The sequence below is a fragment of the Anser anser genome (genome assembly GCF_964211835.1).
Source record: "Anser anser genome assembly, chromosome: 3".
NCBI classification, from domain to species: Eukaryota; Metazoa; Chordata; class Aves; order Anseriformes; family Anatidae; genus Anser; species Anser anser.
The window spans coordinates 113,664,098-113,735,544 of NC_139722.1; the positions used below are offsets into that span (position 1 = coordinate 113,664,098).

The 71,447-nt window shown below is 49.1% G+C and overlaps 1 long non-coding RNA gene across 4 annotated transcripts; it reads right to left on the reverse strand.

Moving 5' to 3' along the window:
• Positions 1-12,249: 12,249 nt before the first annotated feature.
• LOC310896514 lies at positions 12,250-41,288 on the reverse strand. 4 transcript variants are annotated; one of them, XR_014581559.1, is made up of 4 exons: positions 40,091-41,288; positions 36,666-36,748; positions 13,423-19,265; positions 12,250-13,113 (listed from the first exon to the last, which is right to left on the reverse strand). It is a non-coding gene; the product is annotated as an uncharacterized lncRNA (long non-coding RNA). The 4 variants fall into 4 exon arrangements; XR_014581560.1 differs by lacking the exon at positions 12,250-13,113 and adding an exon at positions 38,880-38,918 and having other exon boundaries at positions 13,422-19,265; XR_014581561.1 differs by lacking the exon at positions 12,250-13,113 and having other exon boundaries at positions 13,422-14,242; positions 14,531-19,265; positions 40,091-41,287.
• Between the last annotated feature and the right edge of the window lie 30,159 nt (positions 41,289-71,447).

Sequence of the window (71,447 nt, forward strand, 5' to 3'; positions counted from 1 at the left end):
ATTTAAAAAAAAAAAAAAGCTCCATTTTGCATTTGTGTTTGTGATTCTTTTGGCCTTACACTGTACTGCACACTTTGCAGAGATCTTCAGAAAAGATGTGGGCCCATTATGGAGAACTGGCAAAGAGCACCAAGGATGATCATAAGTCTGGAAAACATGGTCCTCCAGGCAGAAATGAGCAAATGGGATTGTTTAGCATACAGAAGGCTGAGATAAAGCATCAATAATGGTTACTACAGAGAAGAAAGGATGAAGCTTCTTCTGGTCGCTGTGGGCAAGATGAGAAGCCATGGCTTGAAGCTGCAGCAAGGGGATATGGACAAGATGCTCCTTGACCTTCTGGAATGGTTAGAGGAGCTTAGTGAGAGCTGGCCCAGCAAGGCAGAGGTCTCTGCACTTCGGCAGATAGAAGAGCCCAGATGTGACTGCCGGGGGGGCTTGGTGGGACTGAATCCACCCCGTGGCGGGGATGGATGAGACGACCCCTTCCAGCCCTGTTTCTCAGGGGTGCCATGGCATGCCTCCCCTTGCCTGGGAAGCTAACTTTCTGGAATGTTTGGATAACTGCATGCCGAAAAAAAACATTTCTCCGCCTTGGCAGCAATTCACAGACCTAAACACAAACAGCTGGATCCCATTTCTCCTGCCTCGGAAGATGAGAGCAGCAAGGTAGAAAGATTGATTGACATTAAAGTTTAGATTAAATGAGTCATTTAAATCGATAAGGAATCAGCCTGAGTTGAATTAAGTCACTTAAAGCTGATTGAAGTGTGCCCCAGTAATATTCGGCTGTCCTGATTTATGAACTTGCCTTCAGACCGGTGAGTATCACTGTGCCTGGTTGAGAAATTGGATTCATCAAAGCACTGAGACCTTCCCCAAGCCACAAAACTTGGATTTGCAAAGCTATGAGGAGCGGACTGTGCACAGACAAATTGGTAACTACCCGCCCCAACCCAGGTAATTTGAACGATTTCTAAGGTCATAAAGGATCATTAGAGCATTACAGTAGGGCCTTCTGTCTAATGCAGCTGGCAGACTGCACATACCCTGGCATATTAACTAGAGGCTGGAAAAACACTTGGGAGAAAAATCCTCCCCACTCGCTCAGTTTTCACGCTTGCCCTCAGGCCTTCCTTACTGGAGGCTGCTCCTGCTGGTCCTTGCCACCACCCATGGAAACCTAGAGCTTCCCCGAGAACGGGGATGGGCAGGAACCAAACAATTGTGGGGGACAGCACACATTAAAACTAAGGAGGGTACATGAGGATGGAGCGTGGAAAACAGCTTTGGCTCGAACCCTGAGGCTCCTGACTTGTTCTGCTAAGAGCCCGCTGGCTCGTGCTCCAGACCAGCTTCTTGGCTCTGCTTCATGTCCCTGCAGCATCAAGCCACCCAAAGGCAAGCTGTGACGGACGGGAAGAAAGGACTTTGCCTTCTAATTCTGCAAACCCTCAGAAAGGCCTTCTCTTTTATACTCTGGGTCGTTGATCGTCCAGGATTTTCCCCAACCCTTTAGGAAATGATGTGTATGAGGAAGGTGTAATGCAGCATCAGCACTGGGACTGCTAATGAGAGTAACTGAGTGTTAATGAGAGTAACTGCAGGAGAGTTACATCAGGACAACAGCAGAGACAGTGGCTGAGGGTAGGTAGGATCAGGGCCTGGGGCTGGCAAATACTTGATTCAAACTTGCCTCCGACCCCAGGTGGCTGAGTTCAGGACTTTCCCTGTCCAATAGCCAGAGCCTCCCCTGAGCCTCAGACTTTGGGAACCCACCTACACGCACCACTCCTTCCCAAATGCTTTCTCCACATTTCCAGGCAACGTCTACGCGGAGATTAGTCCTGGGACCATATGTCTGAAACATTTCATCGCACCGGCACAGCTGAAAGTAGTTGGCGTTTTGTATGATCTACCTTAGGCTGTGGACTTGTATCATGCCAGGGAACATATGTCTGGTGTTTGCTGGAGCGCAGTGATAAAATGAAACATGCTGCCTGCTATTTACTTCCCAGCTCACTGTCGGAGTGTTGCAGATTGCCTGCTGCCACTGCTTTTCACGCTAATTCATCACCACCACGTGTGTTCAGGCGCAGGCGAGCAGCGCATTCACCTTGTGCAGGCGGAGGGGATGGGTGATGCTGGCATGGTGACTTCAGCCCTGGGAACAAGCTGAGAGCAAGGCTGGGAGCAGCAGAAAGATGACAGTGAGCTTCGATGGTGGTAGGAAACAACAGACGTAGCTGCTCGTGAATCGTCCGGTGGAGCAGTATGCACATGCAGATTCGTTAATTGCCTTTGGATTTGGGAGGAAACTGCCTTAAAAAGGAAAAGCAACCCCCTGCTGTCAGCAAGGGCTTAAACAGAGAGGTGTGTGCAACTGCAGGATGCCCAGCTAAGAGAGGTGCTAATGGTGATCCCTTAGGTGGCAGGAGAGGTATCAGGGAAGCCTGCTGTGCCAGAAGCTAAGGGAGACAAGGCGTGGGTGAGCCTGAGCCAGCTGCAGCTCAGATTTCCAGCAGGTTCCCCCAGCTGCCACAGAAGCCCAAGATGGCCCCAGAACAGGGCACACAGGAGATGCTTAGAGGCTTATCAAGGTCCCAGAGAGGCCAGGATCACATAATGACTGCAACAGGAAGGAGACTTCAGGGGATGCTGCAGACCATGGTCAAGAGGATGACAGCGCTGACCATTATTCGCACCCACTGCAGCCTGCGGGCCAGCTCCAGGCACAGGGCCTTGTCCTCAGATGAGCTCTGACATCACGCTGAGATGTCCTCTAGCTCCTTATTTGCCCAGTTTTGCTTTATTTTGACTGGTTGTCCAGCTACTGAGTAAACCGTCACACTAAGCTTCAAAGCCGAGCCATCAAAAACACTGCCAGCTCCAGCCTCACGGCATGATGAGAACCCCTCTGCAGTGATGCTCTCCTCCTGCTGGGGATGCCCACCATCACACCAGCCGGTTTGCACTGCAGGAGTTAACGCTCTCCCCACCAGACTTCTCCCTTCGAAGCACCAGAAGCACAAGCTTCTCCCGCTGCCACTATTCCATGTCACACCACCCACCGGCGAGCCCTGACTACGGGATGCCGCCAAATGTGGTCCCCAGCCACCACCAAGGCCGGGGTGACGCCGAGCATCCGCATTTTCCACCTTTTCCACGCTGGTGGTATGCCACCCCGCCACATCCCCCACGGTGGAGAAGCTGGCACCCCGCCAGAGGCTGCGCAAGGCTCATCCCCGCTGGGCAGCCTGGGAGGCTAATTAAGCTATCTCGTCTTCTCCCCTCATCGCCACGTCTGTCTCTTGGAAGGGGGGGAAATCTGTTAACTTTCTAGACCACACAAGTCAAAATGGTGCTGGCAAATAACTCTGCGTGCCCTCTGACTTCATTTTAACAGCCCTCCAAGGAAATGAGGTCAGAAGTTCAGCAATGGCAGGAAAGACCTACTGGTGACTTGGGTTATCCCAAACATTTACTGTACCATTCCCAATTTATAAAAAAACTACAACAGGTTGAGCCTTTTTCCCCTCGGAGCCGGATGAGTTTTCCATATGGCTTATATTTTTAGTTGCTAGAACTGTCCTCTTCTCGCTGCAAACATGTGTTACAGGACTGCCCCATGGTCCCGCGTTATGATAATTATTTTAACGGCTGTTTTGAAACATTGCGGTGGTACACTGAGAAACTTCCTCATCAGCACAGTTGGTTAAACAAAAATTGATCCCCAGTCAATCAAACGCATCTAATAAGTTGTAGATAAATACATGATTTCATCACCTACAGTACGCTGACCCAAAGGAAAGGGAGTGATCTCACTCAATGTGTTGATGTCTCCCAGTAATAAATGGGTTCTTCGTACCATCATGCTAAGCAATAAATGATCTCACAAGACGTGCTGCTGTAATAAACTAAAACAATAAGAATGTGCAGGAAGGAAAACACTGCCCGTGGTGAGCTCTACTGCCCAAAAACATGTCCTAGCTGTTACAGACATAAATTAGCCATAATAAATCTTATTGGTTGTTTCTTTAATGACATATATCTCCTGCCAAAATGGTAAATTCTTGAAAGGACTGTACAAGTAGATTAAATGGTTTCTGTCCTTGGGAATGTGGAAGCCTTTATTTGTTTTTGTTAAAAGACTTTTAAATATCCTCACGTTATACGTCAAACAGATGTCCAGGGTAAATTCTCTTGACCCATTTAAACATTTTTTTTTAAAGCTGGAATTAAAGTCCAGTTTCTGCAGCTTGTATATAGTTAGGTTTGGTGGCCAGCACCTGACAAAACTCTAAGATTGTAATGTTAAGGTTTAATGGTTGTATGGTGTGACTTTTAATGGCAATACTGAGGAAACTAAGATAAATTAAAACCTAATTGGGAACGTTAACAGCTTTACCAGTCTACACATATGGACCCCAGGAGAACCCTTTGAAAGATGTTACAGTTAGCTCCCGTTGCAAGGCTTTCAGCATTGCTCGATGACCTCAAAACTTGCTCCACTCTTTGCTACTCATGAGCCTTTAAACACTGATAAAACGTCACTTGCAGTGTGTGCAAGTACAGCGCCGGTATGCAGAAGGCCTTGATTTTGTCCAGCGAACAGAAAAGCAGTTTATTCCCAGCCTGCTCAGGATGCAGGGTGGTGCGCAATTTTCTACCACTGTTGCAACTGCAGTGGCTTTGTGCGAGCAGCCTGGCTGATCCGATTCATCAGAACAGACCCCAGCCTGCCCCGTGACGAGAAGATGCTGCAAGGCCAAAGGCAGGCAGGCCTCCTGCTGCAGAGCCACCACCACTGCCGCTGCTGCATGGATGTAGGGAAAAATGCAGTGCTTGGCCCCTGCTCGGCATCTCACACCGAAGCCCCTCTACCTGGAGCACCAGGGGACAGACTGCACCTCGGGTGCTGCTTCCCGAACAGGAGCATCTCTCCCTGTCCTATGGGCAGAGCTCAAGTGTGTGCCTTTGCAGCCAGGCACGGACCCCGTCCATGATTACTGGCACAATCTCATGGCTAAAATTGCTTCCAGCACCTGGGAAGTGCCTTAGCTCCTAGCTCAAAGCAACGGACAATGCTCCTTGCACCTGCCTCCATGGATTCACCAGGCTTCCCTGATTATTTCTGAAGCTCCCGGGGCCACAGTGTGGAGAAGACCAAGGTTAAAAATGACTCTTCATAAAGCTTATTTATTTTCCACCAGGATGGCAAGTGCTGGGTTATTATTATTACTGTGTTTAATTTTTTAAGCATTTTTTCCAATAGGAAGAGCTGCTGATGAGCAAAGGCCATCACCAGGAGCCAGCCTCTCGCCAGACCCGCTGGCACCTGAGGGAAGTCCGGGTATAGTCTATGGTATGGCACCCTCTACAGTCCCAGATATGGAAAATAGCAGTCTCCTGCTGCAGGCTTTCTTTCCTCTCCTGGCTCACAACCCTCCAGTGGATTTCCACATTCAGGACGGGCTCTTGGGGGGGCATCTGGAAACGAATGGGAGGCGATGCAGGCTTCTCCAACAGCCGCAAGAACGCACATGCTAGCTTCTCCACAACCTCATGGCAAACAGGCTTGCACCCACACTCACAAAGGTAAGCAGGTACTAACGCTTAGCACAGGTGCAGGGCAAAGAGACCCGCCCAAACCCTTCACTGAGCATCACCAAGCAGATTTTCAGGGGCTTTGCACCCAGTGTGAAGTAGGAAGGCTCTCAGGGGAGCCACCAAAGATGCATCCCACTAAGAAGCTTCCCAGCCAAGGCACAGGAAAGATGTTGTAGCTGTGGTGAGGGCTGCTAGCACGTGCTGCAGAGGGGGAATTAGCCACACACTGAGGAAGCTCCAGAGCTGGAGGGAAGCCCCAGCTCTGTCCTCACCCTCCGTACCAGGCTCTGCTGCTGCTCTGCTGCTCGTCTCCTGCAGGCATCCCTTAGCAGCCCCAACCTCTCCTTGAGGGGAGCCCCCTTAATATTGTGGGGAGAAAGCACAGTCTGGGGAGGACAGGAAATACCAACGAAAGTCAGGGAAACCTGGGGAAGAAGTGTCTCATCTGGCAAATGGGAAAAGATGAGGGGAAAAAAAAAAAAGGAAAAGAAATAGTCCACCAACACTATTGGTGACTGCTTCTCTAGAGATGTTAGAGATGGCTGGCTTCTCTAACAGCTCATGGTGCTGGATGGTGAGAAATAACTGGAGATTGGAAAAAAAATAAAAAGGCAGAAAAAAGGTTTAGGAAGGGTTTTGCTTTATTGCTACACTGCCCCAAGAGAGCTGCAGCTTTTCATGGGTCACCTCTGCCTGAACCCAAAACAAACACCACGACAGAAAATTACACCAACAGGTACCAAATGTCTCCGTCCTGCCTGTGAAACAGGGACCAGCCAGCACAGCAGCGACTTGCAGACTTGTTAAGGGACATCTTTCCCAGCTGAGTGCCAAAAGAGTATTTTCACCTCACGTAGTGATTTTTAAGTTATTCAGAGCTTAAGCCCCAGAGTAAGGCAGAAGAATTGCTGGCGGCATCTCTAACTGTGGGAGAAGCACTCAAAAGGCCGTGCTGATGGCAGCAGTGGCTCTGCCACCCCCAGCTGCTGAGCAGTTGGGCTGGCACCAGAAGGCAGGAGAAACAGCTACATCCCAGCCAAACCTTTCACTCCATGCCTTGGTTTTTAACCCCAGCTCTCCTTGCTGGGGCTGTTGATGTTTCTCTTGAGATTGCTTTGTGCTTTTTTTACAGTTCAGTCGGGGGACACATAATTTCTGAAAGCAAAGCAATAGAAATACAAGTACCAAATCTGTTTAAGAGGTAAAACTGAACAAACCACATTGAGACAATTCAAAAGTTCCCTGTTTGACACAGAGGCACATTAGCAATCCTAGTTCTGCTGGGTGAGACACTGGGTGAGATCTCATCCAAAACTCCCCCAACTGCAGGCAAATTCCAAGAAAATGTGACATTGCTTTTGGAAATCATGTTTTCCAAAAAAATAACCATACCACCGATGCTTTCCCAAGCTTCCCCAGCAAAACGGCCAAACCCCTGATCCACATGGCGTGTGCTTGCAGCAAGGGACCCTGGTGTGCACCCTCGGTACCCGCAGCCAGGGCTGGCAGCTGAGGGTGGACAGATGCAGCGTGCCTCCAGGAGTTGCAGTACCTTGGTACTGGCATCACCAATGCATTAAATTGGTTTCATCAGATTTCTAAATGAAGATGCTGTTATTCCAGGCATTAACATAATGCAAGCATCCCAGGCAGCTCAATTAAGGTAATTTGTGTGTTGTAAATTAAAACCACAAATGCCGTATTTTCCAGTGCATCACCCCCACAAAGAGCTGCTGCATCAGGAAGCAATTCTCCAGAGCTTCAAGGACATGGCAGCGGGTCTGACCGCATCCTAAACCCGCCTAACCAGCAAACACCAGCAAGCACCAGCAAACCGGCAGAGGTGGAACGAGGGCTGGCAGCATCCCCAGCACCGCAGGCCCTGTGCTGGATGTGGGGCTGGTGAGCCATGGCCTCGGTGCCCAGGAAATGCCTCTCCTGCTGTTTTCTGCCAAGGAAACAGCCTGGTGTTTGCTCGGTGCACCCCTTCTCACTGGTACTGGTGCCATCAGATGTTGCCAGAGTCCTAATTGCTTTCTTTTCAATGCTGTTTGTGAGCCTGTCAGAAGAGCGTGCAGCAGGAGTCGTGTCAAACATGTCTGTTGGAGCATCGGGTTATTGGAAAGCAAAAGAGGGCAGCAAAGGACAAACGTGAGCATCTCAGTGCTGCCAAGGAGGCCGAGCAGGGAGCATGGAGAGTTCCAGGGCCAGGAAGGGGCCCGAGGACAGAAGCCAGGATAAGCCTGGCCAGCTGGCTCATGGCACGCATGGAGCAGAAAGGGGTCCACAGGTGGAGCGTGGCACCTGGGAGCGAGCACTTCTCTGCCGGAGCCTGTAGGAGGCAGAGCCCAGGGGATGTCAGTCGACAGGAGCGCACAGACACGGGGCTGATGCCGGAGAGGACCCAGGGTACATGGCAGACACCATCCACCAGCTGGGCACCACTGCCATGCTGCGGGTTTCGGTAAGAAAGGCTGCTAAAACCCCAGAATAGAGAGAAGGGGAAGCAAGGGAGGATCAAACACTTCATGAAAAATATTCCTCACTCCTAATTAATCTCCTGCTTCTTCCGCCTCTCCAGCAGACAGAACAATGGTCTTTCTTCCATCTGCATCCATCACTGCTGGATTTGCATTTTGCTTTCCCATTCTGCTCATGGCAGTCATGTTTATTTGCTCAGACTACGTGCAGGTTCCTGAAAATTGTCTTTACAGCAACTTTTATTGGGAAATGAGGCATGAATGCAGAATGACAAGCCCCAATCAAGCTTGAAAAAATCTTTAAGTGATCTTCTTGAATGGATTTTCACAACAGGATGTGCACAGCTCTGACAGGAGATTTTTCTCATTAACTGAGCATTAGCACAGATCACTGCACCGGCGCTGCCATCTCTGCTTCAAGCAGCACCGGGGCTCGGAGTCTCTTGCGGCTGAGGCACCAGGCGAGTCTCTTGCGGCTGAGGCACCAGGCTGGGGAGGGCTCCGTGCAGATCCTGACACCTGGGTTTCTCTTAAGAGCTGTCAGCAAAGCCTACTCAGAGAGCCAGTGCTACCCGTGCTGCTCACCCTGGGCTGGTAGCGGGAGGGAGAGTCTCCACCTGGGGAGCAGGGGAAGGGTGCTCAGGGGGACAGGGCACGGCCACCAAGGAAGCCGCTGCAAGCTACCAAACACAGAAATCACGTCACGCTCGCAAAGTCACTGAGGAGAAAACAGTGGGAGGCTGAAAAAGTACTGCAGAAAAGCATCCTGCACCTCAGCCTGCAACACCGGCAGCACCGCTCAACAGTCACATGGGATGGCTGTGCGACGAGCCTGCGCAGACCCCCTTGTGCAAGGGCTCACATGGCAAGAGATTTTGGCTGCTCAAAGTGTGCTGACAGCACAGAAAATTCACCTCTTTGCTGCTGCCTTCATCTTGAGTTACTTATTTACGCCCCTCCGCAGCCTGCCCGGCAGCAAAGCAGCATTCAGGTCTGCTCGCGTCTGGCTGGTCCCTGGCAGCACACCCCGGTGCGGCGTGAACATGGTGAATGCCTTCCTCTGGGCTGCTTTTCTTGCCAAGCCCATCACCTGCACAAGCCCAGGGCCTGCCTCGCACAGCTGAGGTCAGTGGCAGGGGGAAAACAGCCCATTGGGAGCCTGCCATTCTTTCCTCTAGTGAAGGAAGGAGAAGATGAACGCACAGCGCCAGCCTCACTCTGCAGCGCGTACCATTCTGCGAATAAACTCTCCCCATATTTTTCTTTTCTGCAGTATAGGAATTGCATCTTAAATATGTTCAGAGGCTGATTTCGACCCATGCCTTTAGCTGCAGCCACGACACAACTGATAAAGCATAGATGGCAATGGTGGTGCATTTGAAAGCGTTCTGAAGGACCCGCACTACCTATAGCAATATCGCCTATCCAGAGGCTTTTGGTAGATTTTTTCCTCTCACTTTTAAGCTGTGTTTTCCCCACTTTCATGAGTAAAATATACGTGTAATTCATTAAAATAAAATTCCAGTGTGCAAGATCAACATGGAAATGACACGAAACTATGTTAAATGTTCATATACCCCACAGAGCTGGGTGGATTAGGAAAAGCCTAGCAAAAATAGAATGACACCAAAACACTCATGCAAACAGCTCCCATGAGGAGCAAAGCAGGATAAGAAAGGCTAGGAAAATAAAACTAAGCATTCCTTGCACGGATTTCAACACTGGGGGTTAAGCGGAGTTGAGTTCTCCTTTCCACCCTCATTCCTGCGTCGAGTAGGGAACTATATCGATTAATCTTAAATGAGGAAGTGAAATGCAAACAAGAAATGTGCTGTTTTGGGGGCTGATCCAAATTCTGCTGAAACCGAGACTGTGTTTCTCATCTAGTTCCATGGGCTGGGAGGTGAGCCCTGGCTGGGCATTTCCAAGGAACGGAAGAGCAATTGCCATGCACAGAGCCAGATCTCGGTCCTCCACTCAGGACAGATCACACCAGAACTGCAGGCTTTTCCTGTGGCTCCAAAGAGCACATCGCCAGAATTGAACCTAAAAGTCTCATGGCACACTTAAGATATGTTTTGCAAGAGAAAAAAAAAAATTCAAAACAAAAACCCAAACCTCTCTGGGCAGTTCAGCTTTTGGATGAAGCTGGACCACAGCACGAGCAGACGTGTGAGAGCAGAGGCACTGGACTCTGCACCCCGGGGCTCCGAGCACTTTCTCCGAGCCCCGGGGGCAGCGACCCAGGCAGACTCGGCTGCCTCCGGCCCACGAAGAAAAGCAAACAAGTGAGATGCCAGGAGGGATAACGAAACGGCGCCGTGCGTGCCTGCAAGTGTTGCTAAAGCCGACAAACCATGCTGCGGACAACTGGGACGTGACTTCAGCTTTTGAGGTTAGTGGATTAGGTTTGCTCGGCAATCCCCATATAATTAGAATTTTTGCAGCTAGAGCAGCGGAGCCAGGAGGACACGAGTGTGTGATTTGGGGATGGAAAGGGGCAAAATGAGATTCTCAGCTCATTTAAATCCAGCCCTGATAGACTTTTCTGATTCTCACCAGAGTGCTTGATCTTTTATATAGTAATACAAGTGCCAAAACGATGCTTTTATCTGGAAGTAGCCCATTTCTGCTAAACCTAGAGAAAGCAAGGGCACTCACTCATGGGCTTCATGTCTTCCTGCTTTCCAGCCAACATATTTGTGTTCCACGCAGCAAGAAGTGGGGTAGGGATAGGGGGCAAGGCTGCAATGACAGAGGTGAAAGGATGCTGCTGATAAAGCAAACAGCACCGCATAGATGGATCTGATGCTGGGAGCACACGTGTATTCCTCAGCGTCTCTGTGCATTTGATGGAAACCCTCACATAGCAGATGGAAAGTACTGTTATCATAACGTACCTAGAATAATGAAAATTGCGTAACTTTAAATGAAAAAAAAAGAGAAGAGAAGAGAAGAGAAGAGAAGAGAAGAGAAGAGAAGAGAAGAGAAGAGAAGAGAAGAGACCTAACACTAAGGAATGGTATCCACTGAGGAATGCCCTATGACACTTTGATACTTTGCAGGAAACACAGGTATGCTGGAAAAAGAGGAAACCCAGCCCATCAAAGGGCTCACCCTGACCTCCAGTACTTCAAGCAATGCCTAAGGTTTGAGCAGGAGGTGTAATTAATATCCCTTCCAGGAATGGCAAGGTCTTTGCTCCAATATCGAGGATCTGGGTACCATCACCTTCCCTGTTACACGCCCAGCACCAGCCTGGCCATAAACCCTTATGCTAAATCACACATTTCTAACAGTTTGCTTCATTCTGTAGGAATCCCCCACACTTCGGTTTCCCTGGAGGGCCCGTTTGCCCTTCCGCTATCAGAGAGGCGAGTATTTGAAAAACGCTTCCCCCTGACCAGTCGTTTCCATTCTGCTTTCACCTTACAGTCCCTCTCCCTTTACCAGCCAGTGAAGCCAAGCCTTTCATGCCCTCCGCAGATGAACATTTTTTGAGCTCTCTGATCATTTTCAACTCTCTTCTCTGAGCCCTGTCCAGGTCTGCAACCCCCATTCCAGCACGAGCTGAGACAAGAGGCTCCCCAGATAAAGTTGCTGTGTGCTCAGAACACTTCTCCTTTTCATTCCTTCCACATCCTAATGAGAATTCCCCCCACTATTTTCTGGCTGCCTTGTGCTTCATCGAGCAGGGGACACCCCTCCCTTCTCCCCCAGCTGGGCTCTTCCCCAGGGACAAGCTCATCCCCGCAGGGGCAGGCCAGGGATGCTCCCACCCACACCCCAGGGAGCATCCCCTGGGGAATTCCACTGAATTCCGCTTCCTCTTTGGACCGCGGTAAGTGTCCAACGCAGCCACAGCTTGGTGCCTGTCTCCCCAGGCCTCCTGTTTGGATGCAGCTAACAGAGCATCTGTGACCAAAACAAGACACACAGGAATTTTTCCAAAGACATTCACCACGTTTTATCTCTTGCTGCTTTAAAGCACCCCGGCTTCACCCTCTGCAAATGCAATGGAAGGGAAAGGAACGGAGTTTCGCATTGCACTGGAAAGCTAAACACCTTCTCACCTTGCTGGTATGCTTCAAAACTGCAGCCTGCTCAGGATTTGGTATTTCTATTTCTTCCACTGGTAGCAAACAGAACAAACACATAACCAATTTAGAGCAATAGTGCACAAAGCTCAAGCTTTAGCAATTTCCTCTAAATTCATTAATATGCCAGGGCAGCTGAAGGATGTGGAAAAGGCTGTGAAACGGCCTGATTGAGATTCCTAAACCATTTTATCATGAAACAAAATGAAATGCAATCTTACTGGGGAAAAAAAGAAACAAACTTATTACAGGAAGATCTTTGCTGAATGCATTCTTTAAAAAAATTAAATAAGCTCTTTTGAGAACTCTGCAATTTTACCTTCGTAAATGAAGCACAAGTTCCTATGTTCAGACAAATGAGTCAGGCTAGTAAAGGTTTTAATGAAGTAATTTTCAGATGCACGTATAGTTATTTACAAAATGACTGGAAAAGATGTGCTTGGAGAAACTGCAAATGTACAACAAGATTATGTCAGGCTATACCATCAAAGGATCCCATCACATCGCATCCCACAGAAATACCAAGGGGAAGGGGAGCTGGCGATAACCAGAGAGTCACAAGGCTTGAAAAATACTTTTTCATCACTTAAAAATGTGTACTGAAAGGTAGGTAGCTGCACGAAAACATCAGCCTCACATTCAGTCATTTACAAAAACAACATCAAAATGGAATGGCAGACACTGAAAAAAAAAGAAAAGAAAGAACGACACAGAAAATGCTGTTATACCATTGAACAGCCCCCCACTTTCCCTTGGGGGAGGCACATCCCCATAGGGATGCCTGCGAAGGGGTGGGGAGCTCGCACAGCTTCCTGGGCTGGGGGGTCCGCGGGGTGCTGAGGTCCTCCAGTCCCCACAGGGCAGCTCCATCCCTGCCTTGCTGCTCCCGGGGCTAGCCTTGGTTTTTGCCGAAGTCGACTTTTTTCCTGTGGAATCGGGTGGAAAATTCCACCCAAGTGCATCAGGGAAAAATCCAAGGGAAAGCCTCTCCTGAGGGGAAGCGTTGGAGCATTTTACAGTGATTCGAAACAGCAAAGCAAAATGTTTCAGTCTTTCCGAAATTAATTCTTTTTAGGGAGGAGGAGATTTTCCGTTTGGCAAAATGGCTCCTTGTCCCAAACAAGAACAACAAGAGAAAAAAAAAAAAAAAGAAACAAAGACAGTGGTGTTCCCCACCAGCTCCAGCATTCCCCCCGCTCCTCCCCACCATACTCAGGTAGCTTAGGGCCACGCACCAGCTTCACGCGGAGCCTCAAAGCACAGTGTGAGCGGGCCAGGACACACGATGGGGCAGCACCCGTTGGAGCAGGATCTGCGGGCCCAGGGCTCCAGAGGGGCACACGGGTCTGGGGCCGTCAGCCCGAGCGGGGGCTCCGCACTGGGGCTGCACGCAGCAGCGTCCACGCACATCGTCTAGCATGTCTGTTACAAAGGGCTGCAGCACACAGAGCACCTGCTTAAAATTAATACAGAATTATGACCCTCCCGAGGGAGGATCGAATGTATTAAATTAGGCAGTCGCTGCAGGAAAAACGAGCAGGAGGTTTTGCTGTTGTTGTTTCTTGTTTTGTTTTTAAATCCTCGAAAGAAGCGTGTTAGAAGCTGGGAGTCTGAGGAGGCACGCTTCAGACTGTTGTTTAAGAAACTTTCTGCCTGATTAAAAGAAATACATCTGGACCGCCAAGTTTCAGCCTACTGCGAATTAAATGATGGATAAAGATCACAGTAATGGAAGCAAAAATAGATGTTGAAGGTAACTATTCACCCCGAGACCTGTCATGAGAACACACTTCATGCACTCAAAGAGAAGTCCAGATGCGAAAATATGCCAAAATGGGGACAAATTAAGGTACCCGTATGACTAACATAAACAATCTCTTATTTCTTCTACACTTCCTCGTCCCATCATCAGCTTGCTTCTACTTGTTGCAAGTGGACCCATCCTGTGCCAGTGCCTGCAGATTTCCCTGGGGCTAATCACAACACATGCAGTGAACCAAAACCATCATGGGATCACGGGCTTCTACAAAGGGCTTGGCGTACTTGGCAAAGCTCCTGAAATTGATAAATAAAATAATCGATAACAACCAATATCACAGTTATATGACTAAGGGAAAGTTTGCTTGTTGTCAGTCTCAGACCTTAATCACAATTAAACACAATTGCTGACTGTTGCTTTAATGCTAGATTTATGGGCCAAAGCAAAGTCACTTGAAATCAGCAGGAAATTCTGAGAAGCGTATGCACTGTGAAACATTAACTCTATTTTATTAGTGCCTTATATTTTTACTGCTGTGATGCTTGGCATTTTTGCATTAACTTAATATTTTAAGAAATCCTCACCAGTAGTAGAGGAGTCATTCTTCTCCCCCCGCCTCTTACTGCGACAATAAAAATGATTAGTGCAGACCAAACCCACGGAGACGATCCAGAGGAGCCCTTTTCGGAGCTGCAAAAACATGCAATAATTGATTTTAATCTCTGTGTAAACTGATTCCATATGTGCCACTGTCAGCTGCGATGCCTCAATTAACCCAACACATCCAAAAAGTGGGCACAGGGAGGGGCGGCCTACAAGCTGTATGGGCGGGTGCTGTTTCTTGCTGTTGCCAGTTTACCCATGGGCATCTAAATGGCTCTGCTCATCTCTGCTTACACATTCATTGGTTGTCTTATTAGCAACTTACATTTAAGTGTAGTTGTCTTCTTAATTTCCTAAGAAAAGGATAATTATAATTCCTTCTCGATTCTGAAAGCCTCTGAAATGCCTCCTGCCTCCTTCAGGAACCCTGAAACACAACCATGCAGCATAAACTAACCATGAAAAACTGCACGTCTGCGCCTCCCCATACATCTGCCCTTGGACAAGTCTTCTCCTGTCCCTCCAGTGGCCTGTCATAGAGGCACAACTCCTTCATTACATTAATATGACTTTTTCTGGGCTAAGTATGTACCTAGGACCTGGAGGCAGTGAAAAAGGCAGGGGGAATTCTGGCACGACACTCCAGAGCGTTCCTGTAGCTCCAGGCTTTTTTTGGAGAATTTAAGTGAAAGTCAATGAACTTCTCCTTTAGTCATGGTCTTCATTTGGGTGCTTTCCTCCCACGGAAATGCCAGATGTCACAGAGGCACACAAAGAAAATAATACAAGGTTGAGCTAGAGATTGGCGTTGCTGCTCAAAGACTGGTTGCCACGAAAAAGAATGATCCTTCCAGCTGGGTCAGCTCCTCATGGCCCAGAAGTCAGTTGAAATGGTTTTGGAAAGGGATCCTGGAGATCACACAGATCTAGAAGCTGCCAAACCAAATATTGCTCTGAAAACCACGCTGCTCCACGGGACTTAAGGCGAAGGCGTTCCTCTGCAGAGTGCTTCTCCCACCACAATGCCTCCTGCATCGCATGCTGAGCACACGAGACGGAGCACAGCAACCACCAGCACAAAGCCATCCCGCAGAGCGCCTCAAACCACCCAGGGGTGTCCTCGTGACGGCTCCAGTCCTGCATTGGCAGAAGCGTCCCCAGACCCACCGAGCCCCATTGTGCCCAGGTGCCATGATCCAGCCCCCGGGAGCCAACACGTCCCTTCCCTAGCTGGCCAGGAGGCGACCTTCGGATAGCCACAGAGGCAACAAACCCGCCTTTCATCAGCTTCACCAGCAGCTCTCCTTCAGGTCTCATCTCCTCCAGCTCCGGGGACAGAAGCAAGCTTTGGGAGGGTCATGGAGGAGACACTGATGTTTGTCAAAGCCACAAACCAGCCAAAAAAAAAAAAAAAAAGCCTGAAGCTTTCCAGTGAGCTGTTATGAATCCATGATTCATAACAAAAATAACAGAGGAAAGTAGTCGATTTGCTTACTTCTCCCCTGCGTTACTGGCAGATTTTGTAACATTATGTACTTTTGGGCTTGCATCCAGACTCACAACGCTTAAATGTAGGAAAAGAGAGGTTCATCTCAAGAGGGATCTGTGTGTAGACGGGCAAGCACAGAGGAGCGAGCCAGGTCCCCAGCTGGTGAAGAGCTCTGCCAGGAGACCCGCTGGCCAATTCATGCCATGGGACCTTGTCCTGGGTCACACCAGCGCTGGCGGGTGCCTGGGCACTCCATGGGAAGGGCTTCAGGCTGCAGCCCCCTCCCTGCTCTGGTGGCAGCCTGCGGAGACACCTTGCTGGCTTGCTTTGGATGGTGGCAGTTCAATTTTCAGCTCTGGAGGAGTCATCTGCTCACATTCAGCATCTCACAGGATGAAGCATCTCCAGAGCTTTAAAGGGATTTACTCGCTTCAGCCACAGTGGAATAAGAGGTCTGCAGGATTTCTCGTGTGGAGGCAGAGGGGCAGAAGTTGGCTGTTACAAACAGGAAAAAACCCTGAGGAAACAAAGAAATGCCCTTGCACAGCCTCTAGTAAAAATATATAGATAGATAGATAGATATATGTTTTGTTTGGTTTGTCCTGCTTACAGGCTGCTTGAGCAGAAATGCAGCAGTCAGGCACTTTATCTGGAGCCCAGTTCTAGTACTGTCAGACCCCAGGAGTTCAAAAGTCATCAGCTAGCTCCAAAGAAAATAGAAGACAGGCTCAGAAACCAGGAAAATAGTAATAAGAAGTGTAATAAATCCTGGATTCTTTTCTTTTTCCTTCCCATTTTTGACTCAGGATCTTTTCAAGATTTCCTCTACAGCTATGAAGCCTAGAGGCATCCATTTGTTAAGAACATAGATATATGTAATATATAATATATAATAACGTGACTCAAAAGCCAGGGCTTTAAAAAATACACCCAAAGCTGTCAAGGCACTTGCTAAATAAATTCAGAATGCAGCATTCCTAATGGTGCTTAGGCAGGGGAATTACTTGTGCAGGTATGTATGCATGGGTCCTTTTTACAGGGTTAGCGCAGTGATTTGCGATGTTTGGTTAAGCCCAAATCCCCCACACAGCACCTGAATCCTGTGCTAAGCCTGAGGCCCTTGGAGGCTTCTGTTGCCCTGGGGGCCAGGCTGGGGTTTGGAGAGATGACCCACTTTTGCCAGCAGGTGTTTCCTGAAGGAAGAAGATGCTCAGCACTGTTTTCTCAAGGCAGTGAAAAACCTCCTTTTGCCACCAGCACGGGTGGGCGTGCTGAGCAGGTGGGCATGCACAGGCAGCGGGCGGATGTGACAGCCCCTCCAGGCTCAGCCATGCAGCGCAGCAGGACAGATGCCTCCCATGTGAGGATGCTACTGCAGGCACCCAGGCTGTGGCTGGTGTCTCCAGGCAGCACTGCTCCTCGTGTCCCTGCACTGATGTGTGGGGCAGGGGACCGCGTTCAGCTCTTGCCTCCTGGTTTGCCCCAGGACAAGGCTCTTCACTCCCTCCAGCGCCGTGGCTTCCACACCTGCAGCCCCAGACAGAAACCTGACCCTCTGAAGCACACGTCACGGCACATCACGTGCCTCTTGGTCAATGCGGCGCAAACAAATAAGGCGGAAGGAATGTGAACATGAGTTATTGCCCTTTGAGCGTCTTCTGTTATGCAGCGCTTTGGCATCGCTTCCCCTTTTGCGTCCGGGTCTGGCACAACTCGGTGCTGGGACACCCAGCCACCAGTGTCACCGGCACGCCTGGTCCCACAGGGACAGCCTCCTCCCTGCCTCCGCTGTCACTCTTGGCTCCGAAGCTTCACCTCTCCTCTGAGCGAGCGCCTGACTGCACCTGCTTCCTTGCAACGTACAGACATCTTGGCATGTGCCTTCCTGACAGCGTTTTGGAGCAGATATTCATCAACGCAGAGCCTGGCTGCCAGTGGAAGCCTCCTGTACCGTTTGGCACTCGCACCCTGCAGCTGCATTCCCACAGAGGTGGCTCTCCACCCAGGTTCCATCTGACTGCACTGCTGTTGGACTTGGTTGGATCTTTCCAGCTCAGGCTTAATGCTGTTAAAAGATCCTTAACGACTTGGAGAGGCAGCAGGGTTGCAGAAGATGGCAGAACTTCGGGGAGCAAAATGCAGGGGGGCAAAAGCTCCAGTGGCTGCTCGCCCTGTGTCCTCCCTGCAGAGTCCAGAGCAGTGCAGAGTCCTTAACTGAGAGGCCCATGTCCTCCCAGATTAATTCTTAGCAAAAAGTGGGGACATAGCTGCAGGGATGGCTTCCTCTTAATTAAACACACACAGCACTTTCCCCCTGAGTAAACTCTGCTGTAGGAAGCTCTCCAGAATGCTCCCCACAGGTGGGCAGCCAGCTCTGCTTTAATGCTGGGCGGGCTGGGGCAGCTCGGCCCCTCTGGACCAGCCCCACTGCCCACCTCTGCCCTATAGGAGCAGAGGCAAGCCCCTGCAGCTAGCAGGCAGCTGCAACAAGGACTTCTCATGTCTTATGACTTTTTCTGCATCAGAACTGTGACCAAATCAGGAACGGATCCCAGTGGTGCCACAAAATTCAAGCAAGTTATAAAGGTTTGTTTTTCCCTCTTAATTCCCACAAGCACTTTGCCCTTCTGGCTGTGCAAACTTTCAGCCATCCATCTCCTTCTGAGGACAAGCATTTGTGCTGGCTGCTTTTTAACCCCACGCAGGGCAGCAGCTTGCCCAGCAAACAGCTCTGTCTGGGGCCTAAAGAAGCCCCCAAGAGGAGCAGAGACCAAAGGCCAAGCTTCCCCTGGTCTCAGCCATCAGCAGGCAGGGAGCCATGTGGGACCACGGGAGGAAATGTGTTTACAAGAGAAAGCACAAAATCTGGCACACAAAAAGTCTGCATCGCTCCAGAGAGGCTTCCGTAGCTGCCGTTACTGTAGAACAAGGCAAGAAGCAGGCACATCAGAGACCGTGGACAGTGTCTGCCAGCTAGATGACACATTTGAGTTAGAATGGAGAAATTCTTACATATGTCAGGAGGAATGACAGGAGAGAACAGCTGCAACATGAAAGACTTTGTGAAGCAGATGACATTTGGACCAAAATAAGTTTAAGATGAGGCTCTCCTTTGAGCTGCTCCTTGTTTCTTTTTTATCTGTTCCTAAATATTTTGTCACTGGGTAATTTCTGGCTCTGTTCTCCATTATTGTCTAGTTGCTGTGTTTTCAGTTAAGGAGATTCACCTGTGAATAGACACAGAAAAGACAACTGGGCACCAAAACAAATGCAAACGTCTCTTGACCTCAGCTTAGTCCAAGGTTTTCTTAAGCTACAAAAACACCCATAACATTTTAAAGTAAGGAGACAGATCTGTTTTCTTACACACAGCAGCTACATCATTTTTTCTTCGTGTTGTCTCTTGCCTTTAAGCAGTTCCCTTTCTGATCACAAGGCAGAAGAAATACTGCTCAGCTAATCAGACTTTGTATTCAAATCCAAAATTTTCCAGTAATCACAGATAAATCTAGCAACTCAAACCTCTTTTTTAAATCACTGATATAATTTTGTCTTTACACTTTTTAAATTCTTCCCAAAAAACATGTTTTTTTAAAAAATCATCACTTCCAGGACAAGATCTCAGTGTTTCTTCCCCAGAGCCATGACTCTTTGGAAGGAACTTCCAGGGCAAAGCCTGTTTGAGCTCATCGGCAGAAATGGTTTCCTGTTGCTCTCTCCTGACACGATGCTGCTCCAGGCTGGAGTGTTACTTTCAGTGCTCCCCTCCGGATTTCCAGCCACTTGCAATATGGGGCTCGTGAGGGAAGGCTTGTTCCCTCTCCCTGAGGAAGGTCAGCGAGAGGGACCACCTTGTCGTGCTGGTTCACATCACCACCGTCTTGGCTTTCTCCAAAATACTATTTTTGCCAGTAGAAAGGTCTAATGCCCTACAAGGCAGCCGCAACCACACCAAGCTGACCAGTGTCTTCCCTGGCCAAGCAGCAGCAGAAAGTTTTTTCTGATGAAGACACGGATGCTCCTGGTTGGAAGTAGCGAGGGATGAAAAGAAAACACCAAGACACCCTGCCTTAGTCAAAATGTTATCTATTGTACCCTACAGTGACTCTTATAGACATCATACAGAACAAAATGCAGCATCTTGGAAAGAAGGCAGCATTGCCAGGTATACTCCTGTGTGTAAATGAACACAGAAACCAAATACCAAAAATCAAGCCTAATCCAGGTGACTCTCCCTGGGTTAGTACAAGCTCTGCTTTTAATCTCAATCTAAAAATCAGTGGCTGGTGGGCATGGCACAGCCCCACTGAGCCGCTGGCTGGTGAGGCAGAGGCACTGCCAAGCCATCGTCGTTGAGTCGCCTCAACCAGGACAAAGCTCCGGCTGCAGAGAGCCAGGCTAAATGAGAGTGGTCTGGCTCTTGCACAGAGCTGCACAAGCCCCAGAAAATCAATTTTCTGGGCTTTGTGTAATTTTCCCCTGGACAGAAGACAGAGTCTTTGTTCAGCCTGGCCTTTCGAGAAAGGTTAGGGACTCAACAAGAAAGAACTCAATTGACCCAAAAACAGAACGAAAAACCACCGAGCTTTTAACAGTGAGACAGAACTTGGATTTCTTGACAAGTTTTTAGCAGAAACGTTATTAAAAAAAACCCTGAATCAAAAAGAGATCCATGCTCCTCCCTTCCCTTTCATCGCTCCTCACCCCAGAGCCCAACCTGTTTCCCCTGGGCAGAGCCAGCGAAGGGAAGACCAGCCCCACGCTGCTGCTCCCCATCAAGCCAACGCCTGGCATGACAATCTGGCCGCTAAGCAGTTTGCCTTCTGTTTGTTTTTTTTTTCTTATTTTTCCAGTAGCCAAGCTGCCTGGAATGAACGACCAAGGCCAGCGTGCCATGTCAGAGACTTCGAGGTATTACCACAGGGCAATAAACACAGTGAACAACCTCCCTGCTCCTGCCGGCCCCCCAGGGATGGCAGCAACACACACCACTTGTTGCATGCAGGAGTGGACAGCAGGGAGAAGCCACAGAACATCTTCCCTGCTCTGCTGCACACCTAGCCCAGCCCAGGGCTGCAGAGGGATGCCAGGAACGTGCCCACACGCCTGCGACAAACCCATGTACGGTGTACAGCAGCAGCATATGCACTGATTTGTGCTGGGAATAACCATGGTGGGATGAGCACAGCGATGTTACAGCTGTAAGTGAGAGCACAGCATTACTGTGGTGCTCCTGGCACGGTCACTGGTGCATTACGGTGTGCCAGGGACTACCAGCGATGATAAATATTGCACCAGGCTGCAACATGCCAACCCCCTGCTCCCTTCCACCCAGGAATAGCTTCATGCCAATATAGCAGGCATGGAAAGGATGTCTGGAGATCAAGGCCTAAGAACATGAAATTCTGGTGTTTTCTTAGGTGTTTTTCTCCCTTATTTAAGAAGAAAATTCCCTCTGAACTCCATGGAGACCACATTTTCCATGTGAAAAGAGAACCACAATTTCTTGTTACGTGTTTCCATTTTCACCTTTGCCCTGGGAGAAGCAGAGGTCCTCCTCTGGCTGTATCCCCTGCCCACATTCAGAGCATTTAAGGGTTTATACCTGTGGCAGTGTTAAATCAGGCTGGACTTTAAATCAATGACAAAGAAACTGGTGCACTTTTGTGCACATGCATCAAAGACATTCAGAGATACAGCTGATTATGGCAGCTTTGCCAGCCCTAAGCACTGAAATACTGAGCCCTAGCTCTTAAAAATCATGAATACCTTCGACCTTCAGCCACAAGCTCTCAAAGATATGAAAAGACTAGATTCTCTTTGAAGCGGCCTTTCAGCCACCCCCTTTTTCAGGCTCAGCTCTCCTAACTATTCTCCCCTGCAACCAGAGTCAGAAAAACACTTTAAAAGCCTAGGGCACGCATAGCAGTGGGATGCCAAGTGCCCACTTCTGAAGGATGACACTGCGTATCGTGAAGTGTGTGCTGGAGCTGCGTTTGGCGATGCAGCCCGTGCAATCTCCACCAGAGCTTCAAAGCGAGTCCCATTATGCATCCTCCCAGAACAGATGCTGGCAAAGGGACTGACCAACCAGCCCTCCAAGCCAAAATCACTGCAAATAGAAAGAAACAGGCATTCGAAGTGGTAGGAGACGTGATACTCTGACAATGATGCAAGGTCATTGCTTTTGAGATGGAGCAACTCTAACATGCAAAGAATTTTTTTTTAAAACATTGTAAATCACAAACACCCTTAGCGGAAGAGCTTGCACCTAACTGCAGAAGAGGCTGTAGCCTCTGCTCCAGTGGAAGAATATATAAACCCACATTAATATAAGGAAAAAAACAACACAGGGCAGCATGCTCAGGCACTGCTGGGGGCAGCCTCGGCTCGTGTGGCAGTTAGTGAGCTGCTTCGACATTTACTCTGAGCTTTAGGATTAAAAATTCCCTCCGCGTGCAGGGGATGCTGCATCTCAAATCACAGAAATGCCATTTTACCAAACTGATACCACTTTGCACTGAAACAGTGAAGAAAAAATATAGTAAACTGTGCTTCTATGGCCACAATCTGCTTTTTATTGTTTGTACTAAATACACTTTCATGTTAGAACTGAATAAAAGAGTACTTAATGTCTAATTTTGCAATTTACATTTTCTTCCTGACAGCCTTCACTCATTTCATGGCATATGCCAAGTGTGACAGCCAGCACTTGCCAGAGGCAGCGCTGGTACATCTGATATTTTACAGGTGATAAGGAATGTATATTTCTGAGTTCACTTGTTTGTGAAAAGGAAGAATATATATGTATGTGTTTATATGTATATGCATACATACATAAACACATAGGTAAGCATTTGTGACTAACAAAGTGTTTTGTCTAACATCAGAAAAATATTTAGGGTATTATGTCCTTAATTTTCTAAGGGAAATCTTTGGTGAGATCTAATATTACCAGAAAAAAAAATTAGAAAAAATCAAATACTCCATTAGTCAACTAAAAGAAAGGAGCATTGACAGCAATAAGCCCACACTACAAACCCTCTGTACTTGAAGACTAAACACATTAGTGATACACCACCTCTCAACCTGAATACAAGGTGTGAAAAGTGCCAGTATTTTACATGAAAAAAATAAAAATTGGGGAAAGGGAAGGGATTTTTTTTCAGAGTTATCTTCACTTTTCTCTCTGTTTCCTGCTCCCCCTTTTCTTTCTCCCAGGTGGGGAGGGGAACAAAAACACAGAAAGGGGAGGCTACGAACCTGACTCAAACCTGAAGCTGTTAGAGGCAAATCCAGGTTGGTTTAACTGCCTGGGGCCAGGGCTCTGCACACCACACACTGCCCAGCTGCCTGCAGCATCCCCACAGGTGATCGGAGCCGCACCTCCAAAATCCCTCTTTTCCTCCTCAAAACCATCCAAACCCGCACAGCACTATGGTTTTTGTCTGCTTGGTGAAGCCGACGAGTTCAGAGCTATTCCAGCTCTCTGTAATTGGAAATGCTATGCAAAAAATAAAATATGTCAACAGTTCCCTCTGCCTGCCTAGCATCTTGAAAGGCCAGCAGATCATTATATTTTTGCCCTGTGACTTAAAAGAATTACAGCCCCAGTGGTTACTGGGAGAGCAGCTGGTTCAGAAAGCTGCTACGGGTAAACCTGTCAGAGCTCATGAGTAAACATAACGTGAGTACAGACGCTGTACCGAAGGAGGAAATCAATTGCTTTTTCTCCAAAATAAAAGGAAGAGTTTTGCTCAGGGCAATGTGGAATATAAACGTGCAACTGTTCCACATTAACTGCAGCATTCTTCTTTTTACCACCCAATTCTCCCTTTTATTCTACGGCAAGCAGTTGAGGTTCTCTATTGCACATTGGGGGCATCCGAACTGGAAATCATTAAAATATAGATTTCATTTATAGTGGACCTTCTGTGAGTGGAAGGCAAGATTGCCACAGCTTCCTGAGTATATGATTTAATGATGTGTTCTGCATTTTCTTAATTTTCCACATTTTAAAGGCCTCTGTTCTCTATTTGGTGGAGGAAGGATCTTTCCAAAGGCACGGCACACGCAGCCGCTGGAAGCCTGAAACCCAGGATGCCCACAAGCAGGACCTAGATAGATGCGGGGCAAAGACAGGGAGCTTGGCACTGGGGTTATTTGCTTTCTCATGAATGCACAAATTCTGCCAACAGTAAAGCAAAACCTTTGACAAGGCACTTGGTTGGAAAGGACACGACCTTCACACAAAACCCGGGGCAGCAAGGCACCTTCCCGAGGGGCACTTTGGGACGGAACTGTGCCATGCACGCCTCCCCCCAGCCACCCGCTGAGGTTGGCGGGCACGAGACAGAAATCCGAATTTCCCCTAGCTCAGTGGTTGGTTTGCCTTTTTTTTTTTAAAGAAAAAAAAAGAAAAAAAAAGAAAATGGTTGAAAAATATGGAGAGAAAAAAATGTTATCGTTTAAATAATATATATAATGCAGGAATGAGCTGTGCAGAGTACATGTCTGTTATGTATAACTTAAATTTATACCCATGGCAGAATGAAATCATCACTTAAAATAAAGTCAAATGTCCATTTTTCAGATTTAATTAAGACATCATTTTGATGGAAGCTAAGCTAACATAAACAAGCCAAGAGAGGCAATATGAAGAATGAACTGCATATAAAACCTGGAGCTCGTTTGTATGCCTGAGCTGCATGACTGAAGCTGAACAGTGTAAGTGTCTTACACTGAGTTACAAGTGTTCTCTGCTGTGGTTTAACGTACGAAAGGTAAATATAAAAGAGCTATTTTTAAAAATAATGGGTGGAATGAACTCTGGCAGCCTTGCTCCCGTGTTTTTATCTCTCTTAGCTTCAGAGGGCTTCACTCTGGACATGGAGCTTCCTAAATACTCCTGACCATCTATGCTGTGTACGCGGACAAGGAAGGTCCAGAAAGCACAGGCGTAGTCTGTTGGCAAGGGAGGCTTCAAATATATTCATTTGAATTTACAGAAAAAGACAAACGGAAATCATGCAAAGCTCTTTCTCCCTGCTGACCAAGTCTCTCTGTAAATCCCGTGGGAGGCAGGCTCAGAAAACCATTTACTCCCATGGCTTCCTTAGTCTATGAGGGGATAATTACCAACTATTAGTGTTGCTAACATACTAAAAATCACATTGTTACCAAAAGCATACACTCATCTAAACAAATATGAATGCAAAGAGGCCCTGAGGTCTGGGTGAGGTGTTGGCCAGTGCCCCTCTGGCTACAGGCTCTGTTAGGTACGGAAACAAGCCCCGTGCTGATGCTGACATTTCTCTGCTAGGTCTTTCCCAGAGCTCTGGTACCCAAGGCTCCCAGGAAGAGCCAGGAAGCACCAAGGACGCCTCCAGAAGCTGATGTGAAGGAAGATGAAGCACCCCAGCATGTACAGTCAGCAGACCAGACATCATCAAGATTCCAGACGATGACGGCCGAGAGAAGACACGTATCTTTTGCACCACATGCTCTTTAGTGCAAAGCAAAATCACTAAAATGCTGTAAGCTGTCATTAAAACAAAAAGAAAACAAAACAACAAAACCACAAAGCAGGGTGGTGTGCTGGAGCTCAGACCTGCCCCAATGTTTTCAAGGGCTGAGCCACTTTTTCCTTACTCATTTCCTTCCCCAAACCATTAAAGGATTAATTTAAATGTCACCAGAAAATCTGTAACTTTTTAAAGAGGGTTTTTTGGTGCCCTCATACCATCTGTTGCAAGCAGTAAGAGATAGTCACATCAAGCAACCCTGTGGACAGAAGGAACACACTGCATCTTGAACAATTCCAAAACTTTACCTTCTACAATTCCCACTGTCTCGAACTTGACCTGAAAAGGTGAGGAGAGGCACTCAGAGCACACCCTTTCCTCCTGAAGGTGACCACAAGGAGCATGGCCCCGCTGCCACCCACAGACCCAGCGGTGCAGTGCTGGGGACACCTCCGCAGAGGTGTCGGTGTTGACCGCTGCTGCTGGTGGCTGGAAATGATTTGTGGCAGCTTTGATTGCAGGCGGCCGCCACGCAACTATTTCCGAAACCCTAAAATTACTGCCAGGCATGGGACCCTTCCTTCATTTTTGGGGATGGCCACCATCAATAACCTGCCTGGCGTGGTGCGGTTCACAGGTTTTTGGCCACGTGCTGCTGGGCGCCGCTGCAGAGGTCCCTGTGCTAGCACCCACCACTTTACCAAGGAGGTTCTTTGCCCGCTGGATGGGCCCGGGGGAGGTTTTCAGGAATTCATACAGGCCCTTGGTGGCATCTCCTCAGCATCACCTCAGCCTCGTCAATCGTGTTTCATTGCTCTCTTCAGCATCTGACTTGGGGCAGATGTTCTGGGCCAGAAGGCTTGCATCGCCTTCAATGAGGACACACAAAGAGCAAGGCACTCATTTTAAAAGGAATGGGCAATTTGTTGAAATCGATGTTTTTCAGGGTAAAGGATTAGTATCAACACTTTTTCCTGCTGCAAACAATTTCTGAATAAAAAAAGTTGATCTTATCAATTTGCTTCTTCACATTCAAAACCATCTTTGGATTTCCAATGATTTTCATAACTGCACAAGTTAGGAAGACAGTAACGCACGATGGGCACAGGAAAGCATTCTAAACGAGCCAGTTTGAATGACCCAGAACCATTACACTCCCCCATTTTGGCATGTGCAAGTGATTTCAAAATCAACCTTTAATCCCAGTTTGGGACAGTTGGGACACATTTCAATTTTCAAATGTTATTTCTCCAGCGGCAAATGCATTTCCTGCCTTGCAAAAATGCAATGTGAATAACCCACCTGGATCTCCAAAGGGCTGAGCCCTTGCGCTGAGCAGCAGCAACACATCCCCTGCCCTGCAGCAGCATAGCATTTCACTGCCTAGCCAGCCTTTTTCCCTGCACTTTCTCAAACCTAGGACCCTGCAAAACCAAACCACCAAATCCTGCAAAAACGGCAAAACCAGCCTTTCACCTTCCAGATGTGTTCCTGTTTAAGAAAGCCTTGTAGACGCAGAGCAGACTGCAGCGTGGAGCCTAGGCACAGCCTAGGCAGGTACTAGGGGCTCTCGTGTAAAGAACCACCTTTTCCCCCATTAAACAGAAAAACCAAGGCTGCAGTAAAACCAACAGCAACTTATTTTATGAAGTGTGAACCAATAAACCAGTGCCTTTAGATTACACAAGTTACTTCTCCTGCAGAGGCTAATGGAGTGCAATTAGGTTAGAGACTTTCCCCCAGTTCTCAAGTGTTGTTTTAATGCATTGGCGATACCGGCAGATGCTGGACAAGCTCTACCGCCCGCTGCTGAGGCAATGTTCCAGTGACCCCAGTGTGGGGGTGGTTAGAGATGCATGGAAGCAGCAGAGCCCTTTGATGCCAAAGAGAAAACGCAGAGGGGTATTTTTAACAGCTTACAGTCAGGCTGATAGAGAGACCACTGTAGGCACATGCCATGGTCTGCTGTCACATATGCCCCTCATCTTCTATGAGTAAAGCTAACGCCGAGGACTTGCAGACCAAGGGAGAGGACCTGCCTGTCCCTGACCCCCAGGGTCAGTACCATGCTCCAGCTCATCTCTGCCCTATTGAAAAACTCTTCCGCAGGCAAAGCCACCCCATCAACCCTGGCTGGCTCTGACCTGCCTTGTGCCCAGAGGTAAAGGAGAGCAATAAATCATAACAAACATCTTCCCAAACTCTTGTAATTTTTTAATTTTTATTTCTTGAGTGATGTGAGCATCCTCACAGCTTGTTTGGGTATCAGAGCTGAAATAATACCCCACTTATCTTCTGAGCATCTCACAGCAGGCTGCTCCAGGGATTAAACCACTGCTCCAAGTCTTTACAGATGGGTAGCCAGCATTTTTCTCCCGGCATGCACAAGTTGCATCCTGTCTGGTGTGGGAGCAGGACTGTGGTGCAGCAGCATTGACCGCCTCATCATCAGCCACAGCAGCATCACTCTGCCTCATCATCTGCAGCAGCATCAACCGCAGCACCAGCCACAGCGGCACTGCCCAGCCATCAGCAGGGACCCCACGCGCCAAGAACATCCCAGGGCAGCTGGAGACAAGCCCCCGCTCCCATGAGTGCATACCAAGGCACCCCCACCAATTCAGAGCATGTGCGCCTTTCATCGCACACCCTCACTTATCTGTGTTTATTATTCAGCACATCTCTAACAGCAAATGGTATTTTTGGTAGGAAGTAGCAGGGCCAGTGTGTTTCATATTAATGATCTCGTTCAGGGGAAAAAAAAAAAGATTGATCTAAAAAAGATTCTCTCTAGAAACCAACGATTAACCAGAAGTATAAATCTCTGTAAGTGGAATAATGGCACCTTATCACCTTCTCCCCCCAGCACTGGTTGTGTTGTCATCCACTTCTAACATACTTTATTTTCTTCCCCATGTATTTTCCAGAACTAAAAAAAATTCTTGCTTTTTTTAAGTCCTACCTAGAAAATTTTCAGTTACATCATTTGCACAAATATGTTGTTGTTAACATTGAAAAACCTCTTTGCTTGCAGTTGTATATTTTATTTGGCTAAAAATGTGCTCATGTCTAATACATCACATGTCCTCTGGTGATACTATTTAAGCTAGAAATTCCAAAACTCACAAATACCGAATAGCCAAATGTTCCAGAGCAGTACTCGTATACTAAACATGTAATATATCTCCTCCTTCTCCAAACAGAAATAGATTTCTCTGATTTGTTTGATAAATTTGACCCAAGATTTCCATTTGGAGTTATTGGAGTTCCTACTGTTTTTCTGCGTGTTGGTGGGCCAAGCCCTAATCACCCAAATCTCCCAAGGAGGCCATAAATTACAGCAATGAGATGGTGCTTTGTATTCCTCCTGCTACAGGACAAGGCGGACTCGCAGCCGCATATTTTGACAGGCATGAATTTAATTCATTGTTTTATGACAGATGGGAAAAGTGTACATGCTCATAGTGGAGATTTACGATCATTTGGGTCTGGAGGATTCTATAATTTGCAAGTAATGTGAAAACAGATGGATAGACAGACACCAAAGCGCAGGCTGACCTGTATATTCTCACCACTGGTTACAAATGGGATCCATATGCCTGGAAGTCTCTCTCAGAGAGATCTTCATTAGCACAGGCTCCCAGATTGCAAAAAGCACAGCTCACTTCTTGCTGCAGGAGCAAGCAACTGCAAAGTCACATTTCTGAAGCCTTTGTTCATATTTTTTCAAGTGCGAACACGAAACTGCAGACACATCCGTGTAATGGACATCAGCACTAAAAACTCACCCTGGCCTCGCTGAGCTGCCCTCCTCATGGAAACTGAGCTTGGGGGAGTCTCATCCAAATCAGCCACGGACGGGTTTCAGTGGTTTGATGCTCATCTCCACAGTCGCACAAAGTAACCAGATTTATACAGATAAATGTGTCATCTCCTGTGCTTTATAGATTTTAATGGATGTTGAGCGATGTCTTTTTCCAGGCATGGCTCAACTGTAAAATACTTTTCATGCCTTCGCCTGACAGATGAAATAAGGGTGACAGAAACACACATGAATTTGAAATCCTCCAAACTGAATGCTTATGTTTACTTGGTAGGAGGCAGGGGAGGATACCTTCTCATTGTTACTACCAGTAATGTAACATTCAATTCTTTTTAACCAGATAGAGACTGCAAGGTACACAGAAGGCACCTCTGAGCTCATCCAATTTAAATCCTTTTGAATACAGCACATGAGAATTTCTCCAAGGCTGAGTACATGACTCCGCTTTTTCTTGTTACAAATCAGTCTATCTAGAGAGATATGCATTTTGATGTCTGTAAATAATAGACTGCAAATATAGAGCCATCCACGCATTGAAGGGCCAGGTGCATGCATTTAGTACTGAATTCCAAATAGACCCAGAGAAAACATGCTGAAGTTTTAAGTGTCGGCAACACTTCGTAATCTGTTACGCTGCCCTGGTGGATTTCTTTCAGTACTGCTGGCAAAATGACACTAACTTGATCTTGGTGCAGTTGGAAAAGCAGAAGTAACACCAAGGGTCTGTGCAAGAGTCATCCTGGCCAGAAGGAAGGAGATGACTTTACTGCAGACTCCTAACAGCACAGGTGCTGAATGGCTCCATAACGTCACTGTGAGCCACAAGAGTGTGGCACAGGGGTGCCTGCATGGCCTGGCCCAGGATCCAGTGGTCTGGGTGCCTTGCTCAGCACAAACCCCATGCCTCCCCATAATTCACACACAGGGAGAGGAGCCAGGTTTCTGGAGCCCAGCTGGAGGGCAACAGCACCACACCACACCACCTCTTTGGGAACATCCTGCATCCAAGCAGCTCCCAAAAGCCTCTCACCAGCATGACACGCAGCTCTCAGACACACACCATGCTTATAAGGTATTTTCTACCCATTTTTACCTTTTACACATGTGGATGCCTCTGTGGGACCTCCTGGAAGGAAAAGGTGGGAATCCTACTCCGGCTGAACCAGCAGCCTCTAAAGAGCAGCAATGCCACTGTTTGCACCTCAGCTGTGCTGAAATGCCTCAGCCACAGGAGCACTGCACCTCCTCACCAAGCCCCCCCAGTTCTGGAAATGCCCAGGGCTTTCCCTCACTCATTTCATTTCCACTGCTCTCAGTGACCCACAGGGGAGCTGTGTCAGGAAGGACAGTGTGACCATGGCTCAGCTGCCCCCATGCAAACCCAGCCTCATGGGGTGTTGATTCACACGCGCCAGTAGATTAAATTTTAACTGCTTTGGTTTACAGCCTGTAGTTTTAAAATAAACTGGAATCAGGGCCAGTTTACTTTAATGCACTGGCCATAAACGGCAGCAGCTCTGAACCAGCCCCGCGCGCAGAGGAGCTGGGCAGGAGTCATGCTCCCACTGAGGAAATGGCACAACTGAGGTGCTGAGGGATGGGGCAGATCCTTGGGGGAAATCTTTTCACCAACTTGGTTTTCCTTTTGGTCTTTCCCCTGCCTGTTCTGGATTTTAAGCTGTGCAAAGCCAGACATGAGATTACCATAGGAAAAAAATATCAACAGAAATATCAACAAAAATATCCAGTCCCTTGTGACTGGATTAGCAGCCCCTCTTCTTCCTCATCACAGAGCAACACAACTTGGAGTGCAAATTCTCCTGTTTCTTTCTGAGACTAAGGCAGAACTACAGCTGGGAATAAACTGGCAGCACTAATTATGGCATAGCATTACATCAGTCTTTTGGGCTGTATTCCAGAGAATAACATGACAGAGCATAAGGGATCCCTGGGCTATTGGGGGAACATTTCCTGGGAAGTTAGACTTATTTCAGCATCTTGACCTGGGATTGCAGCTGCAGCCCAGCCAGCACACACATCCCCCCCCAGCAGGGTTCAGCAGAGCTCCATATAGAGGCAGCTCAGCTTGCCTGAACCCCCCAGAAGCCTGTGGCACTGCCACCACCAGCCTGCACAAAAGGGACATCCTTTGGTCCAGGGTAATTTGGAGAAATGCTCCTCTGAGAGCAAATAAACATCAAGTTCTCCTTACTTGCCTTATTATATTTGCATCGTCTGTTGGGACTTTCGAGTTTGGGGGATTTTCATTAGTGAAAATTACTAGAACATTGCCATTAAGTGAAAGGAAAATTCTCAAAAAAATGAGTCCAGTACCAAAGGTCTTAAAAATAGATTTACAATGCTCACAAAAAAATACATAAAGCAGGCACACTGACCCTCTGGCAAGTACCTCTGAAAATACTGTGTGCAATTCTGACTTCAATCAGTTGTCAAAGTCTTCAAAAAATCCTGAAGCCAGCCATCACCAAGAGCCTGCAATCAGTGGAACAGAGATACACTAGCACCAATTAACACCACTAAATGTAATGGGGTAAAAAAAAGAAGCTAGTTAGATGTCTGAAAACTGACGTACCAGCTTATCATTGCACTGCCTGATGCAGACCTTGTTTAAATGCAGATTTCCATGTATTTCCATAGGCTTTTGGCAATCGGATACTGTTTTCATTTACCTACAGGACCGTGAGAACCCATCATGTACTACCCAAACTCAGCTCCAGCACCTGGAGCAGGGAGTGGAAGATCTTTCTGCTGGGGAAGGGAAAGAGACAGGAGAAGGCACGCATGTTTATTACGGACAGGGAGCTAGGAGGATGTGTCTAACGCACCCAAAGAGATACTTCTGATCATACACAGAGGCAAGCATGAACAGTGTGCGCTACTTATTTCACACTGCTGAGCTCCTTACAGCTTCTCATTTAGTTATGTGATACTGCACAAGTTCAGCTTAGCAAGTGTGGGACAGTATCTGCAGGAAAACAGAATAAACCGGATAGCTGTTTGTCCACGTTTTACTTGCAGCACTGGTTCTCTCAGCAATTAAATAACTGCACTTTGGCAGTTATTTAAAAAGCTACAAAAGAAAAGAAGCCACTTCTTTGAAAAAGAAAAGGCAAGAAAAATCCACCAAAAAAAAAGCATCTTGTTCACCTGAAAGCGAGTACCTAACTCACTGAAACAAAGCTTTCTTCCTCCTTTTAAGAATCCTGATTAGTGCCATTGTGAAATAAAAAATATCATGTACAGTTCTATTTTTATTGTAATACTTTGGATAAAATATATCCAGCTATCATTTAAAATAAGAGCTGCTCTCAGCTGAATGCTGGCAGACAGCACATGCCATAAATCCTCCTGCGGCACATTCCTAGCTGCCCTGTGGACCCACTGTCCGGATCAGGAGAAAAACGGTGAATTTGTTGCTATATTATTCCAGCATAAGGTACTAATATTAGACTTCAAGGAAGCCATCTTGCACAAACACATTTCAATCTTTTAAATTGTGGCTGGTCAGGGAGCACCATTGAAAAAATATTTTACTGACACTCGCAGTTTGCCCGTCCAAAAGGATAGACAAAAGCTGCAGCTTTTCTTCTCACTTGCAGGTTTGCAGTCTTCTAGTTAGCTTTATTTCTACTTCCCCCAAACACTGAGAACTCTTCCAAAATAAAAAGCACATTTAATATTTCATAAGAAATACCTTTTCCAAACAGCCACACTGTGAAGGTAAATAAATGCAAGGTTTCTAGAAAGGAGCCTGTAGGAAACCACACTTTATTTTTCTATGATAAATCATTTACTTTGCAAATGACCGATATTTTGTGAGTTATGAACATCAGACGAATAGCTGTCTAGCCTGTCTAGCACTCGCTTGCGCTGTTTCTTTTTTTCCTCATAGGAGACTTTTGTTGCACTCATTTCATTATAATTAACTATGAGCTGCCACTGGAGAAACAGCACTACGGCCATCCTGGAGAGAAGAGGCCCACAAGAGCACCTGTGAGTACAGTGAGCAGAACTTTTCTAACCACACAAAAAAACAAAACATGGACACCTTAGTTTTACACCAGCAAATGGCACGGGCGTGAAACACCAGCATCTTACAGTCACACCACTGAAATTATGATGCCATGCTTTACAGACAGGTCTTGTGCCAGCTGCGTGGGGTAGGGGAAAGAGGGCAGCATCCCCTGCATGACAGATCCATCCCCCCGATGCACATTTTATCTTTGCTGGCCCCATCCTGCCACCGTGCTGCTGGCTGCACACCAAGGTGGGTGCACTCTGCCCCCAGCCCCCTGCTTGTCCTACTGGGTGCAGAACGTGGTCAGGGGTACCTGTCCCAAAGGATGAAGCCTGAAAGTCAGTTTCTTCAAGTAAATCAGTAAGTATTTTATTCTTTTTTTCCTTACTTGCTTAAACATCCCCAAGCACTTATTCTCACATCTGTTTGTGTGCTCCCATCCTCTCATCCACAAGGAGAGCACAAAACTCGCAAGCTGCTCTTGCAGGGGGAACCTGGGACAGGGGCTTACAGCAGCAACAGGCTGCTGGCTGCACAAAGCCACCCACTGGGCAGGGCTCTGCAGCTTTCTAACTTGTTGGTCAGCAAGTTAAGGTTTCTGCCTTCACACTTTTCAGACCAGAAATATTAAAGAGAGCTTTTCACATAAGACTTCAAAACAAAATCCTTCAGTTAAAGAGTTGTACTGTTTCTTTGGGCAGTTTTTCAATGCTACTATTTCACCAGATTTAATAAAATCCCCCTTCTGACATACAACACTGATTAAAAGGGACATATCTCCAAAACAGTGAACACTTAAAAATGGCATCAAACACTTAAAGCCATGAAGACACCTTCCTGTACACTGGGTGGTGTTTTCTGCTCTTTGCAGATTTATAACTCAGCCATATGTGGTAATAAAGATTTATGACAAGTCTGAGGAGTAAGTCCCGTTAATGGCATCTCAGCCACAGGGTGCTCATGCACCCCAAGATTAGCTGGCCAGGTCCATGGGCACTGCTCCATGACCTCGCCCTGAGCTTTAGATGCCAAATGGGATGGGACAGCACATCTGCTGCAAGGGGCAGACACATCCTGGCCATGCAGGCATGCATGCATCTGAGAGCAAGCCACAATTAATACAGTCTTAATTGGCTAAGGGCATTGGAGCTGTGCTCAGTACAGCAGCACACACTTCATGCACTGCCTGGGGAGTGGACTGGAAGCATGGGTCAGAGCCAGTCTGCAGGAGATGAGACAGTTTTCATGGAATTCAAGCCCTCATGGAACAGAGCAGATGCTCCAGTGGGAGTGATGTCTGGATACACGACAGTTTGGGTAAAGCAGTCTAAAAAAGACTTGTTGTGAGTTTCAGGACAACAAAATGAAAACATAACCGGGGTTTATTTTCATTTTCTTCCTTGGAAATTTCCAAAGCATTTGTTTTACACTATTTCAAAATGAAAACAATGTCTGAGATGATGTCCCCAGTCAAAAGCCCAAATGCTGTTCCGCTCTAGCAAGGCAGCTGTTCCCTTGCTTCTTTACTTGGAAAGCATGGTGGAGCAAGATGGGGGCTCTGAGCACAAGTCAGGCTCAGACAACCCCAAGCTGCCCTCTCCTGCCCCAGCCCAGCAGCACCCCACGCACACAGGCACATCCACAGGGATGCATCAGTCATATCACAGGGGTCTGGGTGGGGAAGCAAGGCTCAAGCATTTTCTATGGCTCTAAAAATGCCTACGACTCTCACAGGAAGCCATGTCCCAGCAAAACACACAGGACATCAGAAATCCTCATTGTTACATTGCCCAATGTCTAATTACATACAGTTCTATTTAAACTCAACATTAAATCATGGCCGGAACTGTACGGTCTAAGAACTACCTGGAAAGAAAATAAATGACATATGCAATCCCCTGAACTTGGAACCCATCTCAGTTTACAATATTAGTTTTTTAAAGGATATTTAAAAAAACATGCAGCAGTTAAAACCCATTTAGTTATTTACCTTCCAATCCTCCTCTCTGCCTTTCCCCTAAGCCATAGGTCTCATAAATGCAAAAAGACCTACTGACATGTGGTATTTTTTAAATGCTAGGGAAGGTGTGTGACAAAATCTTGAAAGTTTTGAAAGTGGACTACATTCTGCTAAGCACAGCTATATCTTGAAGCCCAGGCCAAGACATGAATTAGAGTTTATAATGCTGCAGAGAGAATACCAAGGAATTAAAAGAAAAACATTTCAGCTTGAGTAGGAAAGTTTTCTGTATTCTATTTTACAGCCAACCATAACTTTCACAAGATGAGTTATGCTTTCTGTTATTGGCATGTTTTTCAAGTTAAATAAAAACTGTTTTCCAGGAGAGGTACTGGTGAATCCTGATTCCCAGATCATTCTTCCTTCTCTAAACCACAGTCTCTGCCCTGATCTATGTAATATTTTTTATTTAGAACTGAAAACACCTCACGCCCACCCGTCCTCCCAGCAGATTAAGCATCCACACTGGGAGGTGTTCCTTACTGTGCCTTTCAGAGGTCTTCCACCATCTGTTTGTAAATCCATGCCACCCTTGTGCACCCCTGGTAACATCAGCTGCAATGTGGACATTCGTTCATCTAACAGACACCGGGCACAGCTCCAGCCCCAAAATACCTGGCTAAGCTACAGCTCCATGCAGCACCCCTTCCAGCTCATCACAGCAATGCATATTCAGGGGGCCTGGCATAAGAACACTTGAACACAGGACACGGTGCAATTTAAAGCTGAAGCAGAGCACCCACACAAGCGGGGAATGAAGTCTTTCATCAGAACAAGCAGGTCCATCAAACTCATCTGTGGGAAAAACCTTACTTCAACAATGTTTACTTTAAGAGGAGATACTGCTAAATGAAAGACTGAACTTAGAAATGCCACAGTCCAAGTGCTTTAGGCTTGAATATTCAAAAATGTTTTGTTTAGAAAGCAGTGACTTTCCTGCAGCATAGATAATCCTCAGCTTTTAACTCCACCAAGCAAGTGCCCAACATTTCCACTGGGAGGAAATTACACATCTGGCTGCATGGTGAAGTCCCAGCACTTCCATTAAGCCATTGTTCATCTCTGTGCACAGAGCAAGCCCTCAATGCTGGTCACACCTGCTCACTGCTCATTTTCCCCATGCAGGACAGGCCCAGCTCAGACAGCAATGCTAATTTCTCCCTGTTCCACACACTAAGGCACAGCAGCAAAACCAAGAGAGACAGAAGTCCCTTCCCTTACCTCTGCGCTGACCGCTCCTCCAGCAGGGGTCCTCCAGCACCCTGGCCCAGCACAGAGCCCCAGTCACTCAGAAGAATGTAAGCCTGGAAGGGAACAGGTAGCAAAGGAGTCAAAACCCCAGAAGAGCTGGAATGAGACAGTTGCAGGGGTAAACTCATCTGCTGGGGATGTGACTAATCCAGTGGTTCAGATTCATTTTCTGAAACTCAGAACTGGGATGAGCAGTTAATACCAGATGTTCAGCTGCTCCAGACACTTGAATGGGTTTTGGATACAAGGAAAAAAGTGTACATTGGAGAGAGGGTTTGTGGTTAAAGCATTATGCTAGGATGCAGTTCTCGTTTCACAACCCAGCTGTGACTGGCTTCCTGAAGCCATGCTCACACTGCCTGCTCCTCCCAGCACCCAAACAGGCAGAAGCCGAGGGCACAGCTCAGTGCTGGGGACACGCTGCAAAACGCACTGCTTGGCTGCTCCATCTGGGGCTGAATAGGAACAACATCCACCAGGCTGAGCTAAGTCTCCACAACAGTGCAGAAACCTGGTCAGCTCATCTTTTTTCACGGGGAAAAAGAGCCCTTTAGTTACTGTAACTGTAATCACACCAGACGGTGCTGGTCTGCTCCTGCTGCAACAGGAGGCTCAGTGATGGAGAACTGTCCTCAAGCCTGTGAGTCTACCCACCAGGGACTGGGAGCAATTGGTGCTTTCATTTGCTTCAATAGTTCTAGAAACTGGGACAGAGGACTTCAGAGGTAAAAAAAATCATTTGTGTACTAATGAGGTCTCAGAAAGATTGAGCCTCAATACACTGATGCCAGCTAGTAGACATTTTTTATACCAGAATATTCTTCTGGGTGAGATCTCAGTTTTCCCCAAATCAGCCACTGATGTCAGTGGGCCAAGGTTTCACCCCAGGCACAAAGGGAGGGCAGCACAGGGAAAACATAGGAATTGGTACTGCAGGGGGCTCTGATGACAAAGCCTGGAGGCACAAGCAGGGGAGCAAAGAAAGGCCAAGACTGCTCTGTTCATTAGCCCTAATGAAGGAGAAAAGCTGGTGAATGGAAACTTTAATAGGCAGCTTTAGCAAGAGCAACATTTACTTTTATTTGCCTCAGAGATTCAAATCTCTTGCCAGACTCCCACTTTCTTAGGCCCCAACCCCTCCTTATATTTTATTTTTTATTTTTTCCCCCCACGCTGCAGCCTCTCAGGTCCCTCAGCTGTCTGTACAGCAGCCACCCTCACCCACGAGGGGCGAGCACCCAGAGCCTCTCACACTAGCCCAGCCCCAGAGGTGCAGTGTGCCTTCGCCTACCCACCAGCAGCCCCTGAACCAGGTGAGAGGTGCAAGACAGCTCAGAAACAGCAGGCCATGCTAAGCTTCAGTAAACATGGGTTTTGGGGTGCCTGCGTGTTTTTGAACAATGTGGCTTTTATTTTTTAGAACACAGGCACCATTTATCTTTTATTTACTCTTTTGCCAATAACATTAACTGCCTGCCAGTTATAAAACAAATACAAAACACAATGAATTAAGTCATCAGGGACCAGAAAACAACCTAGAATATTACGAGCACATAAAGCTCAAGGAGCATGTGTGTGGGAGCCCATTTAACCTCCCTGATCTGGGGCTAGGTCCAATAAATTCCTCGGGCACACGGGGGCTTTGGGGGCTAGATCCCAAAACAGAATTTTCACTGCAATTAATTCTCCAGGTATTGGGGGGCTCAGCAGGACCCTCTCCACACTTCTTGCTCCCATTGGGGTCTCTGACCCAAGACCAGCCATTCTCACCACCACCCAGGTGAGATGTGATCCAGAGCCAGTGACTAACAACAATAGCTTCAGGGCACCACCCCATTGTTCTGCTATGCTGGGCCTCATAGGGCAGAGCTGACGAACAAAATCACCCTTTTTCTAGAGAGCAATTAGGAAGACACCTCCAGTGAAGTACCTGAAGGTGTGGCCCCCGGCTGCATTCAAGCCAACAATATTGTTCAATAAAGCTTGCATTATCTTCTTAATGTCTACCCCTAACCCAACAAATACATCATGGGAAACTGGTACAGGTATGGCCACACTCTGGGTAAATTGAATTAGTTCTTACAGAGGCCCCTGAGCCATTCCCTACCTAATGGCTCCCATAGTGAGGCCAGGAATAACTAGTTGCAGACACAGCAGCTAGCAGGGCAGCAAAAGGCACCTTACCTTGACTGGAGCCAGGCAGGATGGGAGAGCTGAGCAGCCCTAAAAGCAAGGAAACCCCAGTGTGCGGGGAGCCCAGACAAGTCCCCACCATCCATGTCTCCTAGCTCAAACCCCTCCTTCCTCCTGGGGAGATGCACCTGAGCACCATCAGGGCACACAGGCAGCAGGGGCACCCACGGGCACCCAGTGTCTGATGCACACCCACAGCACCCTGCAACGCAGAGCCCAGCAGGGGGATGCTGCACCCTGCGGGCAGCTCTCCTCACTTGCAGAGCCTCCAGAGCACTCACAAAACACATCTGGAATAGAAATCCTGACTGCCCGATTCCCCCAGCTCAGAGCCCTGCAACACAGAAGCACTCAGCAGTAATGTAATAAACAGCATCCGCACGCTCAACTTTTTCGGTAGCCACATTTTATAGGCTGCCTGAGGTCCAAGCCTAGAGGAGTCATTTTGGAAGGACAGAAAAGGGAAAATTATAGTAATTTCGCTAAGCAGTGATTGTCCCGCCTATGTGCAGACAGTTGATGTATTGGAACGGTTTATTTTCTTAGAAAATAAGCATTGTGGGTTTTCAGCCTGGCTTCCTGAAGAAGTGGGGTTTGTGTAATCTCTCAAGTACACATCCCTCCACCAAACCCAAAGTCTCTTCCCATCACTTTTCAGTCTGCTGCTCAGCCTGGCCAAACAGGGAAAAGAATTAGATCTCAACAAATTAGGGGGGATAAAATGAAAACCAGCAGATGCCCAGAGAAAAGAGCCTCTATTAACATCTCTGTTAAGAGGGAAGGTAAGCTCCCTCCTGGCACCCACTGGATGTTCAGAACGCATCCCAGGGAAGCAGCAGCACACACACCCTTACAAATAACCCCAGCACAGTCTCTTGCTCATTGAGACTGCTAGCTGCAGAGACCAGCTATCCAGCTGCTACCAATGTAGCACAGGCATCAATAACTTCTACGTAACTAAGAACTCTGTGCCTACACAGAGGAGCTGCAGCCCCCGGGTTATCAAGCTGGCAGTTTGTAACATGTTTATTGGAGGCAAAGCACAGCCACTCTGCTCCTCCCAGCCTGCAGCAGCTATTGCTTCACCAAAAAGCCCCCCAGAGCCCTTCATAACCAACCTGGCTGCACATTGCAGCCTGGTCATCAGCCCATTCACAGCCCTCCCACATCTTTCTCCCTTTTCCCATATCATATCACTTTACCTTTGCTCAGGCTCTGCCCCATCCTCTTCTCCAAGATCTTCCCTGTTGCAATGACACCAAAACTTGCAGCCTGGAAGCTTTACACCCTCCCCACACCCCACTGCAGCAGAGCCGGGCCAGGCCCTACGGGGGGGAATGGGCAACACAGGGGAGCCCAGTCAGACCCCCAGAGAGCCAACCAACATTGCTTCCCTGGGGAGGGCTTAAATAGGCCCGAGCAGCCAGGCGGGGAGGTGCCGATGTGGCACAGGTGCGGGGGATCAGCACCCGGAGGCCGCCTGGCCCCTGCCTAAGTGCAGGTGCCTGGGGGCAGGGGGCTGCTGTGCTGGCCCCAGCTGGGATAGAGCCCCCCTGGCACAGCCTGAGGGTGCCCATTCACTGCTCTTGCCCTGCCGTGCTGGTGCAATCAGAGGCAGCTGTGTGCCTATGGAGCACTTGTAGGGGGACCGGGTCAGGGCCTCCCATCACAGTGAGCATGCAGGCAAGGAGCAGAGACTACGTTTGAAACGTTGAACAAATTTTGGAAATGCAGCATTGCCTTGTTGAAGTTTCCCTTCTCGGTTTCCTCAAGCCCACTGGTGTTATTTTGGGGTCCCTGAGCGGGTGGGCTCACAGCAGGTGTGGGGATATGAGGAACACGTTTCTGGGACATTACATGCACAGGTGAAGGCATGGGGTGGCTGGGGCAGGGGCTGCTGCAGGCAGGGGCAGCCCTAGCGACGCAGCCACCTGAGGTGCCACCACATGCAGCCACATGGCTGTCCCAGAGCCTCCAGGCACCGTGGGCACTCCGCCCCTTCCTCCACTGCCATTTTGTCTTTCAGCAGGAGGGCAATGGTTACGCTGCTTGGGCTGCTCAGTAAAACAGACAGCACTCATCATGGAAAATCATCTGCTCGCAGGCTTTTCTTTCTTTTTCTTCCTCTTTTTCTACTCTTTGTTGGTGACCACCCATAGGTACAGTTTGGCTCTGGCAGGCTGCCCACTGATGAGTTTTCCACATGCCATCGGCTCATGGGCAGCCAGCACGCTCTGCCTGTGTGCCCGTACAGCTCAGCCCCTGCCTTTCATTATTTTCCTGGTCTGAACATGTGTTTACTCCTCTTCACCTTGATTCCTGGGAAGGCAAACATGATGCTCGGGTCACACTTGAAGGAAATGACATTCCCAGCTGAATATGCTGTGTCGCCCCCTCACATGTAAAACGCCCGCTATAACCTCTGCTTCCTCTGCAGTGTTAAAAAGCCTCATATAAAATAAAATAAAATAAAATAAAATAAAATAAAATAAAATAAAATAAAATAAAATAATAAAAATAAAATAAAATGACAAGGAGAAAAACTAAGTGTGAAAAAGGAGTGGACAGCAGCTTGGTGCCGCTGGACAGTTCTCCACTAACCTGGATGAAACGAATGTAAATACATCAGTAAATGCAAAGATACTTTTTTTTTTTTTTCCCTGGGGCCATAGCCTGCCCAGTGAGGCAGTGCCAAGAAATGCTGATTTCCAGCACTCTTGCTTTGCCATTTTGTGTGGGTTATTGGGGGTGCAGACCAGGGATTGCTTCTGAGCTCCAGACAAGCGGATTGCAATATCTCTGGTGCCCTTTTTACTCTCCTTCCAATACTTGGGAAGAACTTACAATAGGAAAAACACACAAACAAACAAACAAAAAATGCTGGTGGGGTGAGCAAGTGCTGACATTTGGCAGAGGAACGAGCTAGGAAGTGGTGCAAGTGTCTGCTTTGTGCGCCCATGGGTACGCATTGCTGGGGTGGCTGGCGGCAGCCCTGTGATGGGGGGGCCTGGGGGGGCCTCATGTGACTCACCAGAGGGTCGCGCTCGCTGCCTTTGAAGCACCGAGCTCCCCAGCGAGAGCTGGGAATCAGCGGTGATTTATGGCTGTTTGGACAAGTGGCGAGCAGCGCGGGCGGGTGGAAGTGCCGGGCAGAGGGGCACAGTCCCCACAGCCCAGCACATCTCTCACCTTAATTGAGTAGTTTTGGTGGGATCGCGTGGGCAACAGCACAGGTGCCTTGGCTCGAAAGGAGAAGGTGCGGGAGCTGTTTGGTGTCACCAGGTCATCCTGAGGTCCCCCGCACGTCGCTGTACCTTGTAGCCAGCTGGGCTGCATGGGATGGTGGCCTTGCTGCTGGGCTTCGTCCCCACTGTGTCTGTCAGGGCAGTGAAACGCATCGGAAGGGAGGGCTGAGGATTGGGAGGATTCAGAAAAATATCCGCATAAATCACATTGGCTAAACTCGTACTTGTCATCCTCAATTATTTCCAGAACTTCCTGTCCAACCCACAGGGCTAGAAATATCAGAATGTCTAAAGGCAGGAATTCACACGGTGTTCCTTGGCTGCGGCAACGGGAAATTCAGGAGGAGTCCGGGCGGCACGAGAACAGCCCTGAAGCCACCAAAAAACAATTGCTTTGCCTTTAGAAGGGCACCAAGGAAGGCACCAAGCACAAGGGCCTGCAAAGGGTTCCCCTTGGCAGGTGTCCACCAGCTCCCCCTGCCTGGACCCTGCAGAAAAAGAGCCCACGGACTGATTGCCATGGGTTTACGTGTCTATGAACCATCATTTGTTCGGCTTTGCAGGCTCCAAATGAGATGAAAAAGGCTGCTCCTGCAAGGCTGCCAGCTCACCCCAGCAGAGAGTTTAACAAGTCTAAGCCTGAAGATGCTTTGAGCATGACTCCTGGCGGGGGAATTTTTGTCTGATTGTTTCTTTTTCCAAAATGGAAACAGGAAATCAGAGCTGGTAAACCGATTTTGGACAGAGAAAAAAATTAGAGAGCCGGGGAGTGAAACAAAGAGAAACCTTCCACCGCCACTGGCAAAAAAAAACCTTTTACTGGCCAGCCTCGCATTTCCCCTCACAGCCTGGAGTTGCTTGCTTTGCTCTTTTCAGGCTTATTTTCTGCTCCTGAATTCTTCCGCCCGCTTGACTTTCAGCCCCGGTCAGGCCAGCCCGTGTGCCCACCTCTGCCTTCGAGCCTCTTGCTGCAGCTGGCGGAGCCACATCCAGGTGACACCCGTCCTGCAGCCGTGTCCTTGGGGCAGTGCAAGCTGCGCCGCTGGGCTGCGAGCTCTTGCCAGGCTCTGCTTCTGTTTGCTGATATCTCATAAAGCTGTGGATTGACGGTGGTTTTGAAATGTGCTCTTTGACCGCTGCCTGATCCTCACCAGCTTTAATTCCCCCGCCTGAAGTACGTTTTAAAAGAGATTAATATTCACCTTATCCACGTCCCATGTGTTTTAAAATTCTGGTGTTGGAGCAAGAGCGACCAAGAAGTCGGCTGAAAGAAGGATTTTCAGAGAAAAATAAGAGTTTAATTCTCATGGATATTTTCCCCTGGCTTCTCCTTTTTCACAGAAAATTGCAGCGTTGGTGCGGGGGGATGGCAGGCCTGTGGTCCAAAAAAGGAACGGTGCTGCGCCCCCAGAGTGCTGTGCCCCTGCTCGGTGCTGAGACACCCGGCAGTTCCTGCAGATGAGTGACTGCCATGCATTTAGTTTAATTTAATTTATTTCCCCAAAAGGAAATACATTCTGTGTCCTCACCCTTGATGCTGCTGGGGAAAGGAGCACGTTGCCCCTTCCTGCTCGCCCCTGGCTCCTGCTGGCCCCAGCCAGACACGCCTGGCATTTCCCAGCCCCATCACTGCCAGGGCAGCTGTGTCCCACCACATCTGGGGCCTGCACACCCCAGGTACAACAGTTCTGAAGAAATTGCATGGCTTTTCTTGGGGGGGGGGGGGGAAGGTCATATTAAGGTAAGGTTGCTTATTTTCTTATTTATCTTTCAGCATTATTAATTTCTTTCTGAGAGCTGGGTTATGCTTTGGTTCATTTGAGTTTAAGGAACTCGCCGTGGTGAGGAGGGTGACAGGGCTGCATCCTGCCCCAAGGACTGTCGTCCATTTTCTCCTTGCCTGCTGCGGGAGTAGGGAGCCCCCATGTCACCATGAAGGCTCCTGTATCTCCACAGGCTGCTCCCTGCTCTCATGCCACAGTTGTAGCCAAGCCAGGGGCATGGTTCCCAATTTTGGCCAGGGGAAGACTGTAGGAGGAGGTTGAGTGCCACCCCACGTGTCCCCAGATGCATCCTGCACAGTGCTGTGGGTCTTCAGGCCTTCCCTGTCCTCCTCCTCCTCTCCCTGCCCTTTGGGGAGTGAGGAGATTATCTAAAACTGCTGCATCCTGAGGAAGGAAAAAAAAGTCTTCTCCACATTCCCTTTTTCTTTCAAATAAAAGAAAATATGATATTGGAGTTTTGCACTGAAATTATTGTAATATTCTTTCTTTTACAAGTGCCTTTAAAGTTCATCTTTACGGTTCCGATATTGAAACCATTGCAAAGGAATTGTTTGTGGGGATTATTTGACTTTTTATTAAAAAAATCAAAAACAGGTGGGTTTCTCGTCATCTGCACTTAAGTTTTTAATAAAAAGTAAAAGTTCTGGCACATCACCCACTCTTTTCTTTCTTTCTTTCTCTTTTTTTTTTCTTTTTCATTTTCATTCTCTCTTTGGCCAAAGATAGGACACATCTTTTTTGCTTTTGTGTCCAGGAATATGATTCAGACCCAGAGCGCACATGCCTACACACTTGCAAGTACAGAGAAACCCCGAGTTCATCATCTCGAGATTTGTCTGCTGGGTCTCCAAAGGAAGCACGGCTCATGTGGTCGTGCTGCCTGCCTGCAATCCCCTGCCCCAAATGACTCCTGAACCATGAGAATACCTCTGCCCCGATAAGCGACTGGAAAGCGCCCATGGGTGGCTTCACGCACACCTGCATTCTCCTCAGGGCAAGGGCATGGCGGCGGAGATGCCATGTCGCTGTCCGTATGGGCAGGCTGGGACCTTGGGGGGTGGCCAGCGTTGCCGCGGAAAGGTGGGCGCCCCCCAGCCCCATGCCCCACCGAGCATCCCCTTCCCGCAGGTGGAAGCGATCTGGAGAGCAGCCACGCTCAAAACCGGCTGCACGTTCCCAGCCCTGCAGGAGGGGCTGGTTTTGGTTTGGGGATGGTGCTAACGCCCGCTAGCTGTTTCATTACCCTCAATTCAACTTTTTCCCAGAGTTTTTCCTCCTGCCGCAAGGGTTTCCTGTATTCTGCTTATCACATTTTATTCCGTCTGCTAAATTCAAAAGGAAATAAAAGTTGGATGAAGCTCATAAAGCTCATATGAAGCCCGAGCACCGAGGTGCCTGGCGAGTGCAGGCTGCTGCACTGGGCTCGCCTGCTCTCTGCTTTCTCCTGGGCTCCTCATTCTGCTTAACAGGCTGCAATGAAACTGCCAAAGACCAAATCACACAGAGGCAAGGCTCTTGGCATGCAGCATTTTGTGCTGCAGACCTGCCCCATCACACCGCTGCCTGCTAATGCAGCCTCCGCCTTTGTGTTTGAAAGTTTCCCCCGCGTAGCTCTGCTGAAGGACTGTGCTTCAAAACACTCAACCTGCAGCTGCCGGCTTCCAAATCTGACATTATCCTGTTGGAAAGCCTCAGCAAAGGCTCTTGTTGGCAGCCCCAGCAGCTGGCCAGCTTTCGGAGGGACATAAAAGAACATGATGCTGGTTTGCAAAGATGAGGATTCCTGTACATGCCTTTGTTTGAAGCCCATCATGCCTAAATCCACGTGGAAGCAGTACATCAGGAGGAGAAGGGCTCCAGGATTAGGCAGTTGTGTAAACATCACCATTTGACAATTAGTGATGCAATATATATATGTGCCACTATTTTGAGGTTGGATAAATATGAGTACATAAAGCAAAACTGAATAGTTTTTAGATCTTGTCCAGCTCTTTATTAATCTGGCTACAAATTGCATTTTTTTTTAACTCTTTCCAAAGCAAAGGGTGACTACGTGAAGCCTTTGCTCAAAAAGCCTGTCCCATGATATGTTTCCATTGGAAAATAGTGTCCTCAGAACATGATACATCTTTCTATTTGCATCCTGACAGACAAGTCCTGTTAATGTTGCTGCTGAAAGAAATGAAGCCAGCCTTCCAAGCGCAGAGCTGGTACAAATGAGATTTTCATTTGCAGATTTTGGGGTTCCTCCACTGAGATCAATAAACCCACCCAGGGAATCGGGCATCATGTCATCCCGAGGATGGCTCGTCCTGGGCTTCGCCTGATGTGCTCAGGCTCTGGCACATTATTCACGTTGTCCCACAGCTGCTTTCTGTGCTTCTGCCTGGGACTGGTGGTCACAGCCTGAGACAACCGCTCCGGAATATTTCCCAACGATCTGCCTGGAAATCCCCTACAAAATAAACAGCTCTTTGAGGTATGGAGCCAGGTCTGTACAGGGAAGGCAAACAAAAATGGTCATGCCATAGCAAGAGGAGAAAGACTGGGTGGCACTGAACGAGTGAGCATACAGCATCACCAGAAACAAGCTCCAATTTGTTAATGCATGAGCTGATCCCAAACCAGTCAAATTCATCTCCTTTTCCACAAAGAAATCCTGTTTTCTGCCAGCTTTCGTCTCCTAGAGCTGATGGTCCTCCTGTGCGCTCTCTGAATGGGACGGAGGGTCCATGCCCGTCTTGAAGCCTTGTAGCAGAAATCAGTCAGGGGAGCACAAGGACCTTTGGGACCATTGTCCATGCTTGTAGGCATCAGAGCTGGGAGCAGCTCATGGCTGAGGAACAAATCTGCTGGTGGGCAGCTCTGAGCATCAACCCATCCCTGCACCTGTGTGCCAGCAGCCAAGTTACCTCTGTCTGAGCGGGGACTCTGCCCACCCTGGCAGGTGAAGACCTGGCCATGGTCATTCAGATTTTCTCCTAACCTGGTCTCCTTGAAAGAAGCTGAGACTCAGGGGTGAAACCTGCAAGACTTAGAAGCCCCAGCGGGGCATGACAGGAGGCTCAGGCTGAAGTAGAAGCAACACAGGGGTACTTTACCTGTTGTGTTTGAGCATTAATTAAGCCACTACAGTACAAGGCGTGAGAGGCATTTGGCTGGTAACAGACCAAACCACTCCATTCTTGCCACTTCAGTACTGTGAGAAGCTGGAAGCGGCCAGCACACTGGGGTGGCCATCCTGGACAATGATTTGGGCTAAGAAAGCAGCCCTTTGTACCGGGGGAGAAAGCAAAGCCAAAATAATGATGTGTGGGGCTCTTTGTCCAAAAGCCAACTGCCTGGTCATTTTCCTGAGACTGAGAGATCCAGTCTTCTTGGGCTATTTCCACATTAGAAACCCAGCAGAAGATCATGTTTCTGTAGCCTGCAAACCATAAACGGCCATTCTTTCTCCATGCTCCAGCAGAGGCTGTTTTCTCTGGCCAGAACACACAGCTCCGGTCGTGCCTCGTCCTGTCTGCGCCGGGGCTCAGTTTTGACGATGAGCACCAGCTACCGCAGCATCCATCTGGGGCATCAGCAAGAAATTGGCTTTAACTGGGGTGGTGGGACAAAGGGTACCTGGATGGCTGCGGCAACAAAAGGCAGCAGGACCAGGGCGATGCTGGGTGTCATCCCCAGCACTGCGATCCTGCACTGCGGTCTGCAGGGCCGACAGCTCCAGAAGGGTGCTGCCAAGATCAAAGCAGGGTGTGAGGGTGCCTGCTGCCATGGGCAGGGAATTCGCTTCTCTTACTGCACAGAGCACACCCGTCTGGGTATCCCGTGTGGGTTATAATCCCCCTTTACCTTCCACTTACTTTGCAAGAACTCAGAAAAAAGTAATTAAAAAAAATTAAAGACAAAATTATTACTTTTTTTTTTTTCTCTTCCCGATCACTATTCTGCGATAGGATAAGTGACCTGACTATCAGTTATTAGCTGACTAAGGAAATAACTGATACTGGCTGTGCTCACATAAATACCGGTATGGGGAGGGAGTCAGAAACAAATCAGCCAAAAGTCTCCCAAATTTTTATTGCACTGAAGGAAAGGATTGAGCAATGTTGAGCAGCTACTGAAAAGGGAACTCGGTGCCCTCCAACTTTTTTCCTTTAAGATTTTGTCTCTTTAGCCCAGTTCAGAGGACAGGGGAAGTGTTTGAGGTCTCATAAAACTTTGCGCCTGGCTTTTGCTCTGAATCATGACTCCATTTTTTTTTGCCATTAGCGTGTGTAGCCAGGAGCGAGCTGTCCTACTCAATCACGCCCTGCAAAGACAGAAGGCACTGTCTAATGCTTGCACCAGAGGGGTTACCAAAGATGGTCAGAACATCTGGAGAGAATAAATATTCTGAAAAATCCCTGTTCCCAGAGTAGACAGCCCTATAAAACAGACCTGCTGGGAGCCAAATTAAATGGGAGGAAGGTGTAAATGGATTCCTTGCTCTGGGTGGAGAGACGGTGGAGCCAGGGGACGTGTTCCCAGCGATGGAGCAGCTGGGCTCCCGAGGAGGATGCTCTGCCTCCCCTCTATCTGCATCTCTGCCTCCCCTCCAGCATGGCCACAGGGAGGTACCTGGGGAGCTGCTTGGATTTAAACATCGGCAGCAAATATTCACGCAGCACCTTTTGAACCGCTGCTGGCACCTTGCCGTACTCGCTGCAGCTCCACTGCATTGCTGCGTCCCAGGGCTGCTGGGACCATCAGGGCTGGCAGGTCTGGGAGCTGTGCTGCAGCTGCATGGATGCTGCGTTTTGGGAAAAGGGACTCCGCGCTTAGAGGAAGTTCATAGAAGGGCACCAGAAGTGCATTAAGCCAGGAGTGTTTGCCTGGCGTTGCAGGCGCGTGTGCCTTTTGCAGCACTGAGGATTAGCTCTGTGTATTTTCCTCATGCAAGGCAATAGCAGGACAAATTTGAAGCTCCAAATAGAGCAAGGGAGAGGAAAAGAAAGTCGTGAGAGCAGATGGATTAAGAAGTGACAGGTCATGGGATAAACAAATGGTTATTGAGTGACAGAGCTGCAGCTTTCCCTTTCTGGAGACATGGCTGGTGGCAAGGGTGGACCGAGAGAGCTGGTGTCTAGGTGAGATGGGATGTCTAGGACTGCTCTGGCCTTGTCCGTACCCACACTCAGCTTCAGGGTGTCACCCAGCCGGGATAAGGGAGCCCCGGCTCCTGATTAAGCCAGAGCTCATGGGAAGAAAACTTTCCCCCTGCTGACACTGGCTATGTTCTGTAGGCTGCAACAGTGTGATGAATTCTGTGTTCCTAGGCAGAACATTTGAATCTGTCCTCTTTTAGAAGAAAAAAAAAAAATCAATATTTTCAGATTTTTCTGTTAAAAGGTCCAGAAAAAGAACCCACAAAATGTAGTTAGAGAATGAAGGCAAAACCACACTCAAAACATGCATCCAACCAGTAATTCCTATTAAGCTAGCCACAGACATCTCGAACATGACCCAAATTTGGGATTTTCACTGCTTGTTATCTCAATAACCCAATAGCCAGCAAAATCAGCGGAGGACTCTTCTCCCTCTCAATCACTTTTTCCGCTTGGAAACCTCTCATTTCTTCCTCAGCTTTGCACACCATGTGGTCACCTGCTTGCATTCACCTCATTATTTGGTGCAATCTTGGGATAAAGCAGATCCAGAAGTGTCCTCCACCCTCAGCCGCTGAAGAACATGGGGAAAGAGATGTTTTTACAGTGTCTGTCAGTAATTCAGAATTAAAAAAAAAAAAAAAGGAGGGGGAGCAACCCGAGGCAGAAGCAGATGCATTTCCACCTTCTGCAGAGCTCTCCCAAACACAAAGGATGCCTTAGGTTGCCACCTAGTGACTCTGAAGACGAAGGACCTGCTCTCTCCGGGGGACCACTGCAGACAGGTTGGATGCGAGGTTCCCGCTCCGAGACCTTGGCCGCCCACTGAGCCTGTGCTCCGGAGCCAGCTCGGGATGCTGGGGCCAGCACTGGTGGCCTCCTGGTCCCCCTCAAGACCTTCACCCTCTGCACACAGTGAGCCGCATCGATGAGTATCCTGCAGGCTTTTCATTGTCAGTTAGGGAGTGACCCACAAAAACGTAGTGCAGCTGGAGCACAGCAGAAAAAACACCAAATTAATGGAAAACCCTCCAGAGTGTCCCTAATACGTCATCCTAATCAGAGTACAAATATACCTGGCTGGCAAAATCATTCGCGGCAGCGGTGCTCAGTGGGCGATGCTGCCCGGAGGTGGTTCCCCTCCCCAGCCTCGACGCTCTGCTCCCAGCCATCACACACAGGCTCACAAGGTGTGGGAAAAGGCGGCTGGACAAAGTGTCTTTTGGCAAAAATTTGATAATAAAGGTCTGGCAAGGAGTTTTCATTTAGAAATCTCTCTCCACTTTGCTTTTTAAGAGCCTTGAAATATGCAGCATCAAGCAGCACACTTCCAGCTGCACAGAATGGCTTGCTAGGTACCAAAGCAATTGCCTCAATTTAGCGCTGTGATTTCTTTTACAAGACTTTGGGTGAATTAATCTGGGGTGAAAAAAAAGGAAGAAGCATCTGAAGGGTTGCTCTCAAGCCAACCTCAGTCAGCTATTCAGACAGCTGCAGGGCTGGGGTGTGTTTTGTCCTCACTGCTTTTTGGAGCTCCATTTTTTGCAGCTCAGTACTGGAAAGCAATTGGGAAAGGAGGGAGAGGAGGACCTGAAGCCCTGAGGGAGGCCATGTAGAAAACACAGCAGGCTTGCTCCGTGTTCAGGAGGGCTGCACAGAGCTGTTCAGAATAGGAGTGCTGGTAAGAAATAGCAACTGAACGCACAAAGCACGGCAGCATCACTGTGCCACGGCATTTTCCCACCATTTTTTCCCTTGCATAGGGTGACTGCTGTGGCCCAGGCCAACAGCATGGTGACGATGTGCCCAGCCAAGGATGCGGCTGGCAGCGTATGGGCTCCATCCCTCTCCCCAGTGCCATTCATCAAAGGCGCTGACAGTCTCTGCCATTTCATAAAGCTGTCTTTATGCCCAGAAGAGTGCAGGGACACCCCTCCTGCTGCTCTAACCGCTCACTTGCTCAGCTCGAAGGCCCAAGGAGGGTTGTCAGCGGGGAGTATTTTTTAATTTATTTATTCGGGGAGGGGGCGCATGCCCCCAGCCATGAATGAGGGGTGTGTGACCTGGCACCCCATAACTCCCGCGCCCTGACAGCACCCGCGGCTGCCCGTCGGCTGGCTTACGCCCTGGTGACAGCCGTGCGGGATGGCGCATTCCTGGCCCCTGCTTTATGGGCCGCCGGGGGCCGCCAGCCGCCGGGGTGTGCGCGGGCACGCACAGGGCGGCCGGGGGGAATACCTGGCCCACAGGTCAGCGGCTGCCGCGGGTAATTTAATCCCCGCTACACGGGAGTACCTGCTGTAATGAGGCTCATTATGAAGCTCTATTTAAAGCCCCATTTAAGCCAGACAAAAAATAGCTCTTTCTGCAGCAGGCGGTGCAGGGTGGGTCAGCGGCCTCAATTAGAGGCGTGCGGCTGACGCAGGGCTGCCTCGGCCAAAAAAACACAAAAACACCAGCATCAGAGAGTTATCTCCAAAGTCACGCATCCAGCAACACCGTGACAACAAAAACCGCAACAGGAGAAACTGAGGCAAAGCCCCAGCAGGGCCCCTGGGTGTGCCCGGTCCCAGCCTCCCGCGAGGTTGCGCCATGCATCTTGTGCTGCCTCCAGCCTTTGGGTCGAGCCTCTCACCCCAAAAGCAACACCCAAACATGCTCAAGAAGAGGATCTGGCACATGAGAGAGTTCTGGACAGATTTCATGTCAAATAAAAATGCTGTATGAAGTACTCGGTTATTTGTACATTGTTCCTTGAGCAATGAAATTTCAGTTTCCTCTAAAATATTAGAATCTCCCTAAACTCTTGTTTACTATGCATGGATGCAGAAGGAGAATTACTCAAGTTTTTGCAATAAAAATAAGCTTGGTTTTGTGAACACCTGCTTTCCTCTGTTTAATAATGCTGAGCTCCTGTCTTGTATGCTTCTCTGTTTACTCTCCCACAAATTATTTTTGTTCTCAGTTGACAAAGATAAATGATGGGATTAATATATATTGGAGAAGTCCTGGCGAACAGTTTGCTAGCAAAGAGAAAGGATTGATATTATTTCCCTCAGGTAACATAACACAGACAAACTGGATTAAGAGTAATTTGCTGTGGGGCTTATATGTGATCATGAGCCATTAGTGGAACACCATTTATGAAAATTGCTTTTTCTAAAATAAAAATTAGACTGACTTTCATTACCTTGCTGATGCTGGGTAAAAAAGAATCATTCGTTTCCAGAGAGAGAAGAAAAATAAGAGATTGCTAACTGCGCCGTACGCGCATTTGTCAGAGGGATAACCAGGGAACAGGAATGCTTCAGGACGGGGACGACGCAAAGGACGATACGGGATGGGGACTCCACGGGGCCTGGCCAGCAGCTGGCCAAAGTGCAGGGGGCTGTTGTTTTCCCCACAAGCCTCGTTCTCCTGTCCCACACGTCCTGGGCCTGGCAATCCCTCTGCACCGAAGCTCAGTGGGTAATTGTTTTTGGGTTTTTCGCTTGCTTGCCTGAGAAACACTCCTCTCAGAACCAGGGGAAATCCAGATCTGCTGAGCAACAGGCGAGATGGAGCGGGAAGTCCCTGATACCTCCCCCTGGGATATTTCCCCATCTTAGTCCTTGCCTTGAATTCACCTTGGCTGTGCCGAGCTGCTCCAAATGCTGGGCTGTGGCAGAGAAGCCGCCTCCCCAGGCTGACCCATTATCCACCCATGAGCTGCAGGTGCAAGCCATCACGGAGATGTGGACCCTAGCTGCTGAGGGGTGCCCTCCCAGGGGGCTGCACCAAGCTCTTTGCCCTACCTAACACGCCTTTACCCCACTGTCCCTGCCCCACGCAAAGGGCATGTTCCAGTGCTGAGGTGCACGGCGTGCCCTGCTTTTCCTCCAGAAGTTAGCAACTTGAATTCAGAATGATGTTCAGCTGGTTATCAGGGAAGTAACCTACAGTGCGAAAGCACCCTGTTCAAACCCCTGTTTTACAGAAAGGCGAAATCTTGCCCTCTAGCCCAGGATCACTCTAAGAGACAGCTTTTGTCCAAAGCGGGGCTCCCTCGGGTTATTGCCATCGTGAGGTTTCTCATTTCTTGGTCCTCTCAGCTCGCCTGTGTAGGAGGAGCTTTGACTCAGCAGTTAATAATACTCTGTTGGCTTCCAGGAGTTTAATAAAGACAAGACTAAACACTTCCTCAGAAATGCTGAATTGCACAGCACTCATAGGAAGCTCCTAAAATAACTGTTTTCAAATGTGGCATTGCTGAAAGCTTTAAAATGCAGGCTTTATTTGTGTGGTTGCTGGGAGTTTCTTCACATTGGGAAGGAAGGACAAACTCCAGAAATAAAACTGGCCAAATAATAAGAAAATGATTATGAGAGGGAATAAAAAAATCTCCCTGGAAGCGTGACTCATTCCCACCACTTCCATCGCCCCTGTGATTAATTCAGGTATTTTGGTGGTGCTCCGTGTTTGCGTCCTGCCACCAGATGGGTAGCCGACCCCAGATGATGCTGGGGAGGGCGGTGTTCCCAGTTCTCCACCTAAACGCCCTGAAGCCCTGAAGGGGAGATTTCACGGGGAGGTGGCGAAGCTTTTTGCTGTGCCCTGCTGTTGGCCTGGTGGGGACTCAGGGATGGTGATGGGGATGTGCCAAAGCCTGCCTCAGGAGCTGTGTGATGGAAGACCTGAAGCTCCCCGCGTGGAGGCTGCATGGCTCCAGGCTGCAGAGCCTCACAGGGAGCATGGCCCTGCTGGTTTAAGCATGACCCCGTGTGCCTGGCCACTGCAGTGTCCTTTGCTTTATGACTGGAGGGATGCCACAGAGCTGCTCACAGGTCACGCTCCTGTCACCACCCAGCCCTGCCACTGCTCCAGCAGGGGAGGAGGATGAAATATTAGCTGTGCCAGCATTCTTTGGGCTACACAGAGTGCTCCAGATCTACTGCTCCTGCTGCTGCCGGGACCTAACCCCTAAATCATGCCGCAGAGCACCGTCTTCCTTTTTGCAGCATTTTGTCCTTAGCAGCCATCGGGAGCTACAGGTGGGATTAAGGAGAAACGTGCGTGCTGTGGAGTCCTTGGTCACTTTGCTCTCTGAAGCCTTGCTTGGCATACTGGTGTTTCAGTCAGGCTTCTGCAGCACGGCAGGTGAAATCCCATAGCTTTACACTGCACATTTCATCCTTAGTTCCCAAAGGGCTTCTTGGAGCTGGCTGTGACAGCCTCCGAGCCTTTCACAGGTGGGTAAACTGAGGCAGAGAGGGGCGCACGATGAGCCCGGCTGTCCAACAGAAGATGGAAGGAGGTGCAGCTCTGTGCTCCCCAGGGCAGAACTTCACACCATGATGCTCGAATGGAGAGCAGCACCCCTCGCTGGTGCCTGGGCAGCCCCTGCCCTCCATCGCAGAGCCCAGAAGATAAGGGCACAGAGCCGCCTCCCAGAGGGCTCGAAGCTCTGGCACCCAGAACTGGGCACAAACCAGAGCCATGCCGGGGGTCTCCCATCACCTCAGGGACACGAAGCCCCAGCACCCCCGGGTGCCACGTCCCTCTCCTCCCGCAGTCCTGCAAAGCGCTGCCAGCTGTATGTACGTGTCATAATTCTGGCAGCCCCGGGGGGCTGGAAAACAATACTGGAAGTAATCCCTTTTGATCCGATGCTAATCCAAGATAATTGCTTTCAGGCTTAATAGGAAAACTGCATTTTCTTAGGGGGAATTGGTCAGTTTGAAAGGGCTTTGATTTAACTAATGCTGTAGGTGCTTGTTTTAGCAGAGGGAGCTCTATTGTTCCAGCAGAGATGAGATGCCAGCAGTAATGACACAGGCCGTATCCTGCGATTACACCTTCCTGTGCGCTGACATCCAGCCACATGGGCAGAGCGGCCCAGAGCAAGGAGCCTTTTTCAACCACCCTGGATTTGGGGCACTGAAGAAATAATCATGCAACATCAATGAAAAATTAGGAAAGCTGCTGCTGGTGGATACTGAGGTGGCCAAATGCATCGAGGGTTTAGGGTATCAGATAAAGTCACGGCTAAATAAATGTATGGGCAGCTCAGGGCAAGGTGCCCTTCCCCAGCTCAGCAGTGCACCTCATTCTGGGGAGAGCCCTGGCTGGGGCATATTCAGCCTCCTCGGGTGCCTGTACAGCTCTGCAAACCATGCCATGACCTTCCAGCAAGGCAAATTTCAAGCCCTGAGTGCGCTGTTAATTACAAACCTGGACAACCCAGAAGTGTAAGAGTATCACTTGGGGCACACGTGTTGTTTTAACAGGAAAAGCTGGCTTTGGATGGCAGCTTATGGGTCACTGTGCTCTTAATTTGTTCCCCCAGCACCGAGAGACACGTTGACAGCATGCATTCTTTCTGACTAGTCTCTAAAACTGCCAAACAATAGTTTTGCCATTGTTCATTAACCAAAGGTTTAAATTTTGCAGCTGTGAGTGTTGAAAAGTTAGTTATGGCCCAGGTAGAAGGAACATGGCATTAACATGGCATTAAGGTGATTTTGTGGCAGTATGAAGGCTGCAGCCAGGGTTGGTTTGTTTGCTTGTTTCTTTCTTTAAATGAAATACTGGCTCTCCAAAGAGGAATCACCTTGCGATGCTTTTTTTTTTTTAGACAGGGAAGGAGCTGGCTGAGGCTTTTGAAGGCAGTCAGGAGGGCGGGTGATCCCAGGAAGGCCCCCTGAAACCTGTCAGAGCAAACAGAGGAGAAATGGGTGGTTGGAGACTTCCGCCAGCAGCACCATGCTTGTGAGTGGTGGTGACGTGTGTGTGCTTGTAACTTGGGTGTCTGACGAGATAGTGCTGCGGTTTCCCTGTGAGACAAGCTGGCAGGCACTGGAGACCCTGCAGGGGGCTGCAGCAAACCTGGTTAGGGTCCCCAATGCAACCTGGCCTTGCTCAGGGCGCGGGGTGCCGTGCCAGCCTGGCTGCTGGGTGCCGCATCCTGAGCCGAACAGTGAGTGCCCCGCGGGCAGGATGCTGCAGGATGCTGCCTTGGCTGGGCTCAGCTGCGGGATGCTGCTAGGCTGGAACTGCAGGCTGTGCAGGAACATCCTGGCTGCCGGGGGCTGCAGCGGGTGTGGGTGCGGGTGTGTATGCAGGTGTGGGTGCGGATGCAGGTGAGGATGCAGGCGCTGATGCGGGTGTGGATGCGGGTGCCGCTGCTCTGAGGCTCTGCGTCCGCCGGGGGGAGCAGGCGGGCAGCAGCAGCCGCCCGGCGCTGAGCAAGGGAAGGGGAAAAAAAAAAAAAAAAATAGAAAGAAAAGGACGTTTGTTTAATTCTGGGCTCTGATTCCTTCTGAAGAGCTTTTCCTACAGGAAACTGTTTTCCTAAGGGAAAGGTCGGGGGGAAACTCTAGGCACCTCATGGAGCTTCCCCTTAATGTTGTTCATAACTCATCACGGCCACCTCGATTTTTAAATAAAAGTAGTGTGTGTATATATATATATATATATATATATATACACAGGTATATATATGTATACACAGGTATAAATTAAATCCCCTGAGACGCTGGGGGAGCTGCAGAAGCCACCCAGTCCTACGCCATGGAACCTGAATCATTTTAGTATTTTCCAAACACTTTTGGTGAGCCACGCATTAGCACACCTTCAGCTCTATCTGGTGGTGAGGCAATACGTGTGCTGGTCCCCACCTCTGCTGCCATGTCCCTGGGGGCTCTCAGAAGCCCAGAGAAGGAACAAACCCCTGTTGGTAGAGGGGCTGGCCCTGGATGTTCTGCATGGGTCCTCCCACAGGTGCCTGAGCTGCAAAACCCGCTGTTTCTCCACACCTCACCCAGTATTTGCCCATCACTCTAGGTACTTACACGGCTTCCACAACCAGCACCTTAGCTGCTCAGCTGCTTTCTGCCTGCAGCGTGCATTGGGTGTGTGACTGGATGCTAGCCCTAACCCTAATCCTAACCATAACCCTCACCTGCAAAGGAGCGGCTTCACCATGGACCTGGGTCCCTTTCTTTCAGGTGTTGTGTGTGAGGCGCAGGACTGGTGGCCAGCAGCTCTCCCTGTCCCGGCTGCTGCAGTCCCTGTTAGGTTTGGGGTGTAGCCCTGGGACACTCACATGGCCCTGCCGGGCTTTTACCATGTGCTCTACGCCTGCTGTGACCATGGGCTTGCGAAGGGCACAAAAACCCAACCTGCTCCAGCGCCCTCGCGCCACCGCCGCATACGGCACCACTTGCCATTATTAGTAGGGCAAACGAACAATATTGATTCAGAGGATTTGTGGTTTACCAGCATAGTTTCGCTGCTAGCCTGCGCACCGTTGCCTGACTCATGAATAAGCATGAAGTCCCAAATAGTTCGTTTACAGTTTAAACACACTGGTGTGAGAGCGTGTCTGAGGGAGCGCTATTTATTTATGTTTCCCCCAGTCTCTTTTCCTTTGGGACGCTGCTGCTTCCATGGGGCCTGATCCAGCACCCACTGCAGCCCAGTGGAGCCCTTCCAGTGCTGTCAATAGCACCTGGATCATGGCCACCAGGCCACCATTTCCAGAGGTGCTGAGTAAACACAGCTCCTGAGGCCTTTAATCTGCCTTTGTAAGCACACTTGCCTTTGAAAGTCAGCCTTATATGCACTCCTTTATCTTGGCATGTGGTTTGAGGGTAACAAGCTGCCTGGGTCTTGACAGGTTGTCTATTAAATATAGATGATGCTTTCACATGCAATTGTCTGCTAGATTTTTTTGGAGGAACAAAAGGCTCCTATTCACAAGCTCTGGCATGTCATGCGGGGATGATTAAAAAGGTTAAGGCTTAAAGATATTTCCCCTTTACTTCAATGAATGGAGGACTATCCTCCAAATAGCCCTAATTAAATATTACCCTGATATAATACAGTTGTTGCAGTGCAGCCTGATTTTATTTTATTCTATTGGGTACACGTGAGGCCGCCACAATGTCCCCATTCCCTGGCAGTGTTTCCCTCCGGGCAGTTCTCCCGGGGGAAGCAAGGCTGTGTAACATGCTCCATCCCAGGGCAGCCCTGTGGGGCTGGACGCGGCCCTGGTGCCATGGGATATTTTCTCTGGGACAACAGTGACTGAAGTTGCAGGGAGCACTTTGACCAGCTTAGGAGTTGCCGGACAGAGCCTCTGCTCCATGCCATGCCTTTTCTCCCACAGCCCCTGCAACTCAGGAGATGCCTGCTTCTTGCAGGATCCCCTTGGGGTGTGAGGTGGAAAGAGACCTGGCCAAAACCTCTGCGGGCCATCAGCTGGGGAGATGAGCTGTGCCTCGGCTCTCCCCTGGGGGTACACAGCCATGCCTCTGCTTGCAGAAGAAAGCGTTCACAAGTTGCTGTTTTTGGACTGCAAGCAGTTTGCCTGGAGCTCTGCAGTGCCCGCTGGGTGGGAAGGGGCTCCCGCCCAGCTCTGTAGCACCCGGGGCATGTGGTCACAGCCTGGATTTGCTCTGCTGATGGCTCCCTCATCTGTGTCTGACTGTGCATAGCCATTCTTTCCTCACCTCTGGGGCCAACTTCGCCGCCCCACATGATGCGCTTAGTACACTCTTTGGTTACGGAGCAGCAGGATGCCTCCCCACTCCGGCTCCTTCTCTGCCTGCTTGCATCCCAGCTGAGCTCCAACCACGTAGTTCCAGCACCTTTTGGGATCCTGTAAGCACAGAGCTGATCCTGCTGCACCAAGCCCACATGATTCTCCAAGACAAGCCCAGCCAGCATGTCCATGTCCCAGGGCTCTGTGGGATGTCCCGGCAGAGGATGCTCCCCGCTGAATGTAGCTCCAGCCCCACTGACAGTTCCTGCTGCAAGCATCACCCTCCCTATCACAGCCCAGCTGTGTGGTGCTGCCTGCTGACTGAGAGGTTTTTGCAGCACAGCCAATACCTTTCAGCTCCCATTACTTTTGTCAGAAACTCCCAGTTGCTCCGGTGGCTTGTTTTGTTTTCCACAAGGTATTTCTGATGCAGAGAGCAGATGCCTCCTCTAAAGGAAGCAGCTGAGTTTCTCAGCTGGCACAAAAGTCCCGGCTCCACCGGCTCCAGCTGAGAAGCTGTACTAGCCTCTAACAGCTAAACAGGCTGATCAGGGTCATTCCCCCTGCAAATATAGCTGTTTTTCCTGGACTTTCAGCATCTATCTCCAAGGGTGCACATGTGTGCTGTGCTCTCCAGCACCCTGTGGAAAGCACAGACAGGTAGACATAAGAAAGTTTGAAAGCCCAGCATCTGAAGTTTCCTCCAAACCTGCTCACAGCTGTGGCTCTCACAAAGGTCTTCTGCTTCAGAACAAAATAGCTCTGCCCAGGCTGCACCATGTGGGAGGATTCAGAAAGCATGGGCGCAGCCAGGGCACTGCAGGATGCAATCACAGGAGCGGGCACGCCGTACCTCTCCCTGGGGCCATGGGAAGCAAGGATCACAGGGGCTGAGCAAGAGTCCTGGGCAGCACTGGCCCACTGGCACGTCCTGCTCTGTCTCCTGCTGGCACCAGTGGGAGCCTTCCTGCTGACCGGTCTAACACATCCCGACCTGAGGGGGTGGCTGGGCTCTGAGTGCGGTGCTGGAGCTGCACATCACCCGTACACAAAGTGGGGCCATATGTCAGGAAGACACAGGAGTGGCTGCATAGCATGTCTGGTACCTATCTGGCTTGGAAAAAGCTTCCAGATCTTAGTGCTCATTGAAATTCATTTAATAACGCAGTTGATAATCTTAATTGGAAACATACTTGGGCGGACTCCATTGCCCCAGACAGAAAGGCTGAGGGGGAAGCCTGGGAGCAGAGGCAGGGGTGGTTATTTAAGGCAGCCACTTCTGCAGGTAGCCCAGGAGGCTGGGGACTTCCTAAAAAAGTTCACCATTAGTGCTGAGCCCTGCTGGGGCACACAGTTCCCATCTTCAGGAGACATGATGCCAGCAGGTCTTCCCTTTGGTTTGCCTTTTGTGTGGCCAAAACCACCGGTCAGGGTGGGGAGGATGGCACAAGAGTTGCCTCCTCCCAGGAGAGGAGAGGTTTTCCTTGTGAGAAATGCTCAGACTCCTCTCTTGTAGCCTGGTGCTCCCAGTGTTTTAACAAGAGGCCCCACAAATATTTAACTCCAGCAAAGGGAGAAAACCTAGTGTAGTAGGGCGGGATGGATATGTTTGCTGAGAAGAGAGGGTGAAAGACTGTGGAATTTATTGATTGGATTCCCGTTGAAACACAAATGCTTTCTCATAACCCAGGAGGAGATAATGGCTTGGCAAACATGTATATGCTGAGTGCACTTGGCTGGAGGTATTTACGTTTTGTCCCAGGAAACTGCAGGGAGAGGGAAAGCGAGGACCCCAGCGTGCCCTCCAGGGATGAGCTGGTGGGAAGGGGTGGGCGCATTCCGGGGGCCTGGCTTCCCACGGGGGTGTTCCCCTCTGCAGGGCACCCAGCCCTGCTGCCCTCCCCAGGGTACAACTGGTGAGCGCTGCGTCAGTGGGTTTTGCAGTGCCTTTCCCACTTTTCCCCACTCTTCCCTTTCTTTCCACAACTTGTAACTCTGTGGAATGGTTCTCACTTTTTTCCCCCTCCTTCCTGGGCCTGTAAGCAGCAGAAAGCCCACAAACTTCATGGATTTGGGATACTGGGTTAGGACTGGGCTCACCAAGCTCCTGCGTGCCCTCTGCCCAGCTCCAGACATCCGGAAGCACCCAGCAAGCAGAGGCACAAGGCGTAGGGATGTCCACCAAGTGCATCTCTGTCTACATGCTGTCAGGTCCTGCTTGTTGCAGGGGCCATGGAAGAAAGTCAGAGAGCAGGATGGATTTCCCTCATTTTCCTCCTTGCCTTCCATGCATTGCTGTGAGGTGGCTTGGGCTTCTGGAGTGGGCAGTACCTTGCACTTGTCACCCACTTTCTCTGCTGTTTGTCCTCTGCAAAATGAAGGCAAGGCTCTTAAAAAAGACAACAATTCATGAATCTGATATGGGGAAAAAGGTGATGTTTGTTAGGTAATGCTTTGAACTGCTTTTTTAAATTGTATTTTGTAGAATGAACACCATTTCTAGAGAGACAGAGGGGTTTTCCCCCATTTCTGATTCCTTTGCTGACCATTCCAGCATAATCCCTCGTTCTTGGGAACTTTATGTTGTTTCCTGCACAGCTGACCTTGGTACAGAGAGGAAAGCATCCATCAGAGAGGGGGCGGAGCGTTCCTGATGCCCCGGTGCATCTCTGCAGCCCCTCTGGTGTGGCGGTGAGCTTCTGCTGCTTCTCGCCGCGCAGGGCAGTGGGGACACAAGATGTCCAGCAGCTCGGTGCCTGAGCCGTGCTCCTTGCAGGTGTGTTCCCCCACTCTCCCCCTTCCTATCTCCACAGAGACACCATTGTCTGCTCGTGCCTGGCTCAAGCTTTTTTTTTTTTTTTTTTTTTTCCCCCCCTCTCAAGCCCATGTGTTTGCATGCAGATCACCCAAATTACCTCCTCGGCTGCACATGCTGCTGCATGAGCACCGGCTTTCTGCACGGGGGCAGCACTGGGATGGGTACCTGCCGGCAACGCTGCTTTAACCCCAAACCCAGGTGATGGCAGTGTGGGGCTGGGTGCCCGTGGCCCCTCTGCACTGCTCCCGCTGCAGCCCGGTGCTTTGTGAACAGATAGGGCTCTCAGGGTGGGTGGGGGCAGGAGGATGGAGAAAAAGCAGACAAAACAACCTCTAAAGTTTTGTCCCAGCCCGCTACATACTCATAGTGCAAGCACACCAGCTTGCACAAACAACTTCTGGCCCCGCTGGTGACAATGCTTTGTGCCAGGAGCGTTGGCACATGGTCTTTTGGCATGGGGCATCGTGACTGGCTGGGTATCGAGTTATCGTGCTGCTGCCCCCTTCAGCAGCCCTGCATTGTGCAGGGGATAACACAGCTGTATGGGAAAGAATTAAAAGATTATTGGAAGAAAAAAAAGGAAGAAGCACATTGCCTTTCAGTTCTTCAGCAGTGCTGCTCACGTGGCATCCTTGCGGCTGCCCAAAGCCCAGGTGACGGCTTTGTCCTGCAGAGCGGGTTCCAGCTGGGGTGTGCTGGGGGTCTCGGCGCCATCAGTGGGGCTGTGCCAAGCTACCCCACTGCACCAGCTGCCCTACAGCCCCCTGGGCCTCTCCCCATCCCCACACTAATCCACGACCAGCAGCTTCACGTCAGGCTGCCCTTACTGAAACTCTCAATTTGCCATGGAAAAAGGTTCCTGGCACCTGTGCCCTGCAGACAGGAGTTATGGGGCCAGTCTCAGAGTGCTGGGGTGATTCACATCCAGCCTGGAGGAGCCCTGCACAAGAGGAATGTGCCTGTTCACAAGACGGATGAAGGCTTCATAACTCAGGGGGCAGCAAGATGCTGCCTGGGCAGCAGCGGTGTCTCGGGGGCTGCATCCCCTCCTCAATCCAAAACCAGGCAGGGAGCATGGCTACAAGGAAGAGCAGGAGGAGTAAAGCAGCTTGGGAGCTTACTGGGGAAAATCTCGTGAGGAAAATGCTGTGGCAGCTGGGGATGCCGGGGGCAGCACCCTCGCTCCTTGCTCCCTGCCCCTGCCGGCTCCACAGGACCCACGTCCCTGCCTGCCTGCTGCAGGCCCGGCGGCCACTGGCATGTTGCCCCATCCCTCCTCTCGCATGTCTTGCCTAAATTAAACACCACGGTAGTTTCCAGGCTCTTTAATATATGGTTCTATGATTCTATACCTGGGAGTGTCTGTCCCTGGTACAGATAACATCAGCTTTAATTCTCCCTCTGCCAGCACACCAAATCTTCCTCCAGACTCAGTGTGTTCCTCAAAAGCCCAGCCCGCTGTTTCTAAGACCTTGGGGCACTCTGCTGTTGATACAGTGCCACCTTTACTAGACGCTGTGATACATACAGTACCAACCTTACCACATAAGCACATAAGCCTCCTGTTATTTTTTTTATCCTTCTAAAAGGATTATTTGAAAGCCAATTTTTACAATTGCAACCCAGATAAAGAGCGCATACTCCAGGGGTGTTTAGCGAGGGGAACAACCAAAGCAGGGAAATGCTGCACGAGAGCTGATCATGGAGCATGCTGCAGCCTCTCCTGCCAGTTCTGCTGCCTGTCAGGAGCCCTCTTCTCACAGAAGCTTCCCAAGGGGTCCTCTCGCTCCTGCTCCCAGGGCCTGTGCTTCGGCCAGGGGGTATTTTGTGACATCTGAAGTCTGGAGGAGCCTCGTGATTCCCAGCTCCACTCTGGGGATATGGCACAGCCGCTGGGGCTGGGGCAGCTGGAGCCCCCCACGCTCCCTGCTGCAGAAAAGCTGCTGCAGGCACGTCCCCCTGGCAGGTGTCCCCTGAAACCCCGAGCTACCTCGGGCCACTGCTGGCACAGTGAAGGAAAATAAAGATGACTTCATAAAAGTCAGGCCTGTTTAATTTCAGAGCGTTTAAGTCAGCGAAAATGCATCAGACAATTATATTGCATTTAATACTCGGATAATGGAACAATGAAAGATGTATGTTTGCATTCTGTAAAATTAAACTGTATGCAGTTATTTATCTTTTACCTTAATTGTTTGAGCTTGTTTCTAATGTAAACTGTTGTAATTTTAAATAAATATAATAGAAAAAACTTTCCAAGGTATCGGAAATCCAGAGTAAATTTACTTTGCAAATAGGCTTTGTTAGGTATGTTTTATGCTGACGATCTTAAACTGACACTTTCATTCAAAAATATTTGGAATACTTCAGCATTGGGTCTGCCAGTCCCTGGGGCTGTGGGGAGCTCCAGCGGGAGGGCCTGGCTCAGCCTGCGGCCGCAGGTGAGTTTTTGGGCAGGCGGCGCTGTGGCAGTGCAAGGGATGGCGCATGGCTCTGAGTCCCAGCAGTGCCCCGAAGCTGTACTTCAACCTGCTACCGGGCTGGAGCAAGGGGGTAAGGGTCTTTGCACCTGAAGATTAAAGGAGTGGGCAGTTCAGGTAAGCCAGCGGCTGGCAGGGAACATGCTGGCTGCGGGCGTGCAGGGGGCACAAGGGGAAGGAGAAGATGTGCGTCGCCCTAGTGGCTGGGGGAGGCTGAGCTGCGAGCTCCTCTACAGCGTGAGCGTGTCCAGTGTGCCAGAGGTCTCCGTCCCTCATCAACCATGGTCCCCTTCCACAATGCCTGCCTGGGGTCACAGCAAAGAACATGTGGACGGGGAGCAGGGATGCACCAGGGGACTAAGAAGCCTTTGGGTAGCTGGGCCCGCTGGTTCACCAAAAGTCGAGGTGGCTGTGCAAGACCAGACCACGCACAATTGCGCATCTCACCGCCTCGCTTCTTCCCGCTGCCAGCACAGCCTGCTCCGTGGCCAAGAAAGTGCCAGGTAGTGCCAAATCCTGCAGGCAGGGTGTACTGGGAGCCACATGCGTGAGAAGTCTGAAGCAAGCTGCTACAGATGGCCGCTATGCTGATGGTCCCAGGTGTTCCCGCTCTGACTTGGTGACCTTCGGATCACTCTTTTACAGGAGATGATTCTGCACTTAAAAATAGGACCAAGGCATGGCAGGGCCTGTTTTACAGGTTGGTGTAATACGGGGTTTGTGTGGTTGAAAGCACAGGACTCCCGGCCTTTCATCTTCCATTGCACCAAAGCCAAACATTAATGGTTTCGGAAACAAGCCCCAGCGTGCCTTAATGATGCCATCAGGTATCTGAGTGCTCACTTTGGCTTGGGCAACAACTTTAGGACTCCCTGCACCAAGCAGTAATGCTAGGATAACTTTTCAAAAAGTCTATCATCATACCATGTAAAATCCCAATTATCGCTACTGGGAAAATACAGTTACTGCTTTGTTGCTCTTTGAGGAGTTTCAGAGATGATCTCGGTTAAGCCCAAGATGTTGATTAAGGAGGTGAATTCAGCTGTTGACTTAGCCCTAAGGGGTTGTTATAAATGTGTCTGTTTGTTTTTCCAGTACCACGAGGGAAGACTCCAACAAAGGAAACGCTCTGGGTTGAAAGGTAACTCAAGTGATTAATGACATATACATTCAGCATGACGTCTTTATCACGGGGTGGTCCTATTGATTTCGAGTTGAGCAACCTGGGAAGTGGAAAAGAGGCTGTAAAAGTGAAAGCCTGGTGAAAATTAATTAATTGCCGAAACAAAAGTGTCAGCCTGCCTCACGTACCTGGAATTCGGCAGGCAGCCCCATCTTGCTGGATTCTTGTGGTGGCTCCGTAAATCATGACTGATGTCCCTTTCATAGCGTGCAGTGAGTCAAAAAAATAAAATAGGAATGCTGGGGTTGGTTCGGGCTTGTTGGCTGCATATGCCAAGAGAATTTTTTGGATGACTGCAGCCCTTTTGACAAAGGGAGTTCATAAGCGGGAGCTGAAGCTGGGTCAGGGTGCCAGCAGATGTGCCCACGGGTTGACTCGTGCTGGATCACAGCAGCGGTTTTCAGTGGGGTTCACAGCTCCCAGCTCGCGGCTCTGCTGTAACCATCCCTGCTGCTGTGGCAAGGATACCGGGACAGGACAGAGCTTGCACATGCTGGGTACGGGCACCTCTAAAACCTGATCCTGCAGAGCCTTGCAGGGTGCCCTGGGGGAGTGACAACCAGTGTTTGGGGTGCCCTGCCTGCTTCACCCTGACCAGGCATCCCAGCTGGTTGGATGTCATTGTGCCCTCAGCTTCTGTGGCAACACCTGCATGTAGGAGAGATGATGGAAACAGGAAGGAAAACGTCAGATTTGCAGGGAAAATACAAATCCTGTACAAGTCAAAGGCCCTATTTTCTCTAAGGTGGGATGAAAACATACAAAGCCCATCAGAAACTTCCCCTGGAAGTCTCTGCTGAGACAGGGTGCTGCTTCTGAGCTACCTTACTGCATTTTGGCGAAAACAGAAAGATGTTGGTGCTACCCCATGGCACAGCCCCCCTGGGGACTTGCTCCTGTTAATCCCTCCTGTCACACCCAGGCAGAGGGACACAGGGTGAGCAGCCAAAAGGCAGTGGAGGAGCAGCCCAAATAACCCAGATGCTCCTTTTTCTGCTGCTCTCCTGTACTTTCGGTTCCTTTAGATGGCACCATCCTCCTGCGCTGGTGCTGCGCCGGAGCCCGCGCCAATTAGTATTCACAGTGCAAAAAGAGGAAAATTCCTTCATTACGCGGCGGCTGGCAGTGCTGCTGTAATTGAGGAGGTGTCAGCAATTCCATTAGCAGCTGGGCTCGCACTGCGGGGAAGGCTCAAGCCGGGGCTGCTGAAAGCCCCCAGGAAGACAAGTCCCTTGGCTGCACCAGCATCACTGCGTGGCTAGCGGAGGATGGTGGTTCAGAAAGGGACTTCTGGACCGCTCCTGCTTTCTGCAGGTTGGTGTGGTGTGTGAAAGCCCCTGGGATGTGCAGGGCCCCTTCCATGCCAGTGGATCCCCAGTGCCAGGGGTTTGGTGAGCTGTGCCTGCTGACAGCAGGGATGCCTTGCTCAGAGGCAGAGGCTGGGCGAGTACCAGGAGAAGCAGGAGAGCAGGGTCCCTCTGATCAAGTAGCCACCAAATTCATCCTTCACCACCAACAGCACAAGGGACAGTCCTCTGCCACCCTGCCTGAGATGTCTCCACCACCACGTCCCCCTCACACCCCAACCCTCACACCCTGCTTGGTGTAGATAATGCAGAACAGCCTTCGGAGCCTGTGCCCAGCATGATGTGCTCCCCAGATGGCATCTCCGACCCCCCGCACCCTGCTGTGCCCCCACATCCACCCCACAACTATTTCCTCTGCTCCTGTGCCATGTTGGCCCTTGTGAGCGATGCAGGGCGAGGCTTGAAGGTAGCAGTGCATGGGATGCCCACCGCCCACAGCCAAAAACTCTGCATTCAGACTCTCAAAAAGCAAAGCGAGGTAAGGATGAGCAGTGTGGACCAGCTGGGGTGCAGAAGGGGCAGCAGTGGGGAGGAAGAATGTGATCTCACCCAGCTCCTATGCGCTAGCAAGGACCCGTCCCCTCCCTCCCCCGAAATGCTAACTTGTCTCCTTGGCTAATTCTGGGCCGCTCTGAAACAAAGCACCAGCAGGGAATTTCTTAGGGTCAGCCCAAATCCCTTGTTCTCCCAGCCTGCTCCCGGCCCCCAGGAGCTGCAGCCTTGTTGAGGCTTTTAGAAGTGCAAATAATCTCTATTAATGGGGAAAGAGATCAAGTGGTTGTGGCAGGAGCTCTCCCGATACTGCCCTGGAGATCACGTTGCTGATTCCTCGGTGGGAATCTGTCCCTGGGAAGATCTGCCTCAACATGCTTTTTTATAGGTTTTGCTTTATTTTTCTGCCTTTTTTTTAGCTGCCTTCTGCCAGAGGCTGCCTTCTGCTGGCAGCTCCGAGGTAAGGTGTTCGCTGGGGTTCTGGCTTCATGCTCAGCTCTAAGCCACCCAAAGCATGGCTTGTTGGCTCGCAAGGTTCTCGACAGCTTTAATTAAATGAATGCTGCTGCACTGAAAAAAGATCCTAAATGAATCCGGGCCCAGGTAAACGGGGATTGCAAAATGTTACTGTTACAGCTAAAGCATGAATCTGCCCAAAATACACAGCGTGAACTCCAGAATCGGGTGAAAGCAGTGCGTCGCCTTTGTTTGGTACATTTTATCCGTGTTTATGCCACCTGAGACAGAAGCTTGCACCCATGGAGCAGTGCTGATGGGAGAAGAGTTATTGCAGCTCGGCCCCTGGAAATGCAATTTCTAGAAGTCCCAACAAGCTCAAAACCACGCACATTTTCAACAGCAAATAGCCCGCACCACAAACAGCCCCACTGGCAGCAGATCACCCTGTGCGAGTCGCTTCCCATCTCTCTGCCTTTTGTCTCCAGGTCCAGCCTTTGTCTCTGCCAGTCCCCAGTTCCCCGGGGTGGCTCTGCGCAGGGAGCTGCATGGGCTGTGCCCCGATGTCCCTCACGTCCCCAAAACGGGGAACGACCCTGCCCCACAGGCACCAGGGCTTGCCTTCGTGTGGGGACTCAGCGCTGAACTGCCCGCTCACAATGCAGCCCCGCTCGGTGCCTGTTTATTTTACATCACTCCTGTGCCTCACACTCAGCTCTTCATTTCGGGGGAGAGCCCACGGGATCATTGCAGTAGCTGCTTTATTTATTTGCCTGGAAAAATAGATTATTGCTTGTGCTTCCTCCCACTTCTGCTGGTCACAACTCGGGGCACCCGTTCTGATTACTCTCTTATTTAGTTGTTCGGTCATTTTCGCTCTGTCTCCTTGTTAAATAACCAAAGTCATTCATTAAGCACCACACCACATATTCTGACCCTTCATTAGGCATCACTTAGCTTTCATTAGGAGAAAACCATAATTCTTTTCTACATTTATTTTCCTTTTCAATGATTTGTCGGAGCAGGAAAAAAATACTTGGTATAGTTCAAATAGCCTGGAAGTATTTTTATGCAAAAGAAGAATCCCCATTAAGTTTCATCTTTTTTCCCCGCAACTACAAATCCTGGAGCAGCAGAAAAGGATAAAAAGCATAGAAAGATTACGTGTTTATCCTGAAGTACCATTATTTGTAGATGATGCTGAGTAAAGAACTGGCATAAACTTAAGCAGCGTGGAAGAATCACAGCCAGAAGACTCAAAATCTTTTGCTGAAAAACTCAACTTCCAGAATGCAGCATTTTGACATGATTGTGTAAGAGCAGATTTGCCCTCCCTGCAGGATTCACCCCCGTGTGCCGTGGTGCCGAGCTTGTCCCTATTCCTATTCTCGCTGCCGCCCGCGGTGATTTAGGAAGCGGTCCCCGCGAGGAAAGTGCCGTCTCTTTCACACACACTTGCCAGCTACTAAGCAGTGGAGGTTTTCATTTTGGAGTTGATCAGGACAATTTTGTCCCAGCGACCCTGCTGTCTAACCCTGTTTGCTGAGTTACGCCGGGTTTGCTGACAACTTCTACTTGAGTAAATTGTATTTAGACAACAATATATTTCATTCAGGTCTTTTGCAATGTCTGGACCAAGGTCAGTTTTATATTCTACTGAAATCATAAAGTGACACTTGAGATAAACAGAATGTTTACTCTCTCCATGTGAGCCGAAGCTGATATGTAAATTTATCCTTATTCTTTCATCAAATTTGCATTTACCCTCTTAGTCAAACACTACAGGGTTCCAAATCAAACAGCTTTAATGGTGGTCAACTCTTTATGACCGATTGCCATATCAGAGAGAAAGAAGCAGCAATTTAGATTAAAATGAAAAGAGTAACACAACATAACAAGCGTCATCCGGTCGGCAATAATTGGATAAACTTTTCATACAAGTGAATGTGTTTTGATGCTTGGCTGCCTGGAAAGCAATTGCCATATTCTTCTGCTTTTATTATGCTCCCTTTATCTGCTACAAACAGACCGTACTCACCTGTCATTATTTTTTCTTTCTGATCAAACAAGCCAAGTGCCACTAAATAAATTGTTTTGTTTTGTTTTGTTTTTTTTCTTTTCTTTAAATTTACATAAAAGAAGGAGACTTGATACACAGCAACAAATGATCACTTTTTCTTATATCTTTAACACTCAGGTCATGACGGAATAAAGTGGTCGGGCATGAAAGCAGAAATAGGAAATGCAAAGGTGGGCTTGCAGGTTCAGTTGCTTTTTAAGGAAGGATTGCCATGAATTATTCCCAAGCGTTATAAGCACGATGCAAATCCAGACTCGCACCACAGGGACGGGCACGGGGTGCAGGCTGGACGCCCTTGGGAAGTTCTGCAAAGTCTGACCGCACACAAACAGCGAAAAAACACAACAAGGACACAGGGTGGCAATGAAAATCCTCCCCCTAAAATCAAAAAGGGAAGACCTGAGCTGCTGCCTGAGATTTGCGTGCCTTGAATGCCACGCTGCAGCAGAGCAAAGGGCGCTGAGCTGAGATCCCACAACTCATTTCACATGTGCTGTGGACCATGGCTTCAGAGAGGGAGATAACAGTTTTGTGAAGTCTGGACCCAAAAAACAAAGCTTTTTCCCAAAGCTAACATTTTGGGGGTGCCAAGGGATGGCTTCTTCTTCAATTAAGCAGCAAATTAGTTTAAAGTGAATGCCCGTGCTGAGGCAGCCTGGCCAATGCAGCAAAAGTGCCATCTCTGAGTGCTGCCAGAGTCCGCTTCCTGTGGGAAATGAATGAAAGAAAGCAGGAAAGCAAGAAATCAATAAAGAAGGAAAGAAAGAGAAAGAGAGAAATAAAAGAGAGAGAAAGCAAGAAAGCAAGCAAGAAAGAAAGAAAGAAAGAAAGAAAGAAAGAAAGGAAAAAGAAAGAATAGAAAGAGAGAAGTGAGAAAAATAGAGAACGATAGAAATAAAAAATAGAAAGAGAGAAAGAATAGAAAGAATAGAAAGAAAAAGAAAAAGAAAGAGAAAGAGAGAGAGAGAGAGAAAGAGAGAGGAGAGATAGAGGGAAAGAGGGAGAGGGGGAAAGGGGTAAAGAGAGAAAGAGAAAAAGAGAGAGAGAAAAAGAGAGAGAAAGAGAAAGAGAGAAGGAAGGAAGGAAGGAAGGAAGGAAGGAAGGAAGGAAGGAAGGAAGGAAGGAAGGAAGGAAGGAAGGAAGGAAGGAAGGAAGGAGAAAGAAGAGAAAGAAGAGAAAGAAGAGAAAGAAAGAAAGAAAGAAAGAAAGAAAGAAAGAAAGAAAGAAAGAAAGAAAGAAAGAAGAGAAAGAAAGAAAGAAAGAAAGAAAGAAAGAAAGAAAGAAAGAAAGAAAGAAAGAAAGAAAGAAAGAAAGGAAGAAAGGAAGGAAGAAAGGAAGGAAGGAAGAAAGGAAGAAAGGAAGAAAGGAAGAAAGGAAGAAAGGAAGAAGAAAGAAAGAAAAAGAAAGAAAGGAAGAAAGGAAGAAAGGAAGAAGAAAGAAAGAAAAAGAAAGAAAGAAAGAAAGGAAGAAAGGAAGAAGAAAGAAAGAAAAAGAAAGAAAGGAAGAAAGGAAGAAAAAGAAAGAAAGAAAGAAAGAAAGAAAGAAAGAAAGAAAGAAAGAAAGAAAGAAAGAAAGAAAGAAAGAAAGAAAGAAAGAAAGAAAAAGAAAGAAAGAAAGAAAATGAGAGAGAGAGAAAGAAACCCAAAGTGTTTGTCTGGGGCTGTGGCTAGGTAACAGTAGGTTTGGTGCCGGGAATGTGGGACAAGGCGAAATGGCTTCATCCCGCAGCACCGCGGCACTGGTCCCAGCCCTGGTCTCGCTAAAACAACACCAAAACAAAAAAATAGGGAAAGGAAGAAAGAGAGAAAAAGAGGGAAGGCTAAAAATAAATAAGTAGAAAAAGCTGGAGGAGAGGGGAAAAAAAAGAGAGGAGAGAATTTTCCTTTTCAACGTGGCTGTCAAATGGATATCTTATAGTGGGAGAGCTGGGAGGGAACAGATATCTGCCTCTCTCCGGAGCCTGCAAGTATTTCTGCCATTCATG